At 39.9% G+C, this 71,153-nt stretch overlaps 5 protein-coding genes across 8 annotated transcripts; 3 read left to right on the forward strand and 2 right to left on the reverse strand.

Annotated features, from left to right (window-relative positions):
• Positions 1-4,493: 4,493 nt before the first annotated feature.
• On the reverse strand, positions 4,494-12,769 carry LOC133018180 (nucleolar protein 9). Of its 3 annotated transcripts, XM_061084497.1 has the most exons (12): positions 12,735-12,769; positions 11,932-12,243; positions 10,719-10,955; positions 10,434-10,607; positions 9,112-9,219; positions 7,475-7,616; positions 7,187-7,379; positions 6,290-6,430; positions 5,992-6,111; positions 5,664-5,876; positions 4,817-4,922; positions 4,494-4,717 (listed from the first exon to the last, which is right to left on the reverse strand). In XM_061084497.1, the coding sequence occupies exons 2-12, from the start codon at positions 12,161-12,163 to the stop codon at positions 4,563-4,565; spliced, it is 1,821 nt and encodes a 606-aa protein (XP_060940480.1). In that variant the 5' UTR covers positions 12,164-12,243; positions 12,735-12,769; the 3' UTR covers positions 4,494-4,562. The 3 variants fall into 3 exon arrangements, with proteins under 3 accessions (XP_060940480.1, XP_060940478.1, XP_060940479.1); XM_061084495.1 differs by having other exon boundaries at positions 10,434-10,955; XM_061084496.1 differs by having other exon boundaries at positions 10,434-10,955; positions 12,722-12,735.
• Positions 12,770-20,656: 7,887 nt separating this feature from the next.
• Positions 20,657-39,448, forward strand: tgm1l1 (transglutaminase 1 like 1). Its single transcript, XM_061084302.1, has 14 exons — positions 20,657-20,727; positions 25,604-25,884; positions 26,042-26,233; positions 29,308-29,559; positions 32,029-32,147; positions 32,521-32,628; positions 33,638-33,815; positions 34,391-34,529; positions 35,861-36,053; positions 36,352-36,505; positions 36,681-36,965; positions 37,626-37,786; positions 37,935-38,071; positions 38,185-39,448. The coding sequence occupies exons 2-14, from the start codon at positions 25,605-25,607 to the stop codon at positions 38,348-38,350; spliced, it is 2,364 nt and encodes a 787-aa protein (XP_060940285.1). The 5' UTR covers positions 20,657-20,727; position 25,604; the 3' UTR covers positions 38,351-39,448.
• A 1,101-nt stretch (positions 39,449-40,549) lies between these two features.
• Positions 40,550-45,303, reverse strand: abhd4 (abhydrolase domain containing 4, N-acyl phospholipase B). Its single transcript, XM_061084068.1, has 8 exons — positions 45,141-45,303; positions 43,699-43,784; positions 43,437-43,535; positions 43,044-43,332; positions 41,984-42,171; positions 41,788-41,899; positions 41,498-41,684; positions 40,550-41,332 (listed from the first exon to the last, which is right to left on the reverse strand). The coding sequence occupies exons 1-8, from the start codon at positions 45,182-45,184 to the stop codon at positions 41,243-41,245; spliced, it is 1,095 nt and encodes a 364-aa protein (XP_060940051.1). The 5' UTR covers positions 45,185-45,303; the 3' UTR covers positions 40,550-41,242.
• Positions 45,304-46,835: 1,532 nt separating this feature from the next.
• On the forward strand, positions 46,836-49,420 carry dad1 (defender against cell death 1). The gene is made up of 3 exons (XM_061084006.1): positions 46,836-47,160; positions 48,512-48,670; positions 49,201-49,420. The coding sequence occupies exons 1-2, from the start codon at positions 46,950-46,952 to the stop codon at positions 48,640-48,642; spliced, it is 342 nt and encodes a 113-aa protein (XP_060939989.1). The 5' UTR covers positions 46,836-46,949; the 3' UTR covers positions 48,643-48,670; positions 49,201-49,420.
• Positions 49,421-53,653: 4,233 nt separating this feature from the next.
• Positions 53,654-60,357, forward strand: pigr (polymeric immunoglobulin receptor). 2 transcript variants are annotated; one of them, XM_061084069.1, is made up of 9 exons: positions 53,654-53,759; positions 54,398-54,742; positions 54,869-54,950; positions 55,537-55,763; positions 57,383-57,476; positions 57,696-57,869; positions 58,487-58,575; positions 58,726-58,775; positions 58,890-60,357. In XM_061084069.1, the coding sequence occupies exons 1-9, from the start codon at positions 53,711-53,713 to the stop codon at positions 58,971-58,973; spliced, it is 1,194 nt and encodes a 397-aa protein (XP_060940052.1). In that variant the 5' UTR covers positions 53,654-53,710; the 3' UTR covers positions 58,974-60,357. The 2 variants fall into 2 exon arrangements, with proteins under 2 accessions (XP_060940052.1, XP_060940053.1); XM_061084070.1 differs by lacking the exon at positions 57,696-57,869.
• The last annotated feature ends 10,796 nt before the right edge of the window (positions 60,358-71,153 follow it).

The following is a 71,153-nucleotide window of genomic DNA, read 5'->3' on the forward strand; positions in this document are numbered from 1 at the left end:
TTAGTCTCTGTTTGTGTTATATGTTTGCCTTATATTATTGCATTGTTTGGTGTTTTTTTCCTCCTCTGTTGCTGTTAGAGGTTGGGAGAGAGGCAGGGACGGTGGTAGAGAATGTATGCAAGTTACACATTATTTATTTTTGTATTATGTTGATTAATTGCAAAAAAGATACCAAAAATAATGACTCTTAATGAAATAATTCTGTAATTAACTAAATAACTACAAATAACAGCCCCTCATCACCAATGCCTTTCTGCTCCCCCCTAGTTTTGGCAGGTGTAGTGTAGTGACGACAGCCAATCACGAGATGGCTGCAGTTTTCAGGTCCTGATACTGGTACAGGGACAGTCTTGAGGACTCTTGAGAGGAAAACAAATTGGCAAAGAGACAGAGGGGCTGAGGAGAGAGAGAGAGTCAGAGGGAGACGGGGTTGGAGAGATGCTTTGAGGAGTAATGGTTGCTTGGAGACTGTTGTCAAGGAGACGATGAGTCCTAGAGTCCTTTGGCATCTCATGTGTCCTATATTTATGTTGATTTTTCAGAAAGAGGAGGTTTTTGTTGTTTTTTTTACCTTTTCTTACCCCAGTAGCTGACTTCGAGACAGCTGGTGATAAGCACAAAGGGACGGTGAACCCATCAAACCGAGGCAGTTTGGTATTTTATACAATACGTCTCGCAGCGTTTCAACTGCCACAAAAGGGGACATCATCACACTGGCAGGTCAGATAACTGTCAGATAATAGCATACGTTTGACAGCTACACAGAAGCCCACGGGAAATAGAAAGGGAAACAAGGAAAATATCATACAATTTCCTTATTGTCACACCCGATCACTCTTTCAAATCGTGACAAAAATCCTCCCTCTCAGTGTCTTCCTGTCGCTGACTCATTCTGGGGTTTCTTGGGCGGAAGAATCCTTCTCAATAGTAAAAGAGACAGACAAGAAAACCCACCTGCTGTGTGCCTGTGAGAGCCTGTCGAACTAACTCCTCATTTTGCTCCAAATGAAGACTATTTTCAGTGAGAGCTGTGCCTAACGAATGATGCTCATTAACCCGAGGTGTGGGTGTAGACACGTTAGCGAGGAGGTAATACTGGAAATAAGTGGAACTAGGGACAGACCGAGACATGTGGAAACTGCAGTGACGTCCATTAACTAGTCTGGCCGGATATTGAGTGGCATTGAAGGAAGTGTTGCTGAAATCCCCAGAGAATCCATGTGATTTCCTTTCAAGGACCAGTGGCTCGTCGCACTCCAAAGGTCATTGTTCCTCTGATTTGCCTCCTGAGTGCACCGCTGATTATCTGTTCACGGAGCTGAAATAAAAGAACAACAAAAGGGAGCGAGGGCGAGCCCGGCCGGCCTCACTCGAAAATCACACTCAGAATGAAGCACATGCAATTAAAAGTGGCTTGTCAAAGCGAGAGGCTCGCAGTGACACCATCATTGTAACAGTGGGTTGAACAAGAGGGCACCAATCAGCCTCATTATGGTCTGAATCCCTTGTGCAGGGTTTCCAGTAATGTGGATTAATACCAGGTCAAACGGTGACAGCAAAGCAAATATGGAAAGACTCTAACTAGATGCTTCAGCGATGATTAGTGTACATGACGGTAGATGATTTTATTATTTTCCCATAAGCGCTATTCATGAAAAAGGTCTAATTGATTGATTTCTTGCAGAGAGTTAGATGAGAGGTTCAATGAAAGGTTCAAACTCTCTCATCTGTTTGATGAATATGAAGCTGGAGACGTTAGCTTAGCTTAGCACAGAGGCAGAACGTAGAGGGAATCTAGGTTTTGTAAAAAAGTAAGAAAATTCACTTATCTCAAAAGTCTACTTTTTGTCTTGTGTGTTCAGAAAGTGTATTAAAAATCAAGGTAGTTGATTGACGGGCTATTTTTCGACAGGAGCAGTGATTTGTTAGGCTTTGTCCAAAATAACTTGCAGTTTGTTGTTTTATGGACTACATTTACAGGCTGAATCAGAGTATGAATTATTTTCTCTTTAAGATTCATATGCAAACAAATTATGAATGGAATAAATCCCTGCAGTGTACACTACATGAAATAAATCGTATAAATGCAGAAAATACACATCCCAAATTTGCCAGACACTACACAAACTTTGTTTAATGTCCAAATCTAAATTTACTATTTACTATAAATTAGTGTGTGTGTGTGCTTATATCAGGAAGCTGTGAATCATTGAATAAAGGTGTGATTTCAGACACAGACCTAAAATCATCACAGTGATGTTGCCTAGCAACAGTCAATGACACCTATATCCCAGGTAACACATAGCTATTGTTCTCAGCCAGGATGTGGCTCACTATACAACAGCATCATCGCTTTTACTCTGGTTTGTGTGAATTAAAAAATCACAGGTGTTAAACCCAGAGGATAAGATCAGCTGCTGGATGTTTCATTTGAGCCGGATCAGCTGTTTCCCACTACTTTCTGTTTTAAAGGCTAATCTCATTCACTCATTTTAGCTAAGTTTGTTTCTAGTTTTAGTAAGACAGCAGATCAGGATTGACTAAATACGTCCTTGTGATACCTCCAAGTAGCTGCTTATAATTGTCTCTAAGCTTCGAGAATTATTATTCAGTCTTTTATTCCTTTTATTCGAGGCCATGTGTTCTCTTATGGCCTCGTACCATTGAGTGAGCCAAGAGTTGGGAACAATTTCAGTATGAAAAAATGAAAATTCACCACTATGCCGATGGAGGGGTGCATGAAGTGTTTGAGTCAACAAAACACTTTTGGAGTTTCAGGGGTAAACAGCATTTCAGCAAAATCCAATACAATTGAAGTAAAAGGTGTCCACTTCTTCAAATGTAAAAACAGGATAAAAAACACAAAATGCCTTCATACTGCTCCTGCCACTTTACTCCTGAAACTCCCGAGTGTTTAGTGGACTCTAAAACTTCAGCCTACCCTCGATCGGCATAGGGGTGAGTATGAGTGAAGTTTCATTTTTGGATGTTTCATCTTAATTGGACCATGAGTGAAATATCTATATATCTATAATATCTCTGCATAGCTGACAATTTGACTTTATATTCTGCAAGTGGAAAGTTCAGGATGTCTGAAAAAACAAAACAGGATTCTCCCTCTTCTGCATCGGTTTCTGGACAGACAATTTACTTTTGTGTTTTTTCCCCCAATTGAGATTTTTGATTCTTTCAGCAACACAAATTAAATTGATTTCATCCCAGGTGTATTCCAATGGTTGCATGTGGTAAAAATGTTAAATGCAGCTTTTCTAGTCTTGATGACAACTCAGAGTGCTTTGCACTACATTTTTTGCCAATCACAAATTCATACAGTGCATCTATGTGCAGCACTTTCTCTATCAGACACAGCTGGCACAGGCGTCAGGGGATCCTGAGCCACAGCCCTGTCACAGCCCTGCACACGACAGTTAGATGCCATGGAAATGTGAAAAAATTTGCTTTTAAAAAAAAATGATGTTGTGAACTGATCTTTTCTATACTCTTCAGTGGCGGAAAATTGCTCTCTAGGTGAAGTCATGCTTTAGTGATGGGCTGCTCTCATCACTTTACATTCTGAATGAAAATGGAGACGCTTCACTGATGCAAAGTAGACTTCTGTGGTTGCACTGATTTATATGTTATGTGAGCTTTCTGACATCTGATTTCCAATGTATTGTACTACATTGAAAAAAAGATGTTGCTAAAATACAGAAAAACACAATTAGAATTACTATACAGTAGAATCAACACCTCTGATTTGTATCCACACCTCCACACAACACTTTTATAAAGGTTGAATTTATTACATGACTGATTTACAGTGCTGAGATGTTTCTATTTTTCGCTCCAACATGCTAATCCTCGCTGTTTTGCATGAGAAATCGTGGTTGAAACGATTTGCCCCGTGTGTCTGAATCTGTACATTATAGAAGAGTTTGCTGACCATGTGTGTATATCAAACTAGGTAAATTGCCATGGGGTAAGGTGATCGTTCTTGTTGTTCCAGAACCAGTAACACGTGCTGGAACCTTACTTCTTGGCTCTGTGTGAATTGATAATCAATGATCTGTGCTAATGTGTCTCCAACTGGCCTGCGACTAAAGATTTAATTTTCATTTTATCACAGCAGGGACTTTTTTTTTGTTTCCATTGAAGAAACACGACATTCAGAGCAACTGAAGGATCAATTATAGAATCATGGGTTTTACCCATTATGCTCATCCCAGCAATTGCAATGACAAACAACATGACTCTCAAGGATAAGATGTTTCAGCTGTGTGTCTTTGGCTCAGAGTTTCTGACAGTTTTGCAAGTTGACTGTATGTGTACACATTGGAGCCGGTGCTTATGTCAGAACCGAACCCAGACCTCAGGGAAACATTGAATGCTCCACTAGCACCCCCTACAGGCCATGCAGATTCTTGCACCTAATGGCACAACAGTGGTTTGAGCTAAAGACTGAGGCTGTATTAACTCTCCTGAGACCACACAAGGACAGACAATTTGTTATTTTATTTTTATGAACATATGTAGGAAATAACAATGAAAGCTGTTAAGAATTTCTATTCCAGAATGTCACTGAAAAGCTTCCTCTTCTTGGACTCGCCCGCCTGTATTTCCTGCCAGTGCGCTCGTCTGTGCACAAAGTGGGTGAGAGCGAATTTGGCCCACACGTGACGAGCGAACTGATGCGACCTCAGCTGGTTTTCACTTGGAACTGGAAGAGAAGGAGCGATAGGTGAGGGGTAATATTGCATTTGAACTGGATAAAATGTGAAATTCTACAGAAAAGGGTGTGAAAGCCTGTTTGCGTTACCTAGGTCCTGTGCGATGCTTTGCCTCTGATTCACGGATGCACTGTTCCATATGGCTTCCAGCACCCGACTGCCCAGCCTGGAGCACGCCATCTGAACATGCAGACCCTGTGAGGAGAAATGGTTTGATGAAAAAGCTTCTTGTCCCGCCTCTTTCATAATGTTCAACTCTTTGCCCTTCCCCTCTATTCTCTGAATTATTTCTCAGATATTCACATAATTTTAACATAGATTAAGTCTGTAACTTAAATGTCCACAGAAGAGAGGAGACTGGAACTTTCCTCTAATCAGGAAGTGTATTTTACACCCTCTGGAGGGCGTATTCTAAAGTCAGACTAAAGGCATGTTTGGAATTAAGTTACTTATGTGAAAGTCAGTCATACTAGCAACAGTATGGTCAAGCAACCATGTCTAAAAAGATGTCTAATTTAAATGACAAAATATATGAATGGATAAAAAAAACATTTTTTCCCAGATTCAAAGTTGACTGCAGCTTCTGATTTATTAAATGTCAGAAAAGCTGCTTTCAGACATGCAGTGAACTCCACAGCTCTTTTCTTTTCTCTGGAGGAGCTGTATGTGTGAGTGCAAATGTCCGATTGAGAGGCTCCACAGTTTCTTTGGACTTTCTCTGCCTGGTCCCCTAGTATAAAGCCCTTAGAACATTTGTGGAAATTCACCACACAGCGTGTTCACATTTCTCTGGACTTTATCCGCAGGTCATGAAGAGGCTAAATAGAGGATAATGACCACTGAAATTTCCTCAAGTCCAGAGGAACATCAAAGCGATCAACTTGTCTACTAATCGTTTCTGTTTTGAATAATCAATTAGCGCCCTTGTTCTCGTACCTCCAGTCTCCTGAGGATCTTGCCCCTCCCTTTGTCGCTTGATGTGGTGACGAGGGCCTGGAGGACGTGGCTGCCTGCAGGGTCAGAGGCCAGCGTCAGGATGTCAGCCTGGCTCAGGGTGCGCAGGCTGCTGAGGAGGACCGAGCGCTCCTTGAACCTGGACAGCGCCTGGACCAGCCGCGAGCCGTGATAACAGATGGACGCCAGCGGGACCTGGAAAATGATCAAGAAATCCACAAAGTCACCTCCCTGCATCTGCAACATGTATTTAACATCAACACACTGTAGCATTCATTCATACATGATTGGATTCCTCTCAGCTGCTCACCTCTGTTGACGTGCCGCCCTCTGCTGTTTCAGAGTGGTAGTACACCTCATAGGTGAGCAGGGACATGAATAGGGGGAGGCAGCTGACGTGTCGGGAGCCGGGCTCAGCGCAGTGGAACGCCTGCGAGTCAACAGGATCCCAATTAATCCGTAAATCAAACATTTAGTAGTTTTATAGTGTTATCAAGTTTCGATCTCGGTCGTAAAAGAGGAATAAACAGTAACAAGGACTTTGTTATATTGATTTGACACCCGTGTGGACCTTCATAAGTCAATAAGATATACTCTTTAGGGCTTACACGCAGGAGACACTGCAGCATCTCGTCCTGTTTCTCTTCGCTCTCTGCACAGCTCTCTGCCAGCTGGACGATCACCCCCATGTGACCTGAGGCCAGGACGGCCTCCACACCTTGGATCAGCTCATCGAACAACGTCAGGAACTACAGAGACAGAAGATGGGACAGAGTTCAATATTCAGTTACAATTTATTACAGATTTTCCACAACAGGCAGGCTGACAAACAAAAAGACAGTATGACAATACAAGTAATTTAATGCTCGACATATTTGACACATAATGTGACCATAGGTACACATGCATTCTTACTTTGCTCCATCACATAAATACTGTGGCTCAGGAGGTAGAGTAAGTGTTCCACTAATCAAAGAGTCAGCGGTTTGATCCCAAAGTCCTTGGGCAAGATACTGAACCAAAAATTGCCCCTGACAGCTGATGCTGGATGTACTGTATGGATGTGTGTGTGAATGGCAAAACTGTATGTAAAAGCATTTTTTAAAGACAGTAATTCCTTAATCATACATGGATAAGATGGGATGACTAAAATATGAATTCCAGAACATTAACTATTTTATTAAAAAGAGAGGAGAGCATGTTGTTGACCTCATTGCGACCCATAGCACCCCCCTTGTCTGGATAAATCAGGGATTATGCAGCTTCTTCCATACTTAAGGTTCAGGAAATTCTTCATCTAATTACTCGAGTTAAAACAAACAACCTTTATGACTTTCCAGATAATAAGGATTAAACGTTCTGTTGCCAGTGCACGCTGATGATATTTTGAACAGACTTACAATTGATGTCGTTGGACAGACTGCACAACAAGTCTGTTGTATTCATGTTCAAAATAAGAGTGCATCACTGACTATGTCGCATAGGGCTGGACAGTTATTACCTACCATTGTGTATTTGGCGGACGCTGCAGTCAGACGCTGTATGGGAAAGTTGGCGATGGGATGGAGGGCTAGGTCGACCATGTGACCCTTGAGATGGTTCTTGTAGAGGTCCCGCAGAAGGGGCTTGTGGGATAGCTGTATGATCGTCTCAATGAGGTGACTCGAAGCCTGATCCTTCAGGAAGACCAGAAGAGGACTACAGCCAAAAGAAAAACAATTCCCCATGTTACACTTAGTGGAAATAACATCATCTATAAAATCAATAAATGTCATGTAGGATTCAGGATTGACCTCAGTCCCGGAGCAGCACTGCGACTCGTTAGGTACGCCATGATTTGTTTGAGGAGCTGTTTGCAGAGCTTGGGCCTTTTCCTGTGACAGACAGTCAACATGGTCTGGAACACTGCGCTGGCAACAGCATCTGTCACGCTCACTAGACAGGAAAGAGTGGCGAAGAGAGATAAAAGTAGTCAATCTTTTCACCTTTTGTTTTGTTCGCCCTGTGGCAAACTGTTATTCACTGTACTTCAATCCTGTGTGTTTATCCTTGAGGTCCAACAAGCTCATATGCATAAGAGTTGTTTTGAATATTTACATATTTTAGTCGTTTTTCATTCTGTTGGGGTGACATGGGGATACCTTGGCAGTGATAGAAAATGTTTTGAAAACTGCAGGTAAAGTCTACTTATGTTATGCAGATTATCATTGTATTAATACCAAGTGCTAAAGATGAGTCAGAAACAGCCTCCAGTAATAGAAAGGCTCACCAAGTATCCAGCTGTTTAGATCAATTACAGCACATGAGGCCCAGAGGAGGGACATACCGGCTGATACAATTCAATACAACCACAGAGTGACTGAGCCCTGCTGGGGACTTGATGCAGCGATGGGGGGGACATGAGTCAATGTCTTTTGAATTTTGGAAATAATTGTCGGGTTGTTGATCGTCTGGTTATTAATTATTTACTTATTTATTCAACAGGATTCTTTCTCTGCTTCCTGAATGGATTCAGCCATTATGCTGGAGACTGCTGCTATAATGATGGAAGTAAGTATTTCCAATAATTTACATAATGCTAGATCCTGATTATAATTAATTACTTTAAAGTACATACAGCATCCTTTTCTTTGATGGCTAGATCAGTCAAATGTGAAATGAAATGGGTAACTTTTCTTCACCATTAGAAAGGACCTAAGATATATCTAAAGCTCAGCTCTATAAAACCGTAATTCTATGTTACATAACCTTGTATTAATCCATTATTCCTCCCTCCCTTCTCTCTTTTTGCTGCAGGCTGTCTTTAGTGTGTGATGGTGGGATCCGGCCCTGTCATTTATTGACGTTCAAAAACCCACACAGTGTACTGAGGCCTTTACTCATTCAAATTATTTTTACCTCCAAGGAGGTTGTTTGTTTGTTTGTTAGCAGGATTACACAAAAACTGCTGGATGGATTGTCATAACATTTAGTGGAAGGATGCTGTATGGGTCAGGGAACAACATATTTCTTTAACATAGTTTTGCCACAAAGAGAATAATTAATGAATCTTAATAAAGAAGATCAGACACGTTTAGAGCACTGATGTGAATTTAAATGTGGTTCCATGAGGGGACTAAATAGATAAATTAAATGAAATCCTAAATATGTAGATACTAAATACAACTCTAAAAATCACATTTAATATAAATGTAAGGAGAAAATGTTTAACTCTACTGATATTTGTTCCATGTCTATATTTCCACAACTATAGTTCACAACTTTCTCCTCTCCATGTTTTAAAATATTTAAAAATCATTCCAGATCAAAGTTATCTTTTGGAAAATCTAAATGTGTGAGATTAGGTTGGCCCCATGACTTATTTTTTGTGCAATACCACAATGCTTGTGATTATACGTGTCGTGTCTGGGTTTGATGGAAGATGACTCACGATTAATGTTTTCCATCAAGGTCTCCGTGAGGCTCTTCAGCTCGTACCAAAAGGACGTGGGAATCTCAAAGTCTGTCAGCAGAGGAACGACCCCGCGCACCTTTGCACCTGGAGAAAAATGAGGATATCAAAAAGGAATTCAAGATTAAAGCAAACATGCCTCTGGGTGTAAATGTCCTGACACACGCGGGAACAGCCTCAAAGAACGGCCAACAATCAAAGCTCTATTTTCTTCTCGTCATGCTGGAATGAAAAGTAAAGTGCAGAGGGAAGTGAAAAACGCCACACGCAAAAGCCTTGATATCCAGACAGTTGTCTCTCTGTCTGCTGAGGGTTGACTGGAGCAGAAACACAGGGTCACAGATGTTCAAGAAGAAAAAAAACTGGATGTGTTAGGTCAGGGATTTTTTAAACTGAGAGTCAAGGCACTGACGGTGAGAATTAAAGGGGAGGCTCGGAGGGAGAGATGTGTGGTAACGATGCTACATGAGGTGAAACTTCCACAGCCAGAGCTCTCAATACAACTCAGTTCCTTATTCAGTGATTTGTCCTTTTGATCAACAAAAGCAGCAGTTGGAGCTGCAGCTGGAGACCAGACTGGTACCAACAATCTGACCGAGGTCCCATTCCTGTGATCAAATCTTTTCTCATTTCTGATGTGAACATTAAATGAAACTCCATATCCTGTAGCTGCGTGATGTTGTACACGACACTGATTCCACACGATGGCATAGTGAATAACTGCACACTTTCTGGGGATACTATTATATCAGTCATGAATTAACCTGGGTCAATCCAATTATATATCACAGAAAAGCAGAACATATGTAAAACTCAGCATAGTGAAGTTTTACAAGTAATTCAGAAACATTATTATTCCTGTTTATATCCCGAAAAATATCATAGGAACTGTATTTCCAAAACAATTTGAAGTGACAGATCCATTGAAATTTCATTTTAACGTTGCTTTATAAATACTTTTGTCCCTGCTTAAGCTCAAAATGGCTCAATGACACAAAAGGGATTGGCCACAATTAATTTGGTCTCTCGGACTTGTCCTGCAGAGAAACTCTGCAGAATCGGGTCTGAACTTTCTCCTGAATTTTCGTTTCACACATACACAACACAGCAGGGGCTCTCTGCTTAGAGACCTTCACAACATCAACAAATAATCTGCAGGATTCAGGTGAGGGGTGAAGCAGTAGACAGAGGCAGGAACTCATGTACTAATTACAATGCGGAGCAGCTCTGTCGATGTTGTTTGAAGCACATTAGTGTCAGCCACGCAATGAATGTGTGTGTATGAGAGTGTGTGTTTGTACCTTGACGGGATTCAGTGCGGGGGGGTCCGAGGCAGCCTGCCAACAGGTGTAGGAGTGTGCGGACCACGTGTGAGCCATGGACATGTTGGATGAACTCTTCAATGTTGTCTCTGACCACCTGACTGAGAGACAACACCTGCGCCTCCAGCAATTCAAAGCTCTCCTCTTCTCCTTCTGTGGTATAAAAAAAATGGAAGCAATCGATACAGACAAGCTGAGGTGTTTTGTCTGACTTTATTATTTGAATACAAAGAATTTGGCACGGTGATGAGAGAGGAATCTTACCCGTCCACCTGGACATCTGTCTGACTGCACTTTCCACGACGTGGCCGCCGCAGCGATCGCAGGAAACCACTGCTAACTCTGAGCCGGATTCTCCGCCAAGTTCAGCCAGCACCTCTCCCACCTGCTCAGCGGTGGACAGAGGGAGCAGCCGCTGCAGGGTGATGCTTCCTGTGCAGTCCATCGCCACCATTATCGCTTGACCTTTGACTTCAGAGAGCACATTCTCCACAAACATCGCTATGGGTGACAATGAGAGAGGAACCAGGGTCAACAGCGAAAAGATATAATGAAAAAGACCAGAGTAAAAAAATGTAAGGACAGTAGTGCTGAGCAGAGGGGAGGGGGGGTGGGGTAACATTGAAGTCATGAATATCTCAAGATCTCCCATCAATGCAAAGAGAAAGTTACACCTTTCAGTGAACATGGATGAAACTTCTTTAAACACTTTTCTAAAAGCACATTTTGGACTTTTAAAGCTGAGAGCTAAATGACAGATTATCCGGTCAAACAAAAGACTGATCGAAATAATAAGCTGTTCATGTTCAGTAAGAACCAGGGCTACATATCATTTGAAATGAAGCTAAAAAGATTAGTCGATTTAATAACCAGACCCTCAAATAATTAAAGTAATTTTTCAGAGAAATGCTACATGTCTCATTCTCCGACTGCAAGTTTGAATTTTTTATACTGAATGCCTGTAGGTTTCTACTGACAGTTCATTGGTTAAAACAAGCAATTTGAAGCCGTAATGCACTTTGGGTTCTTGGAAATTATAATGGGGTTTAAAAATTGACATGCAACACGTACAAGACACAAAAGAATATTTAATCTGGAAAGAGGTTTGAGAGCTTTTGGTAACAAGGACCGTAACTGGTGTCGATGTAAACAGAATCATGTGATTTGTACGTTATGTTCTGCCTCCTACATGCTGTACTCAAGCGTCCCCGCCCCCCCATTTTCCTTTTTCATGCAAACGCGTCTGCCTCGGACAATCTCCTGCAGCGTTCCTCATATGTGAGAGGCAAACTCAGGAAAATGTCCAAACCTAATATTCTGGACTTTTTTCAGAGTTCATGTCTAAAAAGGGCCTTAATTAGAAGAAGGCACTTGTTTTTGTTCTGCTATGGAGGTGTACTATTATAATGTCATGGGTTCTTCTTCTGCCCTTTTCCAACCTTCCAGCTGCTCACATCATCAGAACACTTATTCTCACCTCTCTCCTCTTTATCTTCAAAACCTTCAGCGAGTCTCTCTCCGACTCGGCGGAAATATCCCACGCTCATGGCGTCCAGGCGCTGCTTCCTGCCACCGTCTCCCTGACTCCTCTCTCCTTCTTCACCTCCCCACTTCTTTCTCTCTTCTCCTTTCCCATCATCACCACCGGGGTATTTCCTCTTCTTTCCTCCTCCATTCTGTGGATATGTTTCCACTGCTTCTTCCAACATAGCTGTCGCCTCACGGTGATGAGTTGAAGTTGATCAGTTGAATGTCTTGGTCCTGAGAGAGGAGATGATTGATCTTGTGTCTGTCACAGGAAACAAAAAACTCTATGAAATGAACATTGCTCAGATCCATCTGATTCACCAAAATGAATAACTGATAGTTAGGTTTGTTAATGTTAAATGTGAAACCCTTAAGACTAGGACTAAGAGGAAAGTATCCCGTATATTTACATCGATGTATTCAATCTCATGGTTTGATCTAAGACTGATACCAAGGGCAAGAAGGAAATTCAATGTAAACAAGGTAGATATATTTGTTTTGATCTCCGGCTTTAAATGTCTCAGGCGATATCACTACATGCGTTTTATGAAAATTTAGTTGACTTGTTCTGGAAAGAGTTTGGCTGAATCGGACGTTACTTAAGTCGCTGCACGAGAACTGAAACACAAGTAAACTCTGAACTTATCACACAGTTTAAATAAATAGTTAAAGAAGAGTAAGATGACCCAGTCAGCCTGATTCATGTGAAATGCGACTCGATACAAACAGTAAACACGAACCACTTCGACTCACGTGTCAGATGTGTTGAGCTGATCGTGGTTTCCTGACGCGGAGTGATGACGTAGGAGAGCCGCGACTCCTCCTCGTCTTCAACCACTGAATATTAATATTATGTATATATAACTAAATATACACTGAATACAAATAGTCCCCTTCTTTTTTTAATCCAATTTTTTTAGTTCATTTGTTTTATTTTTCTTAATTTTCAACTTAATTTTCAAATCAAAAAAATATATGTAGTTGATTAAGACTCTATTTACAATGTTTAATATTTAGTTTGTGATGGAATTTCTTTTAAGTTAAGTCTTGAAAAATCAACAAAATTCCACATTCGCCTAATTGTTATTCTAACCACACACAGGACAGAGTTGACAATAGAACTTAATTAAATAGAATCTGCATCATAAGTTTGGTTGAATGTTGTTGAATCATATGTAGGAATAAATCTATCTCAAGATAAAAAAAAAAAAGAATAAATCTAATACAAACAAATGGTAGCTTTTTTTATTGCATAAGCTGATTTTTTTAAAATCAGCTTAAGTGTCCTTATTGTTTGAAAAGCTGGAGTCTCTATAACAGCCCAAATAAAAATACTACTGAGAAAATAAGTTTTGTTATCTATTAACATGTATATCTTAATTAACATTAATGACATGATTGTTAACCACGTCAGACAGTGTGAGGTGCACACTGAGCTGTGATGTGACCACCAGGGGGCAGCATAGACATCTGATAATGGTCAGAGATGAGGAATAGAGCCTCATGTAACACTATTGACGTCAACAGGGTTTTTGACACACAAGGAAACTTCATATTGAGTCGAAAACAGATGGTCATTTTTTTAATTTGTAGGCCCACTACCATGTCATGTTAATGGTTTCATAGCAGGATTTATTTTCGGTGGCAGAAAGAGATGCAGAAAATTACAATATATTGACATAGGGCTTCCATACCTTTATCGACTGTAAAGATGCTTTACTCCGTGATGAATCTATACATGTCAGTAAGTCCCAGATCTATTTCCACCTTTGATCTAGTCAATTCTTTCCTGTAACATTGTATAATAGGTAATTGTGCCCCCCCCCCCCCCCCCCCAATGTTTTTAACAGCCTGATGATTTTTTTGTTCAAGTCACTGTCAGCCGAGTCTTATTCTGTGGGAAACTGCAGCTTTTGAGAATGTGAAATGAATGATAATGAACAGAAAAAGGAACTGGAAGGGCACTCTGACAGCACATTCCTCCACCACGGCTGATTGGCCACTTTATCATCATATTCCAAATACACGTATTGAGATCAGATTCATATTCTGTATCACTTACACAGACATTTCCTCAAACTGCTTGCAATTCCGCCTATTCATATGTATAGTAGCACTCTACATATAAATGATTTTATTCATGAAGCTTTTTGCGTTATTATAATATAGATGTTAAAAAAAACGACGTTAAAGAAAAGAACAACTAATTGCCCCTTGATCAAATCCACTCTAAAATGGAATTTGTTCTTGTTTGGCTCACACACCACCCTTCATTATACATTTGTTTCAAACTCACAACACAAAGTTTAGTACCAGGGACTTGACCGCAGAATTTTTCGACAATCGAAACAATAGGGTACTTCCTCTGTAAAGGGACCTACCCCTGGTTTCAGTTATGTATACTGTATGTAGCCTATGGGTGTGTTATTAACCGGAACAGTGATGAGTCAAGTTGAAGTGTACTTGTGATCGGATTAGAAACACAGGACCTGTAATATTTTCCATGGGTTAACAGCGAGACAAGAGGGAAGAGGGATTTCTTTACATTTGTCCACTGCTGTATTCACATTCAAATGGTTCTCATTTGAGTTGTATGAGTTTGTTGGCATCATGACTTCAAGGATGACAATGTTGTCTGTCAGTTTTCTACTTTGGTCTTGAACAAATTATCTAAAAACTTTGAGATTGGTTGTGAAGGAGCTATACTCAACCTAATTCTTATGCAAATGATTGCATGGTGCTCAAATGTAGTAAATGCAACACTATAAACAAACCACAAACCACCATTTTTTACAGACAATAGATAAAAAGAGCAGAAAGCTTGAGACAGATTTTACAATGGGACCAAGTGGTACACAAAACTGTGGAAAGTGCAATGTGGTCTGTCCTTCTATACATTTTTACTTTTTGGAGAAGAACTTCCTCAGTAACGGCATTATTTTACCTTATGTACACAAAGGAGGAACTGAATCATGTACTTTTTTTCTCTAAAGCGAGGGAAAGGGTTTGGGAGTTGTGCGCAGGAGCAACCAATAAATCATTTGTTCAGCAGCAGAGCTCCTGTTGGCTTTGTCTGTTTGTGTTCGTCTCCTGAGCAACTGCAGTGCATGACATCATCCGCCGCACAGCAAATTGTGAATGAACAGAGCAGCAGCTGATTAAGACTTTTGCAAGACACATTTCATCACACTGATAATACGCAAGCTCTTGATGTCACAGACTTATGAATCATTCAGATCACACACTGCACCTAAATACTATGGAGTGATGAATTCTTTGTAAATTAGCAGGTTATAATTCATTTCCTAAGTAAACAGGAAAAAAAATTGTATCTCATCTCTCTAACGGTCTACATGTTTGTATGAAAGAGGGTTAGAGGTCCTATTCCTCATAAAGGCATGGAAACATTGGGCTATTGCAAAATACTGTGACCTCTGATATCACTGGCCTTTATGACAAACACTCGGAATTAATATTAAAATGTCAGACTGTATAGATAGGGACATATATATATATATATATATATATATATATATATATATATATATATATATATATATATATGTGCTGGAAACAGATGGACAGAAAACAACTACCCTGGGCCTGGCGCAAGATTAAAAAAATCTGAATTTGCTTATCAATACATTCCATCTTCTTTGTGTAATTGGTACAAACCCCAAAGTGTAAAACACATAATTAGGAGTTTTATGGGTTTCTGTGTTATTTTTAGCTGTTTGCCTGCACTCCTACTTTAGCAAGAACTGACATAAAGTTGGCTTAGGATACAGCTAGAAACAGCCAAACTAGCCAGACAAAGGTTTTCCTTCATAATTAGTTGTAACCTTTGAAGAGCGCCAAGCTAACTGCTTCACCTTGCTTTCAGTCTTCATAGGGTTAGGGTTATTTTTAGATTACTTCTTTTTAAAAGTTGTTGTGTCCTTTTTACGTTTGTTTTTGTCTGAACATCTTGGGATGGTTTTTTTGACGTAAACATGTTATCCATGGATTATATTTTGTCTTTTTATCTGCTAATCCATGAATAGAAATCAATCATAGCTGTTTTCAGACATGACCTCCAGGTTAAATCCGAAGAATTGGCTGCAGACTTCACCCTCAGTTTGCTTTTCACACATGCATAAGACATTGGGAGGTTTTCTGATCAGACACGTTCAGAACAGCAACAAATCCTCTTCTTTATTCAGGAGAGAGTTGGAGCAGCTGGGTGCAGCAGACAGAGACAAGAGGTGACGTATTAACTCCGCTGCCGAGATGAAGTGATCATGTTTTCAGCACCCCAACACCATCATCAGCTCTCAACAGTATAAACTCTCCAGACATCTTTCTCAATGTGTTCTACGTGTGTGTCACCACTTTTTTCTTCTTTTAGTTTCTTTAATTTTTGCGTCTGTCATGTGTCAGAAGCATTATCAGCTTTCTACAAGGAGGCCAGGCAGAGAAAGTCTGCAGAAACTATGGTTACACGTCTCACGCTGACATTTGCGTTCACTCATGAACCTCCTCCGGAGAAAACAAGGAGGAACTTCTGAGCTCTGTGCATGTCTGAAAGCAGTTAATGTTAATCTAAGCAAACCGTGGTGGTAGCTTATTAAGCATAAAAACATAGACCTTCGGAGGAGGATAATGAATAAGCATATTTACAAAAACATCAAACTAATTGCTTTAACACAACACGAGCCATCAATTTTCATCCAGGGTTTTCTTTTTCATTGGGCTATTAAGAATGTACAACCTGTTGTACAGCGTTGTGTGTTGTGTGTTGTACATTTTTTATTCTTGCGTAACAGACAATGCCTCGAGAACTTGAGTTATAGTTTAACAAAAAAGTGTCAATAGAGCACATTCCAAAGATTTCCCCCCGACTCACCTTAGCACACGGACAATAACCATCAGTATATGCAGAGAAAAATCAATGCTCATACCAGTACTAGATATTTTCTACATACCATGAATCTTAATCCTTGCTGGTATTTTTCACTTATATAATAAAAGGGTGCTTTCCTCATAATTTGATTGTGTCTCTCGCAGTCAGGAAGTTTCCTTTGGCCTGCTGCTGGCTGTTTGGTTTCCCACGTACAGTGTGAGAGCCAGGACTTGGGCCCATCTGTTATACTCAGATACTCGGTGAACCCGAGTTCCCTTTATGTTTCCTCTCACGCCCACCGCTTTGCAGAAGCCGCAAATGTTGTCCATGTCATTTATCACACTGGTGTCAAGCCAGCAGAACCAGCGATGAGACGGGAAAATGGTCTGCATTTTTCAAAATGCAAATAGTCGCGACAGAAATCTAATGTATGGCTTTAGCAACAATTCTTGTAAGACTCATCTTTACAAATGACATTGTAGCAAAAATGATGAATCAGTTCTTCTTGGTTGTCTTATTACTCACAGTTTTTTTCCCCCCCAAACAGTAGGCGCATTATGACGTAAAAGCAGAAAAAGCACAAGTTTAGACTGGTATGCCGGGTGAGCACGTACAACAGATGAACCCTGGGGTAAGGACAGCAGGATGGGATTTAGTCATGTTTCACATTCGTAGCTACACATGAGCTTTTTCTGTTAAAACATATTGAGCTGAAGATAAAGGATAAGGGACTGAATTAAACGACTGATTTGCAATAGGGCTTTTGGGTCATTACTAGGGTTGCAAAGGGGTGGAAAGTTTCCGGTAAATTTCCGGAAACTTTCCGGAAACTTTCCACGGGAATATTAAGCACAGGAATTTTGTGAATTTTGAAAAAAAAAAAAAAACTATGCAAATTAAACGCTGAGCAATAAAAACATCATTCAAAACTCTATTTTAAAGATGTATGGAATGCAGCACAAGCTGCATGTTGAATTTCAACCCTCCACTGTGCATTCTTCCATCACATGCACAGATAACTCCCAGCATCCTGCACACTACAGCAGAGCTGTTGAGGCCGGCTGTAGTGTGCAGGACTAGTCAGGTAAGTTTCAATGATATTATTGAGGAAAATATGTTAGCATGCTGATTGAGGATTGTTCATCTGTTCATCTAGTCTATTTCCATTATAATTTATCCATCAATTGTAAAATATTTTTACAGACTATTCCAATTGTTTGGCTAACTATTTATATATCTGGCATTGCATGAGTATTTTTTTACAAACTTTTTTCTCATCTTATTCTAAAGAACAATGCAATGTGCACTATCTGATGTGTGGAGACATTTCACCCCATCCAATGTAGAAGGAAAGGCTGTGACATTTGCAAATACTGTGCAAAGACCTATGTTAAGAATGACACAACGATGCCGAAGCATATAGTCAAGTGCCCAAAGTTTCCTTTAGGGCTCAAATCAGCCTATGACACAACAAAATGTTTATATTTATGTCTGTATATGACAAGGTAAATACAGTTAGTATAAATTACCCACAACATTTCCAGTTTATTCCCATTAATTCCCGTTAATTCCCGTTAATTCCTGTATATTCCCGTTAATTCCCGTATATTCCCATTAATTCCCGTTAATTCCCATGGAAAGTTTCCAACTTTGAAAATTCCCGGAATTTTGCAACCCTAGTCATTACACTGCTTTATATTTAACCAACTATTTTCCTTTAGTTGTGTCCTTGTTGCGAAGCTTTTTGCTGTCTGTTTTACTGGCCTTGACTAACTGTTGGACTTCCTGTACGGCCTGCTCCGTGGCAGATGATACAAAATCCTAATGTTTCCTCTCTCGGGTTGACAGACTGCTGAATGGCCTACAGCCATCAAGCACTCAAAAAAACGACTGGAAACATACAATAAAAGTGCAGTCAACCCTGTGTTGCTTGTTTGCATTATGATATAGAACACAGTTAGTTGTTTGCCATGCTAGCAGTGTTGCTCTGATCACAATTTGTTGGTCTTGACAGAAATATCTCGACAGCTTTGGATTGACTGGAATTTTGCTCCATTGACTTTCTCATCCGATGATTCAGCATTCTAAATTGGTAGTTTGTAATAAACAAATATCCATCTGTTTTAGCGTCTTTGTGTTCTAATAAGTAATGAGGTGTTTAACGTTTTGGAATACATGGATGCTGACGTTGACGTACATCACATTTCTTTAAACATGTAATGACAGGTAAACTTGAATATAAATGGTCAGTGTGACTGAGATCCTACACTGCTCTATGGTAACCATACCACGCAACCACAGTGAGTAAGAGAGGAAGGCAGACTTAGACATGAATGAAGGCTTCAGTGTGCCCCAGTCATCATCAACACTCATCACTTTGACATCATTATGATTCCCTGCCAACCACAAAGCTGAAAATCAACCTCAGTCATTCACAATCAGTGAGAGCAGAAGGGTGTGGATTCCATGAGAAAGATTACCTGTAAGAAACATTGAATCATGCAGTAATTGGACTGGAATCAACAACGTGTAAAGTCTTGATCCAACCCTATTGTAAATATTTTGGTTTGATCATTTTAGCCTTGGTTTGAACTTAGGATGTGGCTTTAGTGGACAAGAGGTCAGGAAGGGTTCGTCCCCTGAGGTTTTTCTGTCATGTGACCAGCAGAGGAGAACTGACAGTGAGTGTGCAGGGGAAGTTAAATGTCTTGCAATGTGTTGCACATTGAGTCCAACAACATTGAGGGGAACTCCTATAAGGTTTGAGCTTGATTCAATCAGTCGGTTAGGTTGGTGTAATTTCAGTGTGTATGTATGATTCATAAATACACAATATTCTATATGGTAATGAAAGTAATTTTACAATTCGATATTAGCATGCAGAATCTATTCAAGTTTATAGGCAAATATATACTAATGTATGCTACAATGTTTGGCATTTCGGGTAAATATCACTATTTGACCCTTTTCATTCCATTTGGTTCATATTGTGTTCATATTTTTTTTATACTTTATTAGCTAACCCTAACTCTATTTCTTTTTAAGCTGAGGATGATGATTCTTTGAATATGTATCAATTTAGAGTATCTATTAAATGCCACTTTATTTTGGGAGGATATGTTGTAAAAAGATATAATGACCTTTAAAACATATGGTGATGTTGATGACACAAAGAAATTATCTGAGACCAGTGTCACCCTTATTGGGCCTGTTGATAAGGTTATGACAATAAATGTATCGGCCTGATTTGGTGCAGTTTAGTTTGAGATTGGTGTGGTTTATAGTTTGTGTCTGTTAGTATTAGAGGTATTCATTTATTTATATATCATATAAATATATATTTTTTTAACATTATTTTATCGCCACATTAACATTCACAATATTCAAGCATTACAGTCGACTTCCTGCACTCCACTTTCTGTGTGCTCCCACTCCCTTCCTGCATTGGAAAAGTTTGGCTGAACATTGCGTAACAAACTTTATATCCTCAGTGTGTGTGTGTGTGTGTGTGTGTGTGTGTGTGTGTGTGTGTGTGTGTGTGTGTGTGTGTGTGTGTGTGTGTGTGTGTGTGTGTGCGTGTGTTTGTACGTGTGTGGGGGGTGGGGGGGTGGGGAGGTTGGTTGGTTATAATTCACTACGTGCGCTCTTTTACGCAGCGCGCCCCGGTTGCCAGGACCTCCTGGTGGGAGTGGGGGGAACTCGAGCCGTGCGGATCAGGGTGGGGCGCGCTGGGCTGAGCTGGGAGTAGAGAGGGGTGTGTCCGGGGCATATAAGTATTCAGATCCGAGCACAGAGCGAGTGAAGAAGAAAAAAGTTTTCATACGCCGAAGGAACATTTCGAAGAGGAGAATCCACGAAGAGAAAGTAAGTCACTGCTATTTTAAGAGTTTCTTATTCCAAATACCTAACGGTTTCTTTATTTAGTCCAGAGAGAGTCTATTGAAACAGTGATGGTTTGTCCACAGAGAGAGAGGGGGGTTGGTGGTGGGGGATACATGTTTACAAAAGTAGACATGTCAAATATGTATATTACAGTGTGGAACTTATTGTTTTATTCACTGGGTGTTTTCTTGCCTTTTGTTGAACTTGTCAGCACTGAATAAAAGCTGAACGTCTTCTGTTGTCATAAACTGCAACAACAATCCAATTAATCACTTCACTTGGCTCAGTTAATAAGAAGTGAGGCCTTTCTTTCCTCTCACAAATGTTGTTTTACTATTATACCTGCTATTAAAGCATCTCCACATGTTCATTGAAAGAAACAACAAGTGAAAGTGTTTTCATGTGGTCAGCCTGGTTGGTCAGTGGCCAACCAGCTGCAGCTCATCATTCCCCTTCTCTCAGAGATATAGCTGGAGGATATGACTAAAAATTATATGAAGATCAAAATTTGTTGATATTGATATACAGGTTATCACAATAAATGTTACAACATTATTTCTGTTAAGTTTAAAGATGAGGATTTCTGCACCTGGGTAAGGTTTATTAGCAGAGGATGACAAACACTTGTTAAACATCAAAATATGTTTAAAAAAAAAGACTACTGTTAGGACAGGGGTCAATCAGATTTCCGTTGGGGTCCAACCCCTGGATTTGCCCTGTGCAGATCAATAGTGTGCTACACATCCTCACTGTGCTCGCACAATGCACAAGTTATACTTTGACATATATTGAGCTTTTTTGCCTGTGATAAGTTATTTTGTGATAATAATTGATACGGTTTAAGGGCCAAGCCATACTTAGAAACATTGAAGGATGAGGAATTTACAGGATTTCAACTTTTTCTTAAGACCTTTATAGGCAAAAAAATGTTTCACTAAATGCTTTTTCTTCTTTTTTGAGTTAAATCAACTAATCAGTGTTACATGGGGACAACATCACCTGACATACAAGCCCAGCCAAAGTTTCACTTATCTCAGAGGCCAGTGGGTGTACCAGGCGTGAGAACATGCCAATCCAAACTGTCTGTGGAAGAAGTGCAGAGCTGCAGAAAGAGACAGGACACATGCACCACACATGAGTTTTGCTGCAGGTTGGTGATGGGCGAACCAAGAAAGAGATGAAGAAGTAACACTTCATTTCAAGCTTGGCTGATGGCTGTATTATAAACCCATTTAAGTTTGTGCATTAAAGCATGAGGGAAGAGCAGCGCTGCCAAAAAAAAAGAGGCTTGTGGCTTTCCATGGTTTTATGGGGTTGAGTGGGTGACTAATTGGCTAATTTATAGGCCACCTAAGGTGCAGCAGGGAGATAACTTGCCTTTTTGTAAAACCTGCGAAGAACAAACAATGAGCCGAACAGCATGAAAAGCTTTTGTTATGTTTGAAAAGCATCATTGTTGCTGTATTTTTTAAACAATTATGGTTTTACCTTTCATTTTTTCACAAATATTCAGTTCATTATTGTCTGTGAGTATAAAGAGGAATACATACTTCAATGAAGTTACTTTAATTGCCCAGTTATGAGAATGTGTTTCACTTTGTTTCGATCAACATCAGGTTAGAGAGTGTGTCTTCTGGATGATGATCTGTTAAAGACAGAGGACATTACATTGACTTACAGTGATTTCCTGGAGATTTACTTTAACCTTAACTTTAAGTTGCCGAACTGTTATCCTAATCTTAACCTGAACCTAAACCTAAACCTACACCTACACCTACACCTACACCTAAATCTAATCTTAAAACATATCTTAACCTTAAAATTCAATGATTGTAAATCATTGTAAATCATTGTAAATCATTGAATTTTACTGATCTGTAAAGAGTAATGTGATTCTGTAAACAGATTTATGTCACTACAACATGAGTAATACCTGGACCACAATCACACACACACACACACACAAAGGTTTGCACAGTTGTCCTAATTAGAACTTTGCATTGACTTCCATTCATCATGGACAGCAAAACAAACCTTACCTCTAAACTTAACCGTAAACGGATGCCTAATCTTAACCTAAAACCACAATTCACATCTTAACCCTAACGTTTGACTAGAACCTCACTCCATACTTACATATGGACATCAAGTCTCATACTGTGAGGCGTCCCCTCCTAATACCCCTTCTGTCCAACATAACTTCACCATCACTGCCCAACCTGTGTCCTGGGTGATGGTAAATAGTAATAGGATTAGTCCGACTCTCATTGATGCTTGTCTGTATGAAACGGCAGGAAGTTTCCTGAGTAGCTGTACTCTGCACTGCAGAATGTTGAAGTGGTAAAAGTAAATGTGCACAGCTCTACATCCTCGGTTAGCCAGTTATACTTCAGTCACTCTATTAAGAAATGGTAGTGAGGTTAGTCTCCTCCAAAGTAAGCTGCAAGCACTAGCTAGTCTGGTGCTTACCACCTACAAAACTAAAGAGCATTTTACCAACTAACTGCATTATGTTACTTTATTAGTTCAAGAAATTAGGGTCGATTTACGACACAGTAGTAAAATTGGGGATTTCGAAAACAAAGTCTTAATTCTACGAGAAAAAACTCTTACTTTTACAAAACAAAAGTCTAAATATTGTGAAAGAGTAAATCATTGTTTTATGGGAATAAAGTCACAATATTACATGACAAATTTGTAATGTTAAGTTAAAATAAAGTTGATACTTTACAAAAACTGAGTCATAATTGTAAGAAAACTAAATGTTTTTAGGAAATAGGCACCAAGGATAACTCATGCTCACTGAAGTTCGACTCTTTCAGGCTCCAGTAAAACTCGAACTTGAATCATCATGCAGATGTGATGATTCTTCTTGGTATGTCGTAATTCTGTAAGTCAACAACAAGTCAAGACAAGACAAGGATCTTTGACTGAGATAATCACTTAAACACCAGCATACTAACTAACTTGCTTTCTATAGCTAGTGATGTATTAGTGATTATCTCAGTCAAAGATACTTTTCGGCTAGAAAATAAATCTTCTGTTCACTTCTGTGTGACATTGACGACCCATTCTATTAAAAAACGATACATTTTTAGTGTGAATCTTCCACTCTTCAAACTGTTGAGTGCTACAGAATGGAAAGTTTTACAGGAGTAGCATCAGCATCTAATGGGAGGCAGGGCTCAGTGAAGGGTGTGGCGAAAAATGTGAATAGTAACCCCATAAACCGAACATTGTGTATGTGTTTATACACAATACTCCATTTCTCCTGACTACGTGCATTACTGCAGCTCAGTGTTTTACAAGAGTCAACAAAACTCAAACGGTGCTCTAAAGTTCGAGTAAAATAAATTTTATTTTGCGTGCAGTGCTCAGCCTTGAGTGTTTTACGCAATGGACAAGTTGCAGATGTTGAGATTTAGGAGCGAAAGGAGGGGGGGGGGGAGGGAAAGGCCTGCTCCATCTGCCTTCCATTTATGTAAACACTTTTTGTTTTGGCTTCACTGCATGACATTTAACCCTGAGTTTAGAGGCTCATATATTTCTTTAATATGTTTGTTTGTTTGACGGCAGTAAAGACGGGCAGGAAATGCAGGAAAGAAAGTAGGGGAATGACATACATTAAATAGTTGAGCAGAGTGGACCCAGGAACTCAGGGCTCAGGGAATTTGGGGTATGTGGTATGCACCCTAATCATTTGGATATTACGACGCCCTAGGACAGGCTTATCTTTAATGTGACAAATGATCTAATTCCCGAGTGATCCCACCCTCACCGTATGAGAGGGAGGAACATGGCAGTGTGATGGATGTTCATATGATCCATGGTACACCTACACCCATATGCACGGAAAGCACATTACGCCCCAGCAGCTGGGGTGAGGCAGATAGAATCCAGTTCCTTGCAGGAGGCGTGTTGGATTGTTCACGGAGTGTAGCTGACAAGGATAAAGGCTCAATACCCCAGAATTCTTTGGGAAAGCCTAACGACCGAGGAGAGCGCACGTCTGGAACGTGGTAATTGTGGGAAAAAGTGACAGAGAAAGTATAATGGGTGTTTTCCTGATGGAGAGATGAAAGAATTGAAGAGAAGTTTTTTGTTATGGATACAAAGTTCGGGGGAATGAAATTCCATACCGCCTCTGTAATGACCTCTACAATGTCTTGCGCTGTCTGCAATGTTGATGAGCTGCTTCAACGTTTTTTTTCCATCTGAGATTTTGGCTTCTGTGCCAAAAAAGTTGAAATTGTGTTTGTGGTCCTCTCACTATAAAAGGACAACCATTACATCCAAAAACATAATCCACTTCAATTTGGATATTTCACATAACAAATAGTCTCAATTGACAATTCTCCAGAGGCTGTTCTTTGGTAGAAAGTAGTTCCAAGGAAAACTGTTCACATGAAGGTCACGGTATTTATTCAGAGATAAATATCTCAAAACTCGCCCACACTACTTTTTCTGCAGGATAAATACCGCTAGGGGTAGGCGATAAAACATGTTATTGTAATTTCAACTAGCTAAGCTTGCAAGAGACGGCTACACTTTGATAAAATGCAACTGATACATCCCTACCCCCCCCCCCCCCCCCATTAGCCGTCTCATCAAAGCTACAGCCACATGATTGAGAACTCCTAAAAACCAAACTCTTCTGTGTCTCGTTCGCTAACTTGTGGCTATCATCTCTGATTCAGCCAATCATTTCATTTGGTCCAAAGAAACAAATTGCCAACCCTATCTTTAAGTTTCAAAACAAAAAATGTTCCAAAGAGTGGGATGATTCAATCGTCTTATCCAGGTAAAACATTTTTCGTTTTTGTAGACAATTCAATTTTTTTTATTATTTGTCCCCTAGAATGCCAAGCGAGCGGTTGACAGTCAGGGGCGTGTCGGAGGTAGGGCGCTTCCCCGGAGCAGCCCCGCCCACCAGGGTGGAGTACAGCATTCAGAAAGAGGGGGAGAAGAAACCGGAAGATGGATCCTGTCGACGATGGTTCAAGAAGATGTGTCCGTGCTGCTGTAAGCGCCAGAACAGCACCTCCTATGATATCACAGACAAGATTGAATTGGTCAAACCTCCGGCCCCAGAGCCCGCCAAGCCAAAGCCTGAGAATGGAGAAGCAAAGGAGATGGAAGGTAGTGTGATTGACTTTTTGGATAAACAGTGTATATTGTAAGGACAATAGGCTTAGATCAAATCTCTAACTGTTTTTGCATCATGCACATTTGATAATCCAGATAGCAGCAGCATCACAGGCAGAATCTAAATCTGATGTGAAATGTTCTCTTTCAGAAATAAAGCTGTCGGTGCGTTCTGTTGACCAGCTGAGCTCCAAGACAGGTCAGAACAGACAGGAGCACCACACGGACTTGTATCACGGTGACGAGCTGATCATCCGCAGAGGACAGACCTTCCAGATTGATCTGGAGCTCAACAGGCCCTTCAATGCTGAAACTGACAAAATGCATCTGGATCTGAAAACAGGTATGAGAGGTATAAATTTATGCGGTGGGAGTTATGGGGTGATACATGGTTTGGGGATTAATATAACATATGAAATAACATAGCTGACTGCATCAAATATGCCAAACCTTAAAGGTCCAGTGTGTACGATATAGGTGAAAGGAATCTATTGACATAAATTTAATATATATAATCCTAGTGATGTTTTAACGAGTGTGTTTCATCTAAATTATACAAATTGTTGTTTTATTTAGCCTAGAATGGGCCTTTATATTGAAATACTTTATGTCTACATCGGGGGGAGGGTCCTCTCCAGTGCTTAATTTGTAAAGTTTTATTTATTTAGTCCAAAACACCCCACATCACGACCATGTCCGGATTCTCCTCCTCCTCCCGGAGGTTTTACTGCGTGTGTCTGTGGCAGTTCTGTGTCCTTTGGCCACCCACGACCTCACGTACGGGACTGGATTGAATTTAGCCAGGGGGGGGGTCCAACAAGATTTAGGAAGAGTAAAGATGATATGGTGGATGTGAGCAGAGAGGTACGGTTGGGAGTGCTAATTAAGTTCATTTGCGAAAATCCGCGCTCACATTCAGCACTCGCAATAGGAATGCTGTTGACAGCAACAAGTCACTCCATCAGTTCATCGGGGATGTCTTTTCCTCCGAGTCTCTGTGTTTCCTGTAGGGCCGTATGACTGCGCACGAGTTGGTAATGTTAAAGCGCTGGCACAGCGACTCAACCTCAGTCTCTCCATACAGCGCACCTGCGTCCCCGGGCCAGTACTGTGCGTAAAGCACCTTCAGCTCCTCAATTAACTTGTTGCACAAGTTGCAAACACAAAAATCAAATGAGAGATTTATTACAAAACGTCACATCAGCGGCGGTGTGTCTTTAGCCGCCGCCGCCGCCACCCCCTGCCCTGGACGATGTAGCGAACCTCGTCCACTTACTGGCCACTTGTAAGAAATCACTTTTTTTTTGGCGTGACAAATTGGATGTGTGTCACACGCCGAAAGCGTGAGAGTTGTCAGCTCTGTATTCATATTTTTTTCTATACAAGAGGTACCGGATCAGCACAAATAAGTCCCGGAACACGGGCAGGCCAAAACCAAGAGGTGCCGGATCCTGTTCCGGCATGATCCGGCACAAATTAACCCCTGGTCCTCTCTATGGAGGCCGCCATGTTTCTTGTAGTTTCCCGGCCTGGAAAAACTAAACACCCTTGAGGGTGAGGGGTATTCAGCTGCAACATGCAACCTCACCACTTTATGACACTAAATTCTACACACTGAACCTTTAATAATGCAGCTGACTGATGAACAATAAGAAGTGTACGTTTTCTTTAAACAAAAAATTGCGGGCGTGGATATGCGTGAACATATAATTGGCCCCCTCCTCGTAGTATTATAGTATATTGTAAACTTGACAATACCAACCTATGGTTCAGTCCAAAAACATATTGCCTCATCTAGTTAACAGTGTTAAATAAAAAGTAAGATGAAATCTACTCAAATTTGTGTCAGGTTCATCTGACTTTTTTTTGACAGATTAAGATTACCAGTCCATGAAGAATAAGCTAATTTAAATGTGTACAACTGGTGGACTGCCCCTTTAACCAGTATTTATTGCAACCCCATGTGAAATGTGAAGGAACGAACCCCTGACTCAAAACAGAGCCTGGGAAATGTGGTCAAAATGCTGTGCATACCGATCACATTTAAATAGATCAGCAGTTCAGACGTACGCCGCAAGTTTTGGATTCCACCACCAGCACAGTGCTTACACTTTCCAGACCTCAGGACACAGAACACCTCCCTCTGGTATTTACAGGCCTCACACTGCTACGAGCGGCTGAGGAATAAAAGGCTATTACATCACCAGGGAGAAATTATTATCAGTCAGCGGCAGCCTAGATTGTTACATGCTCGAGAGGAGAATAACTATCAACCACATTCAACATGCAGTCATTACCTAACGGTTGCATTTGAGGCGAAGGTTTTAAGCGCTGCACTACAAGTAGCAGCTTTTTATCATCATCCCTCAAAGAAAAGAAAAAACTTCCAAGTCTGTTTCAATGAAGGCGACTACATTCTCCGAAAAGACACAACATGTTTCTTTAATTGATTTCCTTTTGAATAAGTCCTCAGTGGCGATAAAGGAAGAATGGGGTCGTGACTAGGGTCAGCTCGAGAACAATGAGATCTTGATAAACTCCATACTCAAATAAAACAGCAAATAGCTCAGAGCAAACCCTAACCCTAGCTGCTGGGATAGAAGGGATTTTATGATAAACTTAATTGAAAGTTGGTTCAGCTGTTTTGGAGTTTTCCTCAACAAAACATCGGGTCACGTACACAGGAACATCCACGTTACTGACCCCAAGATAAATCTGTCAGAAATGTGCTGGACTATCTGCAGGGAGGTGTGTCTTGTGCAGAACTGGATGTCTTCCAGACCCAGAGTCAGAGGAGCATGCACAGCTGGAAATGTGATGCATATGTGGTTGACAGTCTGGTAGGATTTTCAACCACTGTGAGAGTCAAACACTTTGACACAGATAATAAAACATTGGGTTTGTTCCCCAGCCAGAAGGACTTTTTTAAAACATAAAGTTCTTCTGCTTCCATAGATTCCGTATAACTTGAGTTCATCCAAATTCAGAGCTAACAAAGAATGAGAAAAACTATTTAAATTTGAACTCACTGTGAAACAAAGTGTGATTCAAATATTATATTTTATTTTATTTTATTTTATTGTCTTGTCTACCTCATTCTGACTATCTGCCCGCGGTCATGGTTGTAGTCTTTATGCTAAGCTCAGCAACAGTCTCTTGGCTGTTCAGATTTAATGGACAGACTCAAGAGTGGTATCCATCTTCTCACATAGTTCTTTGTGAAAAAGTATATATTTGCAATAACAAAAGCGGAACTTGATTTGCATTTGCCCTACTTCAAAAGAAAGTACATTGTAAAGTAGGCTGCCATCTAAACCACAACGTAGAAACCATTACAATACAGAACATAATCACATGTTTCTTTATATTTCTTCCATCATGATGCATTCTGATTCAGTTATCCCCTCTCTGGTGTAGGTCCCCTGCCCATGGTGTCCAAAGGCACCCACATCGTCATTCCTCTGGTGGATCACCTGGAGGATGAGCGCTGGGAGGCAAAGATCGTAGCGGCGAACGGCACCAAGGTCAAGTTGTCTGTCAACTCTCCAGCCAGCGCTGTGATTGGCCTGTACGGGCTCAGCGTGGTGACTTCCTCTATGAAGGGAGAGGCCGCAACTACCTACAACGCCAACAAGAACATCGTCATGCTCTTCAACCCTTGGTGTGAAGGTAAGGAAATAAAATGAAGAAAATAAGATGGTAATTGGTAGGAGACAGACAGTGTTACATAACCTGTCTGGAATAAATAACATTTCATCCGTCCTGACATTAGCTTTTGAGGCCATATAGCTTTAAAAGAAAATCTATATTTTTGCTGGCAGGAAAACTGCTGAGCTGCCAGCAAAGATGTTTCCAGAAAATAGCTGCCGTGTAACAGCATCACCATTCAGACGGCAAATACTGGCACAAAATACTGTAGATGTGTGTACAGCCTCCGCATCTATGAGAGGAGTCCTGATATAATGTTACACATGGGTGAAAAAGGCCAACTTGATCCGTGTTGCTGTCAGTCAAATAGCTACAGCGTGATCCTGTAACTATGGGAGTTATGTAACTCCACTGGCTACAATTCAAGACAGCTGGTAAACGTGGTTGTGCTATGACAGCTCCACCCTGAATTGTCTATAACTAAAACATCTGTGTGTAAGATGAAACAGATCTTTAAACATCATTTTTGAAATTATTAAAGATAATACACACTGAGCTACCTTTGTGGTTGAAGTTCATTTGATTCTTTTGTCCAATTGAGGGCAGCAAAAACAAACTGAATAGAATATTATAGCCTTTTAAATCGATATGATAACATCTTAGCAAACTGCCAGTTAATACATACCAGCAATACATTTTTTTCATTCATTTGAAGCTTCTCTGGCTGTCTGAAGAGTGTTAGTCATATATTTGTTCTTCTTTTAGCTCTGGGATCAAATGGAAATTAGTGAGGATTTGATGAGGGCCAGACCCATCTACAAAAGCCTCACTGAGGTTGAGCTGCTTACTGTTGAGTGATAATTCAGACTTTGTTCTTGTGAAACTATTTAATTGCATTAGTAAGCCTTACAAAACAAAAGCAGTCCGAAATACTGTAGCTATCTTTGATTTTAGTCTGGGCAAAAAGAGTTGGCTCTTTGACGGTGAAGTTCTCCTCTAAGTTTTATCCAATTCTAATAGAAAATATTGTTTATAACCATTTTAAACGCCCTGCTGAGTTATGTTTACAGAACATGTAGCTCCTTATATAAAATAAGTGTTTTTTGCACTTAGATATAATTTACTTTTGCTGGGAATAGTATTTCCTAAGTTCTCAATTAATTTTATTTAACAAGTAAATAAAGGTCCGTCTTTTTTTGAATAATGTATAGGAAATGCGATCCATTGTTTATTCTCCCGAGTCTCTTTCAGTTTGCTGAGCACTGCAAACTATACCCACAGGAAATTTAGCAGAAAAGCAGTGTATTTGCGACACAGCTAACAAAAAAAATGTGGACCTGGATTTGATTAAAAGATGGTCTTTTATTATGGGGTTGCTGCTTTTGGCAGCACTCCCAATCTCCTCTTCCCTTTTTCAATCTCTTATGCCCGAGATTAATTTCTCCCTCACGCTCATAAAAGTCAAAATCCTACAATTACTGTATAAAATGCCATGGGGCGAGCTCAGAGTAATCCCACAGCTGGTGACAACCTGTCCTCTCCCTCGCTTTTACTGCCTCCATGTGTATTTCCTTCCTTTGTATGCCTCGCCCACTCGGTCCTGCTCCCTTCTTGCTATCTGCTGACCCGGCCCTCGCTGCATCACCCCACTGCCCCGTTTTTCAGCCTCCTCCTCATTCTTCATCCTGTGAAGGGTGTGGGTTTTTCGTCATACATTCCACGATGTTCTGAGAAGTGAAAACCAAAATCATCACAGCTGCCAGATAAACTCAACCTCACCTCCCTCTGATCTCTCCTTTAGAAATTTCAAGACTCTGCTACGCTCAACGCTCTCTCCCTCATTTCCCTCCCAAGCATAACATCCCTTCTTTCTCTGTCGTCCCTCATGACCTCTTCCCTTCACTTTGGACTTCACCTCCATCCTGAATACTCTGCTACTTTAACTACTTCTCTTTGTTTCCCTATGTCGCATTCCTTTTCCGTGACCCGCCACTAACCACGGTAGAATCAGCAAGACATAATGAGATGGAAAAAGAAAGACTGTGATTGTGAAACTCATGTCAGGGGTGCACGCCCAAGTCTGAGGCGCTGATGTCACTCAAAACAGACTACTTCCCATAAATGAGTGTGGGCCCCATTTCAAGGTCCAAGGTTTCTTTGTGTTTCTTAACCATTTCCTGGTCTAGGAGACTCTTGGGGACACGATTTGTGAACATTCTTTCAGGGTTTAGTCACTGAAGAGGTGAACAAAGCAAGGATTGTGGGTCATTTTCGCAGACATGAAAATAAGCCAAAGTCTTCACTGGAGTCTATATCATTAAAATAAACCCATATAGTTCTACTGATATAAGAATAATTAAAAGATGTGCCAGTGTAGAATCTTACAGAAAACACACTCACACACACACACACATAAACACTGTATTGTCATAATTGCTTTGATGATGATAAATGATCATACACAGATGTATAACTGTCATGTGTTTCCAGAGGATACAGTGTTCCTGGATGATGAGGAGGAGAGGATGGAGTATGTGCTGAATGACACTGGGAGGATTTACTACGGCACAGAGAAACAAATTGGGAACCGGACATGGAACTTTGGACAGGTAGGCACTATCACGACACTCAGCCCGTTTGTCCCTATACCTAAGATGTTAATCTTTAAAACAGCTTTTGATTTTGTTTTATTTTTAAAAAATGCCTTGCTGGGAGCTATGCTGTCTGGCTAATAGGATCAGACATATTAGGCTCTAGCTACTCGGGCAATACTTGGATAAATTAATCGCTGGTTTCTGTCTTTTTATGGGATTTATGGAAAATCACCTGGTGATGTTCAAACACCACCAAGAATGAAAGTCTTTGTTATCAATGGAGTTTTTTTAATCTTTAAATGTTTAAATGTTAAGGTAATGATCAATTCCCATCTAAATGAACTATTTTCTTTATTACTAATTTGTGTGGTGTTTCTCTTCACCATAGTTCCATGAAGGAATCCTGGATGCGTGTCTGTTCATCCTGGAGAAGAGTGACATGCCTCCGTCTGGTCGAGGGGATTCTGTCAATGTGGTCAGGGTCTTATCTGCCTTGGTAAGACACTTACGTGGACATACTGCTAAATACATTAATAGAAAATAAAAATGTATATTCATGTATTTCACACACATATAACACACATACAAATACTGCATAATATCTAATTCAGTAGCAGTCAAAGTAGTGAAAATTAAAGGGAATCTCCATTTTACACATCAAAGGCAGTTTATTGGCCTCGAGCAGTTCAATGTGCACATATTAAAGGAGTTATATACAGCATTCTGTAGTTTGAAGTCTTTTCCATTTGGTTTTGTCTGAAGTATACTTACTTTTTCTTTTTAATGAAAAAGATCTGTTGGTGTGGAGTTAAAGAGACGTTAAATTACTAAACCTCTATGGAAAGCACAGCTCTTCTTTGCTTGAGGCTCGAGGCCTGAGGCTACATTAGCTGCTAATAGTATAAGACACCCAATTCTCAAGTTGAGCAGTTGAGTTACATTTTGGGTAAAGTAGGCTCTCAATCATCAAAAGGAAGAAGAATAGCTAGAATAAAAAGGAGATGGAAGTGTTATTGCTGGTTTCAGACAAACTATCCAGTGTCTACATTGTATATTTTACTATTAAATTAGCTACACCCTAAATGCACATGTGTCTTGCACTTTAGATCAGTTGTTTAAAACTTTTGCACTTTAAGGACCCCTCAACTGATTTTAATTAGACCACGGACCTCGATTTGAAAACATTTGTGCTTTTGGATGTTTTACTACAGTAAGTGTATGAAATTCAGAACCAAAATAGTCATTCATTTTATTATCGTGTTACTTATAGACCACACCCCAGTCTGAGAACCCCAATGCTACATCAGTAAATTACTTCTAAATACATCAAAACTAAGCCTTTCACTATCACATTAAATGTAACATTATTATATCTTTAATTTTAAGGATTGACTGTCCCACTGTCCTTCATTTTAGCTACAGCCCAAATCATTTTCAGTGTCTTGTTTTGAAAACGGGATGATGGCAGTCACATGTTATTGATTGAGTCTCCATCCTCTTTCCAGATTAACGCTCAGGATGACTATGGGGTTCTGGTCGGGAACTGGTCTGGGAAATACTCCGACGGAGTCTCTCCTGCGGCGTGGAGCAGCAGCGTGGAGATCCTGAGGAAGTACCACTCCACCAGCGGCACGCCTGTGTCATATGGACAGTGCTGGGTCTTTTCTGGGGTCACCACAACAGGTGAGCATGTGAAATAAATCATGTGATGGTGTTTTTATAGAGAGGCGGGAGCTTAGTGGGTGGTGTGGCGGAAGGCATGTGAAGAGATTGTATTTGTGTGTATGAATGTGTGTGAAATACCACAGAGAATACCAGTGTTGTATCTCCCAGTGTTCCCATGAGTTTGACTCACTGTGTCTAAATGAATAGTACTCCTGACTTCCTGTTTATCAGGCTCCGTTAATCAGATCTCACTACTCTGAAACAGAACCTTTCATTAAATCAGTGCTTGCAGGATTCCTCACATGATAGCACAACTGCAGCGTTGCTCTTGATAGCAGGAAGGAGCTCATGTACACCATACATACCTTGCATTGGCATTCCTGTCATACCTCCCACTTTTATCACAGATAGAGCCACATGTGTCGCTTTCATTCATGCAGGTTTATCGGCTTTCTTTGTAACCAGGCAGATACCATCTTTGTAGAGATGTGCCGAGTGATTGCTAACATCTTTTGCATCTGGAAATATAATTCATCTATTAAATGAGTTTGAATTAATGTAAATGTTATGTGTGTGTCTGTCTTTGTTTCCAGTGTTGCGGTGTCTTGGAATACCAGCCCGCAGCGTGACCAACTTCCAGTCCGCTCACGATACTGACGTGTCCCTCACCACCGATGTGTATTTCGATGAGGATGCGGAGCCGATCGACTACCTCAATAGTGATTCCGTCTGGTAAGATGTGTATCTTTACATTGACAGGAACACCCTGCGTGGAAAATTGCCCGCTGCTAAATCCATACCTCTGGAATGCACCGTATATTTAGATCTGCTCCGAACGCAGTCGCCTAACTTGACTTGACCCTGACACGTCGTGTACTAACTGAACTGATATCTATCTATCCCGTATGTGTAGTACAGTCCTTAGATTGATGGGTGCCATTTCTTGTCCCTCTTTAGATATGAAGCAAAAGTACACCAGGCACGTGTTGCTCCATACACCGACCAATGTTAGCCAACTCCATCTGAATCAATGATTTATGTTGAATTTCATTAAGGCCATACTAGCTGATAGCTGGGCATTAAAAAACTCTCTAATTACCACAATATAATTTTCATGAACAGCAATATAAAATAAGTCCAATGTATATTGGTTTATTGATAATTCATTGTACAATCAGAGTGAGGTGTGACACATAATTGATCTACGTCAGATTTGTTTAGCTTTTTATCAAATGAATTTTTTTTTAATATTGTGACATTTATCCTGATCATTTTCGATGTGGACTGATATGAAATGTTTTGTTTAGGTATAATTGTTGGCCATATCGTCCAGGCCTACAAGCTAACCCATAATGCTCTGATTTTAAATCACACTTTATTTGTACTTGCTCTGTAAATGCTTGACACAGGTTTTGCCCACTATACTTAAACGCTCATGGACATTTAAATTATGCAAATCTGAAATTAAGCTTCTGAAAAGTATAATTGAAGAACATGCCATGTAATATTCAAGAAACAGCTTACTGGGAAATATGCTGATTTAATAAGCTTTTCTTGCTGAGCTTTAGATAAGAAGAATGATTTCACTCTCGTATTTGTCAGTTAATACAAAACTAATCATGAGACCACTGGAACCATTTTATTACTTGATCATTATCTTTTACTTATCTCTTTTAGTATTTCATTATTATATCCATATCATCTTATCTTTCTTTGTTTTGCTGTATCCTCATTTCAAACTTATGAGATTTATGATAACGCTTCCTCACTTCCTGTTAATTTTGTCTTGCTGTGTGTGTGGATGGGGTGACTTTAGGGACGGAGCATGTTGTTTTTATGCTGTTGTTCTGTAAAACACCTTGTATTACATTGTATGAAAAGTGCTATACAAACAAAGGCGGATAATTGATCTGAATCTGAAATGGGTGGCACACAGCAGGCTGGTGTAGATCATCCTCTTCTAACTTTTAGTAAATCAGCTGAAGAGCATATTTCACAAAGTGTCACACTGTTCCTCTGAAAACAACCTCATATTAAAACCTCTCATTTCCATCTTCTCTCAGGAATTTCCACGTATGGAACGACTGCTGGATGGCCAGACCGGACCTGCCTCCTGGCCATGGAGGCTGGCAGGCTGTTGACTCCACTCCACAGGAAACAAGTCAGGGCACCTTCCGCTGTGGACCCGCATCCGTCAACGCCATCCGTTCCGGCCAAGTCTACCTCAAACATGACACGCCTTTTGTGTTCGCTGAGGTGAGTAGTATGAATTGACAAGTGGGACTGGAATCTTGTTTTATTCACAACCGTATAAATGAAAACGTGTTGCCATAGCTAGAGACAGGTGGACAAACTAAATCTCTGGGATTAAGGATATGAAATCTTGGTCTTTGACAGGAACTATTTCTTGGGCCCCTGATTCTGCCCATTTGATTCAAAAGAGAGTTAAAGAAAACATAATTTCTCTACGAAAGGATAAAAATAATAAATAAGTGTGATGCATACTTTGTTTCCTCCTCTCATGACCTGTTTTCCCCCCTGTTTTTCCTATCAGGTCAACAGTGATAAAATCTACTGGAAGAGGAACCTGGATGGCACGTTCGACCAGTTCCACATTGAGAAGAAAGCTGTTGGCCACTGCATCAGCACCAAAGCCGTAGGCTCTGAAGAGCGGGAGGACATCACACACCTGTACAAACACCAAGAAGGTGCGGAACAACACGTTTTATTTAGATTGATGTTTGAGAGCGTCTGAATCATTCCAACACTATTAAAATGTAATGATTTATTAAAACAAGTACTGCTTTGTTAGGAAGGGCTGTGTGCCAAATCTCTCGCGTCTGTCAATAATTCACTCGGCTTCCCCCCCCTCCACCCTATCAGGTTCAGAGGAGGAACGCATCGCTGTGGAGACCGCCAGTCGCTATGGCAGCAAGCCAGAAGTCTACTCCACGCCCATGGCCGAGGATGTAGTCGTGGAGGTGAGGATGGAGGGCGAGGGGCCGAGAATGGGCGCGGATGCTAAGCTGAGCATCTTGGTGAAGAACTTGAGCTCGGAGCCCCGTCAGACAAACCTACATAGCCAGGTGGCCGTAATGTACTACACCGGTGTGCTGAAGGGCGCCCTCAAGAAGGAGCAGATTCCTGTGGAGCTTTTGCCCAATGAAGGTCAGATTTCCACTAAGCTGGTGCCGTAGTCCATATATTTGATATTAACAATATATCAAACGATTATGTGTATAATCCTACTCAATGTGTAGATGAGCAAGTGTTTGCAGTTTGTCTGATAAACTGCGCAGCTACTCCAGTGCATTCAAAGCGCTCAGTTCAAGAAGATCTTTTCTGGAGATTTTTGGTAAATCTTGCTTAACAGTGACCTCTGTGGCCATAAGTGACAATGGTGACATGATGGTAAAAGTTAAAAGTAGCACAATTGTTCAGGGGTTATGACTTCAGTAAACTGCAGCTGTTACACAGCGATATCTAGATAAAGTTAGCTAACATTAGTCAACGTAAGCTAAGCTGGTGATATCAGACCAAATGAGGCTGAAGCAAGTTTACAAACAAAGTGTGTGTTATCATGAGCAAACTTTTTGCAAGAGGAAGAAGTGAATCATAGCATTTATATAGATTTCTCTCTCTCATTTCAATAGGCTAACTATTAAACTACTATAAAATACATGGGTTTTTTTACCTTTGGACAGAGGTTAGCTGTTTCTGATTTCAATGTGAAGATAACTAACTAATCATTTTAGTCCATATAAAAACTTGCATTGTAAAAATATCGAATACTGAGCTGTGCTCATTTTCCTTATCTATTTAACACAGAAAAAACCATTGAGTGGGTGCTGCCCTACCAGCAGTACCAGAACGAGCTGATGGATCAGGCCGCCCTGATGTTGACCCTTTCTGGAAGAGTCAGCGAGACACAGCAATTGTTGGCGAACATGACCTCGTTCAGGCTCCGCACCCCTGACCTCAACATCACGGTAGGTCAATTGGCAATTTAGCACTGCATTGCTACAGTAGTTTATTTACATTTTTGGGGGGGTGGGTTACCTCCAGTGTAAACCTTCACTCTAAAAAGATGAGAAAGGTTTTGTTCAACCCTTTCTGTTTGTAATCTATGTCTTGCAGCCTTTGGGAGAAGCTGTTGTTGGCAAGGAGATGGCAGCAAAGATCACCTTCACCAACCCCCTCCCGCGTGCACTGAAGGACGTGGTGTTCAGAGTGGAAGGCCTGGGTCTACAAAAGGGCCATGAAGTGGTTGTAGGGTAAGAATATGAGACATCGCCCTCTCTTTTTGCCTCGCTGTCTCTTACCCTTCAAAATTCCCCACCACTTTCCTTCTCCAGACTAACCCTTCTCTCCTGTTTGTCCCTCTCAGTGACGTAAGTGGTCACTCCACGGTGACACTGACAGAGCACTTCATCCCAACCCAGCCGGGACCCAGGAAGCTGGTGGCGTCCCTCGACTGCAAACAGCTCACACAAGTGCACGGAGTGGCTGATATCATCGTTCTTGAAAATAAGATGGAGCATGTGGCCTTATAAACTGTAAACGTTTGATTATATGAAGTCTGCCAAGTTCCTCTATCTTAAACTATCCTGTGTATTTTATATAGCAAAATATGAAATTATGATATTTTTAAAACTATGAATAGACACTTAACAACTGTAGCATTATCAGTATTATTTTTTACCTGAAGAAATATAAATTAATTTCTGCCTTGCTCTCAAATGTTAAACCTGTGGTAAAGAAGTATAGGGCAGGTTTTAAAAGCATGCCTAGCCAATGCAGTGCTGCAACTAACAAGCATTCATATATTGAATTAAGCTGTTCTAGTTTTTAGACTGATTCTAAACTAGTGCATTTCAAGACATTGAACGATGTGAAGGTGCAGTGAGGTCATCAGTATTGCGTGATAAGGAAAATGCTGTATGTGTGTCATACATGTATCTTGTCATAAGGTGGAAAAAAATAATCTGTGAAAACTATTTTCAGACAAAATGAACCTCACATGGCTTAAATGAAGGAAGGGTACTGTGAAATGTTTTAAAAGGAGACGTAGAAATTGCACACTGGAATTCCCAACAGTTTATTTTTCTGTTCCATTTGACAGAACATTTTGTTATCAAAGTTCGAAGACAGAGTCATTTTTCCAGACTAGTCGACATTGTGTATTTGAAAAGAAAATTGAATGTGGAAGGACATGGCTGAAGGGTTATTTCAGTCAGAAGATTCATGCAAATTCATAACACCGCCTTTATTTTGAAAAAGTTAGCACTAATTAAACTGAAGCGTCTCAATTTGCAGAGTGTTCCTTGTGGTTGAACATGATGAAGAAGATGTTGCTCTGTTATGCCTTGTGTGCATGTCTCCACTGTGTGTGTATAATCATACTGACATCAGCTTTACAGTATTTTGCAATTTACCTACAAAATTGGATTTGCCTCTGTTGTGAATTACAGACAACCATTTCACAGCAGAGCCCAGAGTGGCCTGAATTCACACAGATTTACCTATTTGACTTCAGCACTCAAAGTACAATGTGAAGAAACTATTTGAATAACATGACATTATTTATCTATCTTATTTAGCGGGACTGTTTTCTGTGTCGTTTTGGTAATAAAATGTACACTGAAATGATGGCTCTGACTAATAGTTATTTTCTGTCTGCATACATTCTAACAGACACACCCAGTGTCTTAGTCAGAGGAGATCGGTGTTGAAATAACAAAATCCTCAGATCAGAGAGGAGGCAAGTGTGTGCCTGTATATTCCCATTCTGTAATACCACTTGTTTTTTAATTTGAGGAAAGAAAGTGTTTCATTACAGGTTACCTCATCGGGATTACTATCAACAACTGGAGGAATGTGACACACCTTCGCTACATTTCATCATTTTTAAGATACTGATGTGAAACATATTTATCTTTTGCTTAGAACTTTCAATGCAGTGATTGTATTTTACCTTTGACTTACTTACTGCACCGAGGCTTGTCGTTCTCTTCTCTGACATTATGTGCTCATTGGTGATAGTAGTCAACTATGAAGTATATTCATTGCTGTCCTTTGAAAACCATATATGTTCCATGATATCCAAAACTGCTTACAGCATGTGACACTGTGACACTCATTAGATAACCATGTTACAGTAGTTCATGGGTTATTTAGTTAAGATACATTTTCTTGTCTAAGACAGTGGAGGAAAATTTTCCGCTTCAGGTTTTCTTACAATGTCTGAATCATCACTGTACCGACATTACATTTTGCAGATATACTCAGAACTCCCTTTTCTCTACTTTTACTTTCTCATTGAGCATGTCGTTCACAAAGGATGTGTTTTACATGATGGCCTCGCCAGATTAAGTAACATAATTGAATATATAATGTAGTGCACATGAAGCGATGTAAGGAAATACTTTAACCTAAGTACTGTACTGAAGGACAATTATAATATAAACGTAGGTACATGAATATTCCCATTTCATGGTACTTTAAAAACAACTAATAGCAATTGTATATTGTTTTAAATCAAACTACCCCACTATGCATATGACCGTTACATTAATTACAAATGCTATTTTAACTAATGTAATGACAAGGGCTGCTCTGTCTGCATAGTTGAGAGTACGCAGCAGTTTGATCAGAGGACTTTCATGGGGATGACACTTGTTACTGACCTCTGCTGGCTGGGTCACAAAGTGCAACACATGTGGATTACTACAACAGCAGAGAGGGACAGCATCTGTCAAATAAGCTTTTATTGTTTTCAATGTATAAAACACAATCATCTGTTTAATACAGTGATAAAGGTACAGAAGTCAAAGAAAATATAACATACAGTGTATTAATGTTTGATGTGAGGTATATATAAAATGTGCGTATCAGTTGACTGGTGTCTGCTTTGTAACAGACAGGCGGCATTATTTCAGTGTTGGCTTAATCGGATCATTTAATGCTCTGTATGAACACATTGCAGATTAAAAAAATTACATGTTATAAATAAATTGGCGTAATAAATACCAAACAGCAATTTGATGCCAGTAATAACTTGTTACAGAGCAACATCCAGGATGCTTGACATGCATATATTACACTGCTAAAACCACCATCATGGACTCTGTCTATACATTCAGCGCATACACAAGCACACGCGCAGACACACACACACGTTTGTACTTCCATCTTTGTGAGGACACTAATTGGCATAATGCATTCCCTAGCCCCTTACTATAACCTTAACCATCACAACTAAATGCTTCACCCTGACTTTAACCTGATTCTAACTCTTACCCTAAAACCAAGTCTTAACCCTCAAACAGCCCTTTGAAGAAGTGAGGACTGTCTCACTTTCCAAAAATGTTCTCACTTTGTAGGGTCTATGCTAGGGTCCTCACAAAGATACAAGCACAGGAAGACACACACAGATAAACACGGAGTCAGTTAACAGAGTTACATATATTTTCAACCGCTCTGTTGAACTCTTCTGGTTGATCCGCATACAAGTGATGAGAGGCTTCGTTTATCAGCTGCAGATAAACACAGGTAAAAAAGACAGTTAGTTATGTGCAGACACAATACGTTTAGGTGCTGAAGAAAATATATTGAATTAAAATGATACAAATTCAGTGTTGTGCTGTTATAGACAAAATTGGACAACATCAGCATAATGTCTTTACTGCATGTCCACTCACCAGCATTTTGGTGTTGGCCTGGTTCCTGATCTGGGCCACTCTGTTCCCCGATGAGCTGTCCACCCAGGAAGATTCTCCATACAGCATGGAGAGGGGCATGGAGGGCGGCAGCAGCTCAACCCGTTGCAGCATCGGCCTCTTGGCCCAGCCCAGAGACTCCGACATGGCACGTAAACCAACTTCACCACTGGGAGGAGGACGACGAGGAGAAAAGGCCATGAGAGATGTGTTGGCCATTATCAGGCACTATGTTGTATTGCTAAAAATTCTACCACAGAATGTCTGCATACCTCGGGGTTTGTGCGTTACAGTGGTAGATGTACTGCGTCATTGTGTCGTCATCGAACAGATCTTCAAATTTCCTTTTGAAATCAGGGCGGAATTTATTCACCAAACCCGGACCTGAATCAGTGACATACTCTGATGTTAGTGGACAGGGTATCATGTGGCTCAGCTTTGTACTAGATCAACAATCATGTCTCTCACCCCATGGGCCTGCTGCTCGAATGACAGCCAGTGGATTGAAGAGGGAAACCACCGCTAGAATAGCTTTCGCCCAGCGTGGAGGTGCCGGCCTCTTTGCCGTCTCTGTCCCCTTAGCGCCATTCGCCTCAGTTTGTGCACCAGGTTTCTCAGGGAAACCCCAAGGGTCTACCAAGATAAGATGTGATACTCTGGAAAAAGACAGCAGAAGACAAATTATATCAAGTACCATTTATTTGCTGACTCATAACGTGGTACGCACTGCTGTCTTTCTTAATACTGTATTTAGGAAGCTGGGGTGATTGGGTTAAAGGGACAGCGTTTTACAATTTAGAATTTTTTGTTAGTTGTGTCTCTTTACCAGATAATACAGATGCACATTTGAAGGAGCATAACCTGAGAATAGGAGGTAAATATAAAAAAGATTCTTTCTTGGAATTTTGTACAATTTAGTCGAAATACAGGTTTAAAGTAGCATTAACTTGTTTTATTCCGGCCACTGGGGGCAGCGTTAAAGCATTAAATCTGTAAACAAAATACTGGACATCAAAACAACTTGCAAAGTTGTTCTAGCAAATATTTTGGCAAAGTATTTACAAGACACTGAGCAACATTAATACAAACTCATGTCTCTAGTTTAAGGCCATTAAAAACAATAAGCTACAGTTCTGTTAAGTATTAGCTTAGTAGCTTAGTTATCTTAGCATAGCATAAAATCAATTAGCTTAGCATAAAGACTGGAACCTGTCAGTTTGACTCTGATCATCCTCAGTCATAAAATCCACCTATTGGCCCCTCTCAAGCTGAGGCTCACCGTCTGCTTGCAGTGTTTCATGTTAACGCAACAAAAATGACAGTGCTATCCAACTCGCCTTTGGAACTCCAATAAAACAAGATCACAAAATGTTTTAAGACTCTACAGTTGACCAAATAAAAAGTACACGTCTTAAATAGAGATAAAATAGCTTATATTCAACATGACAAACACTGAAGTATATGCTGCTGTTCGCGTCCCCGATGTGGGTTTAGTTGATGGTTCCAGTTATCATTTTATCTTTACTACCTTGAAGGGTACTGGATGGCGTAGGAGGTAGCCAGGTATCCCCCCAGACTGTGCCCCAGCAGGATCATGGTCTCCAGGCCCACAGACTGTCTCCACTGTTCAATGGAGGCGACAAACTGCTCCTCTGCCTCGGCGGCGTCTGAGGGGAAGGGAGGCCTGGAGCTCCTGCCAAAGCCCAGGAGGTCGAAGGCGTAGACGGGCCGTGACCTGCTCAGCGCGTCCAGGTTCCTGATCCACATCCCCACCCCTCCTCCAAAGCCATGGACCATCACCAGTGGAGTCTTGGGGACTGGTGGAGAAAGGAGGGTAACAGAGCACGAGTTTGGTTGTGGGTTTTACAGTCCAGAGAATACAGCTGCTGCCACCTGATATGCAATAAGAGGAGGGTCATACCTGCAGGTTTGTGAACCATCTTGTTGGTGAGAGTCAATGTCCATAGCTGATACTGGTTTGGTAGCGTCACAAACCGGGCCCACAGGTCATTCTTAATACCTGATGTGATCAGGAAAAGAAGAGTAACAACAAAATCAAGATGCAGAAATGTGATATTTCATAAAGGGTAAGCAGCTTGAATACACCATCAAAGGGCCTAGCTATGTTTACACTAGTTCCCAGTGGTTATATAATCAGCCAGTATGAGTCGAGACATACTTACAGGCAAGAATCTTGGACTCGGTTGTCTTCAAGAGGGACGTGGAGGTCGGACGCCATGAGGGCCACCAGCTCCAAACTGAGTTTTCCCTGACAGCACGAAGCAAACACAGATGCATGAGGACAGTGAAGCGACAGAACAGGAAATGATCAGTGTTTGATAAATGTAAAGTACTAATGCTTCTGGCACGAGTCCAAGGTTCAAGCAAGTGTGGTTTGTTGTTTACATGAGGCACACGACGACTACACATCCGGGGGTGTCACGTTTCACAACCCTCACACATGAGCCACAGCACTGGAGCAGAGGTTAATGACTATCCCAGTTACCTGTGACTTCTTAGTAGTCATTTATATTTCATTGTTAAGCAGTTTAAGTAAATACACTGATAATAGTGAAGTCTTGAACACTTATTTAAAATATGTTGAAAAACAAAATAAGGGTCAACCATCCCCAATCCCCTTCCGTTCTGATTGCAGGTGGAAACAGGCCAGTGTCATATTTCCACCACCACCACCAGTACAGCAGGTACAGCTCCAGGCCTGTCACCTGCCCTCATACCAACAGGTTATTCAGATTTGCTGAGTCATGGGTGTACCCACCTCCCCCCTGGAGTGTCATCCACTGCTGCTCCTTTCCTTAGAGACATTTTTTTTTTAAAAGGCACGTTTGTGGAAAATCTCATTAAACCAGTACTATATGGGGCATAACATTTAGAGATAACATTTTGATTCAGATTAAATATTTAGAATTATCATTTGAGATAAGCATTTAGATTTAACATTTAAACTCAACCTTTAACGTTTAGATTAGGACTTTATATTCAGATTTAACATGTAGGTTTAGCTTACATTTAAGAATAAAGATCTCGGAAAATCATGAACTTTAACGTGGACATTATCTTCGGTGTATTTTTAGCAAAGAAGGTAAAGATGACAAAGTTCACAAATATTGCTGCTAATCTGGTAAAAAAAAAGGGAGACTTTACAAAACACACACCACTTTTAAATCGCTTAGGAGCTCAACCTGTTGACAAGTTTTTTTTTTTCAGCATGTGTTGCTTCACAATCAGCTCCACACAGTATAACACGGATTACAAACAATATAGTCAGCTCACTTTTCAGTTGACTAAGATATCCCACTGTCTCTCACATAGAGCAGACATGCATTGTGCTATCACATAAGATGGCTACATGTCTAAATCCTCCTTATGTGTTAGTGTGGATGTGGATTGAACAAACTCACTGAGCCGGACACCATCTCACATCGTGTCTTTCTTCCTCTGATTGGATTCAGATGCAATGACTCACTGGAGTGACCAAGTGGAAACACATGTTCCAGCTGCTGGGAGTGAATGTGCGCAGGTCACCCAAGGAACACGGTGTATTGTGTGTGTTTTGTGTGTGTTTGTGTGTGTGTAGCTGAGCAGCTATGCCACACTGACTTACTCGGTCTCACAGTCGGTCTGCATCGGAGCTGAACCGGGATCCATTTGTCAACATGCCCCGGTGTTTACATCCAGTTCAGTCGATCGAGGAGAACAACACGTTTTCTGCTCCGGCCACACAAACACAACGAGTCACCGTGAGAGAGCAGCTTGTGTTTTGTAACTCGTACATTCCCGGATCAGCTGACCAGGCGCGAAGATCGTCTATTTGTGAAGATGCACCAGTCTATGATCGCGGTCAAACGAATTAAACCTGCTTTCTTCCGGCGTCAACAGCAGCTGCCACTGAGGTGTAAAGGGAGCTGCCTCTGTTGCCAGGCTGTTTAGAGGCAGCGGCCTTTGGTGTCACCCTGTCTGGCATCTATCTGCCTCTGTTGCAAAACTTTTTTGGAGGCAGCTGCCTTTGTTGCTATGAATCAAGAGAAGCTCCATATCTATCAGATCCATCTGCATGATCTTGGTGCCTATGGATAGGGAGGAATGTCAAGGACTGTGTTCCTAGCATAATTTACAGTGTGGCTGACACTGTGCCTCAGTAAACTGTGATAAACCAAAGGAAAAATGTGTCCTTGCCTTAAATTCTACATGAGACACATTCAAGATGGTGAATAACTCCATGATAGCAGTGATGCACAGAGATGCCACTGCTCATGGAACAATTTATTGACTACATCTGTACCTAAGTAAATGGAAATACCTCACAGGAACAAAGTATTAGTAACGGCAGGACCTTATACTTTCCTGGCTAACCAGTAATTTCAAGTACATCTACACCAAGGTTACCAAGAAAAACTTGAAAAAAAAAATATATATTGCTTTTTATGACAGATAGAGGTTTGAAATGTGTAAATAATCACTTTTTTTATGTTTGAGTAATTTGTGCAAATGCAGATAATAGTGACCCATGTACCGCTGCCAGGATTTGAGCTTGCTGTCTCAGAAAATTTGTGATAATCAAGACTAACTTTGGCTTTAACATCTCCTTTACATTATTATTTTATTTGGTTTATCTATTGTCTGTATTTAAACTATAAAGTTAAATTGTGAACTCTGTTCTATTTGACACTAGTTGTACATTTCATTTTTCATTAAAGATAAATGAATAACTTTTATTGACAGGTCAAATGTCAATTGCAAACACTCTGGATACTTTATTAAATTATAATTTCTTACCATTTATTAATTGCTTGATAAACCTAATACATAATCATCTGTTTACATGTCAAACTTTAAGATTATACCAACTAGCGTTTTGACAAACTTATATTTATATTACATTTGTTTGTGTTTGTCAATATGACACTTTGTACTTTATATTTGTTCATTTCTATGGGTAAGTTATATTAGTATATGTGTGCTTTATGTTGTTTGGCTAATTTGTTACTTAATAAAGTTTATTTCGAAAAAGTTATTAGCAAAAGTAGATACAGTATATTGGGATTTCATAGTTATTTTTGGTTCGTGGTGAAAATGAATCTAGAAACCCAATCACCTCATCAAGTCTTATAACAGTCAATGTTTTACACTTAGTGTCGCGTTATGATTATCTAAATTAAAATAACATGGATGCATGTCATAAAACTGACAGAGTGTAACATCTGTTTACTTTAAGCATATCTTTCTTTCGGTAGTTTTGGGAGGGCGGTGCGCACTATCCCTTGTTCAACACGGGCCTTTTTGCTACTCGGACCGCCTTTCCTGTAACACCGAGGCGGCTTCCGGTTGCCGAGGACACGTCACTCATTGGACTGAGGAAGAGGAGCTGTGCTAACCGCTGCTAGCTGCACACTTAGCCCCCAACACAATAACCATGTCTAACTCTGTGATCTCGGTGGTCGGCCGCTTCCTGGAGGAGTACGGCTCCTCGACGGTCAACAAGCTGAAGGTGGTGGACGCCTACCTGCTGTACATCCTGCTGACGGGAGCCATGCAGTTCCTCTACTGTCTGCTGGTCGGTACCTTCCCCTTCAACAGCTTTCTGTCCGGATTCATCTCGTGTGTGGGCTCCTTCATCCTCGCAGGTCAGTCGTCTCCACACAGTGAAGTGTTGTTACTGTCCCCGGAAGGTTCCACTGAGTCCCGGGGTCAGTGCTCCTGCAGCGACCAGCACAGACACATGCTAGCTAACAAGCTAATGTAGCTCGATCAAAAGCGATATAAAAGTGGCTTGAGGGTCCGTTTGCATTAATCCCATTCAATTTATAATATTTACTGCAATACTCATAAACAGCAGCCCAAAGCTCTGTCTTCAACAGGACCACGAAGCTGATTCCAATGATTTTAAAATGCACTGCACATTCCAGCCTTCATTTTAGTTGGGTTTACTGCAGGTTTGTTGCATTAAAGTGATTGTATTTAAAGTGCATCTATCTAATAAACAGGTAACTCAATAACTCATTAGGTTTCAGAGTTGTATGTGCAGGAGAGTGGAGACCCTGTGACTCAGAGTTCATTGACAACTTCTACATAAAACATTCGACTGGGTGACATTAGGCCCTTTTGGCTGATATGATGATACAGATCATTGCATTAAGCAGCACGATAATAAGTCAGTAACTATTTGTCTCAGCTTCCCTGCATGGTGTCAATGAGTGATGTCAAATACGCATTTATTGATAATGCTCCTTTAAAAGGTTTCAGGGCTGGATTTTTCAGCTTTGAAAGAAAAATGCGTTACAGTAACGTATTTATTATTCTCATAAAATGTACAGTTTCACTGATAGACTTAAATAAATGAGCCACTGTTTGTCTCATACCTGGATTTTTAAAAATGTTTAAATATTTTGTCGCTGGTAAGCCGTACAGTGGTCATCAAAACTACAAAAGTGAAAAAGGGGGTTCTTTTTTGGGCGACGAGACATTAACCAAAATCATCCAACTCTTCATTGTTTAATCACTGGATCATGATTGGATCAAAAATGGTCAGGAGACAATATAAAAAAAAAACATAAAACGTACCCTAATTCTAAATAAAACAACTACGATGGCATAGAGAGCTCAGGAGGCAGCAGGTTGGGGTATCGCCCCCCCATTGACCTGTCATGAGGAGAAATTGTGGATATTTGTATAATTTAGTCTCAGTCTCAAAATCATTAGTCTCCTATTTGTTAAACATCAACTTTGTTACTCCACTGTGGGAGAGGACCTAGTATGGAAAAACAGTACGGCTCAAAGAAGAATGATTCGGTCAGCATCACAAGTCTTATTCTGATAAGTTCTGACACATATTTGCTAAACTATCAATTGAAAATGTTATTAATTATTGATATATTTTTTATTATTCTGTGGTGCACAAAACAAACTAAATCCTCCTCCTTTTCTCTCTCTCTCTCTCTCTCTCTCTCTCTCTCCTCTCTCTCTCTCCCTCTCCAGTGTGTCTTCGTATCCAGATCAACCCACAGAACAAGGGAGACTTCCTGTCCATCTCTCCAGAGAGGGCCTTTGCTGACTTCCTGTTCGCTCACACCGTCCTCCACCTGGTTGTGATGAACTTCATCGGTTGAACCAAATTAATCAGCCCCGTCTCAGAAGGTGTGTAGTTTACACAAACATCTCTCATTTTAAGAGTTAGTAAAGTTGGATTTATTAACGTTTATATTTTGTTCAGCACCATTGCCACAGTAAAGATGAATTTATGATTGGTTTTAAGTAGAGTCAGTATCTTTGATATAAGAGTTTACAGGGACATGAGCCAACCCTCCTGTGGATATAGCACACAGACTCTCAGTGGACAGTAAAAGGGCTTTTATACAGATATATGCTTGGAAAATAAGACATGCCCTTGTCCTTTGTGTACTCTTAGTCACATTAGCTGTCCTTGCCAGGTCATCACTTATTTCTCAGTGGAACAGCTCCAGATAGAGTGTGTGATAAAGCAGACTCTTGCTATTCAGGGTAGATCCACAGGATACCACATATTGCTTTTGCTTTGCTAGAGAACAGCGTTATTAAATCTTTAGACGGGCAGACAGTTGAGGAAAGGTCACACTCTGTTTTCTTGTTTCATAACCTCCATGTTACTAACCCTTCCACCTCGTCTCCTCTTTTCTTTTCCCCCAAAGATCACGACAAGAGAAGATAGCGAATCTCCCCGTCAAGACAGGATGCCACATTCCACCTTCAACACTGAATCAGTTGCATCTTGTCACATGTGATACAGTACAATTTTGTTACTGATAAACTGGTCGATCCTTTTTTTTTAAAATGTACAAATTTGTAAAGCATTCCCTTTTTGCACTGAGGTGACGAAATAAAAACAACAGACATGTGGTGAATAGCGAATTTACTTGTTTTCCTTTCAACTTGTCTAAAAGAACTTGATTTCACAAATATTAAACTCTTAGGAGCTTCAGTCTCCTCCCCAATTACATATCTTTTAGATACAAATAATTGCATATATTGTATCAGAATCTAAAAGAAATAAGAGGAATTATTCCTTTGCTTGTCAACAGGCATCCTTCTAATAAGACCATGTCGCCACACAGAGCTGTACAAATTTCAGCTCTATATCCTCCCTTTGTTATGCTCTGTTGTTATATTACAGCCTCATTTATACAACAGCTTTGTTTCCATCACTGTTGGGGAAGAAATGAGTTTACATGAAGATCTGCTCATTGCAAACAGCTAAATATTAAACATCCACCTGTCTACAAAAAATTGTAAAAGAACTCCAGACCCAGTAGTTAAACAAGTACATTTTTGTAAGTAGTTTATTAGAATTTCATGCATGTGTGTCGCAAGATATTTTGTGCCTTTATGAAATAAAACAAAGTGACCTGAGAACACTAATAACAAATGGTAAGAGACTGTATTATACTGACCACTCACAGTGCTTCATAGTACAAGTCAAATTCACACATTTATACAGCACTTATATACAATGCCCTTTTCCTAGCCCACTATCCACACAACCATATGTCCATGTAGACCAGAAGAGCTAGGATCAAACCTTTGTACCCCCAAATTGAGGGAATGTTATTCTCAATTCAAGAGGACTATTGGGCCTTGGCGGAGTTTTATTTTTTTTGTTGACCTTTAACTATACACTACATTTTATTTGTTGAGATATTTTGTTAACATTTTTTTGATGCAGCAATGTTAATCACTAAATCTTTCAGATAAATATGACATGGTTTAAAAATGTAAACAAGCTGAAATACAGACTAGCATAAAAGATCAGGGGTGTCGAAAGGCAGGGAGAGTTCTGTCTAACGCTTCAGTCGTTTTTCCTGAGTAATCCTGCTGACTAACAGACAAACAAAAACCTTACAGAAGAGCTCAGCTACATCTGAACTAGCTACTACGTTAAAGTGCTGCTTGTAAGTTAATGCATCAATGACATGATCCACTAATATAGGATAATAGGTTGATCTCTACACGATTCTCTTAATATTTGATGCACTATATCTAATATATGACTGCTTTTATATCGTCTGTTTCACGGATCTATTTCCTGTGTTACTGTCTATACCTTGGAGAACTCTTTCTGAACTTACAGATTGCACAGTTTCTTATGCTGAAGATGACAGTTCAATTCTCCGTGAGAGTATTGGGAGCAGGCACCTTCCACTTTTGCAACACGCTCAAAAGAACATCACCCTGCAGAAGAATGAGAGGATCTGCCTCTCAGATGGAATCAAACACATTACTGCTCAATTGCTTTAAACTGAGGCGTTGCCATCACTCACTTATATTTGTCACTGAATGCTCTGACCCGGGGGTTCGTTTTAGCGAGTTTGCTCTGACAGATCTGAGGACCAGTTTCAACTGGATATGAAACCATTTCGCATACGGAGATGAGAAATAGTCTGAATCGAGCTGGCGGCCCACGTTTCTGCTGGAAAGGTCAGGGCTAAAATCTCTTCCTCTGCTGATTTATTAGCAGTTAAAGAGGTGGTCTATCTACTGGGCTCTACACACATTAAAGAGATGACATAAGCACCAGTCCCTTTGAAAATGGATAGCTTAAAGTTGTACGACAGGTGATTCCGGGATTCTGGGAGTCGTATAAGACTTAAAAGAATCTTAACAAAGATTTTAAAAGAGAAGTTTGAGCTCTCTACCAGGAATTCAATAACATTTTGAACACTTATGCAACTCATTAATGTCTTGTCCTGGTTATAGGTAAAGGTGAGTGGTTATTATATTGCTATATATTTTGAACATTGTATTTTATTCCTGATATATTTGAATCTTGTGGTTTGCTAAGGTGCTGCACAGTCAAGCTCATTTTAAGCACTCTAGGCCAGTGCCTGTTCTAAACCTGCTGGCATGGAAAGAGCTGTTTGCTAAAACTATGTAAATGCCAGTTCCAGGTCTCTTTCTGAAACTGTAAAAGTAATCGACCTGCTTCAAATAAAGATTGGACTGCTGGACTCAGTCGGCAGAACCCTGAAGCTGCAAAACGGCTGCTGTACAAAAATCTGTTCACCGGTTTATTTAAAGTTCAGTGAAGCTCGACTCAGTGCACAAAAGTGGAAATGATCAGAAACATAATTTACATTGATGAGTCCCAGTATCCACAGTGAAAGATCACTTTATTCATTCTGGTGTCCAAATCCCATCAGATTCAACACTGCACTTCCCTGGGCCCTGAACAACTTCACAAGTGTGAAGCTGATAAGATGCACGTTTCTTAAGATATATGATCTACAATGAGAAAGTAACAAAATCCATCACATAATGACAGTGTAAAGAAACTATAACATTATGATTTGAAAGGTTTGTGTAGTGTTGAGTACCATAAAATTTGAAATACACTAGTACCTGAGTAAATGTACTTTCTTTCACTGCTCACAATTAGATTGTGATATGTCTTTTCTGTCTCTCGTCTACTGGAAGGAAAATGTCATTAACTAACATTCATTCTGAGTAATGGCAGATCAGGAAAAAAATAGGGAATTAATTTCCACTGTCGATAGAGAGTCATTTCTTTCTTGTCTACGCTTGTTTCCTCTGTGAGACAAGTGGAAAATTGTGACTGTGTATTTACTATCTTTGTTATTTTTATGCCACAATTGATAAAAAAATAAAACATATTCATACACATGTGTAAACTTGTCTTTCACAGAGCTGGAATGTGTTGTGAAAGTTGAGTTTCGTTTCTGGGATCAGCCTGAACCGTCATGTAAGTTAAGTTTCATTTCTGGGTTTTGCCCACATTTTTCCAGGAAACTGACGACCATAAAACGGCTTTGTAGCCCCATTAAAAAGCAAGGGACTTCTGGGACATCCTTGACACCCTTCACAGAGCAAATTGAGAGGCTTGGAATAATTGTTTGTTAATTCGCTGGCTGTGGGGGCTGTGTGTAGAAGCTTAATCCAACAAATGAAGACTGGACCAAATCCAATATGTTCAGGCATCGAAATCAAATAACCTCATTGTAGCCTGCCAAATGAATTATCTGCGTCCGTGGGGGGGAAGGAGCTCAGGATTTTGTTTCTCGGGAGAATATAGGCTTGGAAAAAGATGGCAAGCACGAAGATCATAAAAACAGGAGATATAAATGTCAGAAGGATGTTTAACCTTGGAGGAATTGTCTGACATTTTTGGGAAGGACTCCTTATGTGCTGCTTCTATTAGAGTCAGACAAGAAGATGGTGAAAAATTGCTTTACAGAAGCTGCTTGAAAGCACTTTGTTTAGCATAGCATTCGTATACTTTATATCTTGTTTGTTTTGTAAATACAAAAACCAATATGAGGCATAGACTGTATGTAAAGAAGGACGACAAGTCTCCATTTCCTCCCACTATCCAGACATGAAGACAAAATAGCCTAGATACAAATGCTGCCTTCATGTGCCGATAGGTCCTAATTGAAGCTGTGCAATAGCGATCGGGGGATGGAAACATGAACACTTGAACAAACAGCAGGGTGATATGAACTACTGTAAATGACCAAAACCATCTTTGAGTACAATTTATTACATGTATATTTGACTTTTTAGGATGGAGGAGGCAGGTTTTATGACCTCTACTGCAGCCATCCACCAGGGGGCAATAAATACGCTTTGGCTTTACTTTGAGGAGGCACTCATGTCTGTGATGAGAAGTGGTTTTCCCCCATAAACGTGTCAGGTGGTGATCTATAGTGGTGCTGGTGGGGTTACCCTTGGAAAGAGCCCGTCTAACTGTTTCCCCTTGACTCCAGCCCTTATGCTAACCAGCTGCTGGCTGTAGCTTCATAGTTACTTAACAGTAATGAGCAGTATCTATTCTCATATCTTTTTGCCAAGAAAGCAAATATGTCCATTTTCAAATTGTGACAGAAGGTCAAATTAATTTTGAGTATCTGGAGGTTTGTGCATGTGAGAAAGTAAACAAATCCTGTTGGGATGTAGAAGAATATATAGAACATCAGCATATAGGTCAATATTCTTCATGCATTTTTGTTTCAGTAAATTCAGTTTTATTAGGATGATCCAACAAACCAGCAGGCAACTACATGGTTAATATCTAGACCATCTGAATCCAACTAACGCCCACGTGGGAAGTTGTCACTGCGGAACCTGAAGTCTGTGTTTACAAAGGGGGAGAACTGATTTGGGGAAACTTCACACTGTGTCTGAAACATGCCGCAACTCTTCACACTCACTCTCAGCCTATTACCATGGATCTCAGGTAATTACTGTGACTGCTGTCAAATGATTCTAGTAGTTTTTCAATAATCATTTGCAGCTTATTTATGTCTGCTGGTAACTGATGAAAAGTATTTCTAAGGAGGATTAATGTATTCAGCTGCCACCTCACTTTATTTTGTGCTTTTGGCAAATCCTAGTCCGACAAGGCAACATATGTTTCCTATGATTCATTTCTCTTTAGAGTTTTATCCATTCCCTGTATTTATCATTTGTTAATGCCAAAGTAGAAGGGGTTTTAAAGTTGCTGCAAGAGCCAAAGGAGGCTTTTGTGTGTTTTTTTATCCAATCTTCCGAGCTTCTGTATTGTTTGCCCCAAAGCTAAACTACGTTTGATGTTTATTTTGTCGAGTCCTCAAAAGCCTCTTCTATTTGTCCCCAAAAATTCTGTATTATAGAGGGATAATCCCATTTTGGAATAAGAAGTATGGAGAGGGAACTTAAAAGGAGGAAGTGATTTGTTACAGTGGAAAGTGAAACCGTAAATATTGTACTAAATGTTGCTCAAGGCCATTTCACTGTTCCTCAGTCACAGATAAGAAAACACTGAGCGACTGTTCTGTTCTGACGGCCGATGTTCAAGCTTGTGGTCAGTGTTCAATCATCTCCACTTTCCTTCAGCTTTCCTCTGTGGGGTTACTACAGCTGAAGAGTTTGAAGTCCTTGAGGGTCGATCGCTCACAGTCCCGTGTCATTACGACCCTCAGTATGCCGGCTACGTGAAATACTGGTGTAAGGGGAGCATGAGGGATTTCTGCACCAGCTTAGCCCGAACAGATGACCCCCGTGCCATCAACCCTGCTGTGGATAAAGTGAGCATTTTCGACGACCCGGTCCAGCTGGTGTTCACGGTGACCATGAACAACCTGAAGGAGCACGACTCTGGGTGGTACATCTGCGGCGTGGAAATAGGTGGTGTATGGAGCCGAGATGCTGCCACATACCCTTACATCAAGGTTATTCATGGTGAGTGGTGGTGATATTCTGAACTCATAAATCAATATTTATCCCCGGAGAGAAAAAACAACGTGTACTTCAGATGGTTTGATTACAAATGCAGGCTATTGATATGAGTTGATCTTTTTCTTGCAGGTATGTCAGTAGTGAACAACATTCTGACAGGAGAAGAAGGGAGCAGTGTTTCAGTTGAATGCCTCTACAGTGAGAGATACAGGTGTTTGATTTTACCATTCATATCAAGTTTAGTTTAGTTTGGTCAGATTTATGGATGTTTTACCCATATATAATTATATAAAAATTAAATGAAACAATCTTATCTCAACTTCATTTGAAAATTTAAGTTAAATTGCCTCCCAAATTACAAGTTAACACTGCAACTTGAGAAAGCAAATGGTGTGAATTTAGTTTGTTATCTTCACTTGAAAATGTTTGTTGAGGGATTAAATTTAAGTGTTGTATGTTAGAGAAAGCAAGGTTTCATGAATGGATAATGTACACATAGTTGTTTTAATTCAGAGTATGAGGTTCAAACAATGAATGATCATTAAATAATTTTTTTCTCAGCCTTAAATCTAATCAAAAATGATCTTTAAGTTGAGTCTGCATATGTTTTCAAGGCAGTAATTGAACATAACTCTTTAAGTTGAACAACCTTGAGCATTTTTAAAGTGCATCTGCAAGGAAAACAACATTTACAAACTAAACTCACTAAACATGGTTATTTGTTAGAAATCTTCAATCCAAGTCAGACGCTGATGGACAGTCTGTCCCCTCTGTCTGCTGTGTCTGTTTGCCAACAGAGAGAGTGAGAAGAAGTGGTGTCGGAGTGGAGACTGGAGCTCCTGTCTGTCGACGGGTTCTGAAGGGAGCTACGAAGACACTTCAGTGGCCATCAGTGATGACAGAACTAAGGCTTTCACTGTCACCTTAAAGAATCTGCAGATGAGAGACATTGGCTGGTACTGGTGTTCTTCAGGATACCAGAAGATAGCTGTGCAGGTGCTGGTCACACCACGACCCACGACAAGTAGGTTGACAAACGTGTTTCACATCAAATCTCTGCATTTGTTGGGAATCTAGAGCAGTGTTTTTTAACCTTTAACAGTCGTGATCCAACAGTATAATCAATATAATCACAGTTTTCTTTTTCCCCCATCCCTCAATTCAGAGGATGGGTTGGGTCGCTGGTGCCACTGCACCGTGAGTGTGTAATGCAGCCCCTGTTGGATTCGATGGAGAAGCCGATATGTGTTTCTCCGTAGTCAGTCAATCAATTGATCAATCTATAAAATTGTATTTCTACAGCCCAAATTCACAAAGAGTGAAGAAAAACTACCGAAAAAACCTTTGAACAGCGAGAAAAATGTAAAGGCCGGCAGAAACAATTGAATGTTCAAAAAATTCTAAGTCTAGAACATTTTATTTTGAAAATATTCTATTATTTTCTTCTTCACAACCACCTGGGAATTTTCTCGCAACTCCTCAAAGGGGTTGGGACCCCCAGGTTGAAATCGCTGATCTAGACAAGTTAGTGTTTAGTCTCATTTGATTATTTGTTGAAGCTGCACAAGACAGGATTGTTATCGAAAGCATTTAATATATTGTTAACACTTTGGGGCAAAGGAACAGGCAAACACGACACTGACATACTGTCACCATAAAGTTGAAATGCCAGAAGTTTTAGCACACAGCCTGACTACCCACACACAGAGCAACTTTAGCAAAACATTCCAAAAGTTCTTCTTAATCCATGGTCTACTGAGGACAAAATCACACGTACAAATTTGACTCACTGTGATTCCAGCGCTTTTGTCCTGGAGCTCCAATGGAAGTTTTCCATAATTCACAGTTTAAAACTACATTGATACTCAGTCAGGCGCACTGCTCCCCTTATATTCAATCAAGCTGCACCAAATTTCAAACACTGATACAATTTTGAAAAACACCTCTTGCATTAAAGAAAGTGAATAAAAAACATGGGTATATCCTCTGATCCTGCTTCCAAACAATTTCCGTGGAAATATATTCAGTTGTTTTTGTGTAATCGTGTGTAATCACACAAACCAACCAACCAACAGAGGAGAGGTGAAAAGTTCGTACTGTTGGCCACGTTTTATCTGATATCGGACATTTCACCATTATTACAGAAACTTATGAAACACATTGATCTCTGCTGCTTTAAAAGTACTGAGTCTACCAAAGCCAAAATCTCACCATCCAAGCTTTCAATGTGATGTTTCATTGTGGGAAACATCTGCCGAGCGTATAGGGAATAGAAACCAGACAACTCAGTGAACTGTGAGTTATTTACGTTGGGATCTGACTCGCTTCTTGAAATTCCAAAATGTCACTGAGCTCTATTCAAACCAGGGCATTGTAGATAAGAAAGGAGGCACAATTGTCTGACTTATGGCCTTTTCCCCCCCATGTCAATTTTCAAGCTGCTGAAATGACAAATAGACACGTCCGAGCGTTGAAGATCAATATGTGTTTGTGGCATACCACTGAGGCTCTCAGGTCTCTAGCTGTATTGATTATTACAAGTCACATATCAAGGGTATTGATGGCAGAGGTCTGTGTTTACTGCTGCTGCCTAAAACTGTACATCATTTTTCAGCTTTTTGTATAATATCTTTATCCCCGCAGCGACATCTGTTACACTCCCACCCACAGCGTGTCAGTCTGATGACCTCCTGCCTCCACCCAGACACATCTCCAAGGACTCCTGGAACGGTCAAGGGTAAGAGTCAAGCACTTCTTTACGATTCCACTTCCCCCACATTGAATATTTACACTTTGCATTTACACATGAATTGCCACTCCTTTACCATGCCTCCTATGTTTGATGTGATGCTGCTCACACTGTTAACCATTATGGATGGTTCTCCTTGCCATCACGATGGAGTTCACCCAAGCTCAGCTCCGCCAAGCGCAGATAATGATCGTACTATTCTTGCAGAGGAATATCCATCCGTCATCATCTCGGCCGTTGTGTTACAATGTCAGGACGGTTAAAGTATCAACCGGAGATGCAGTGGACTGGCTGTAAAGATCACTACGGCTGTGTCCGAAATCACCCACTCGCTCACTACCCCCTACTCACTGTATGGACTTTTACAATGAGGACTACAAGGTGACCTCAACGGCAAAATAAAAAAATGCTTTTGGAAACTAATTGCTGCAATTTCTCTTCGCTGGTTGTCACAGGATAACACATTGGCCAGTGCGAAATCCCATAATACATTTTAAATGTTTAATTAACACTTTGGGAGTTATACTTTTAGGTACAAAAAAACAAGTTGAATGACCATGTTTAAATGTAGAAATAAACGTATTTGCTGCAGTTTGTGCTGTGATGTGCTGCTCGGCTCTTATTAGATAATTTACCTTATGAATTTGTCTCGTGCAGCTCATTAAAACTCTCTATTGTCATCAGAAATATTAGGGATCCACTTGTCTCTATCCGCATGATAGCTCCGATGTTTTTTGAAGAGAATAAGAAGGAGTAGAATCACGTGAGAGAGACGGCTCCCTCCTCTCGTCTCAATGCTGTGAGCATGATAGTAAATATTGCTTGGTTGGTGACCATTGGTTGTGCACTACTTTTCATAATGCATTGTGGGAAACGATGAGTCCACATAGTGTCCTGTAAGGGGTATAAAAATATGCTCCTAGCATGCGGACGGCACTCCTAAATGGCAAATTCCCTATATAGTGATTAGTGAGTGATTTCTGTTGTTTGTGTTTTAGATTCGTCCTGAAGTCTTTGATGGTTTGCTCCTCTCTGGTGCTCGTGGTTGGTTTGTCGCTATTGACAAGAAAGATGTGGAAACGTCACAGTAAGGCAACTTCTCATTTCTTTGCATATTATAAATCAGAGGCAGAATCCTTTTTTGGGCTATGAAATGTTGTGAATGCATTAAATATACCTGAGTAAGTGTATTTGCATCGTTATTTGTGGCTTAAAGATGCTCACTGTGTGTTTCCAGAGCAGGATCCTCTGCTGAGACAAGCTAAAGAGATGAAAGCAAGGCGTAATGTAAGCCTCCATTAAAAGATCTGTCATCACTCTATTTCACACCGTTTGAAAACGTTATTATCAAGGATCTGCTCTGGTGATTATAGCGCTCATTTTTCTTTTCTTCTCCCACAGGAGTATTCAAGGGATGTAGGTGACCTGCATGATACTTCTGTCATTTACCATAACAAGGATTCCCAGGAGGTTTTTATGCACTGAGCTTGTTTGTACTCATGGAGTCTGTGAAGTGTTTATTCTTGCTCTGATTCGGTAACTGAATGTAATTTGTAATATCACTGCAGGAACACATGCTTTATTTGTATATTACATAAAGCAGCATATTGAAAGACATTTATGATGATTTCTGAAAACTACTTTCTGTACACAATTGGTAGAGTCTAGACATCTTAGCTGATATATATATATATATATATATATATATATATATATATATATGTATATATATAAATATTTTCAGACCTACACTAAAATGTAGATAATCTCCTAAAAATCTGGAAAATGTCAGGAAGATCTCATTTGCGAACATAGCAGAAGAAGTTTATAAAATGAAAAAAACAACAAAATGGCAACAAATATCTCAGGATTAAAAAGCGGTGTCATACATGATGAAGACATCAATGAAGATGTTAAAGCTGTAAGATTTAGGTGAAAGGGATCTATTGGTAGACATTGGATATACAATAATGCCATTGACGTTTTTACTTGTGTGTTTCAATTGTACAAATGGTTTCCTTACCCTAAAATGAGCTCTTTATATTTAAATACTTTATAGTTACATCGGCTGCAGGTCCTCTTGACGTAGGCTGATTTTTTTTTTTACAGTAGCCCATTGAAGACAAACTCAACACCTTCTGAGTTTTTATGACAGTTGAAGGCTACCATAGGTTCTCTTTCATGTTTGGAAGGGGAGGGTGAGGTGGAAGGTATTCAGCTGCAACATGCAACTTCACCACTAGATGTCACTAAATTCTACAAGATGAACCTTTAAGATTTTGGTGAAAGGGGCCGACAGTGGTGTTGATGTGCTGTAAACAAAAACATGTTATCTCTGCAGCAGAATTATTACGCCCTGCCTCTACCTGCTGCACCCCCCCTCACCTGAACGCCTTGGAGATTGTGTTGTTGATAAAGCACCTGACCTGAGAATCTGCTGATGTGTTGTTCATGTGTGAATGATAAACCCCAGAGAAAGTCTGGACTCAATTCTGCGACATTCTACGGGGTTCATGTTTGAAAATGGCTTATCTCTAATTTAACATCTATTTTCTATTATATAGGCGTGTGGTCTCCTCTTTAACTTTGGCCATAACTACCACTCAAGTCACTTATATTATTTTTTAGGAGTTGTTGAGTTTGAGTATTTTCGGGGCCAAGGGGGATTTCTCCACTATTAAATACTGACACTTCAATTTAAAGCTCTGTATTTCTTATTATATTCAATGGAAAGAACTTGTTGCAAGTGGGAAATTGTTCATTTTGTTTCTTAATTTGAAGAATAAAATCGTCTTGACAGATGTTTAATGAAAGAGGGTTGAATGTCTAATTGGTGTAAAGTGAATAAATAAATAATGAGTCTACGTTGTCTTTACTTGAATATATGAGTTTATTACAACAGAGAAGATTCTTGGTCCAACTTGCAGTGCACAGTCAAACCAAAAACCTTGAAATACGATAGAAATATATATATGAAATGTTATCTTCTTAAGAAAAGAGGAAATAAGTGACAAAAAACATCCTGATACGTGGCTGTGACCGAGTTCAAACTCCTGAACCAAGTTCTCCTGTCTTTATACAAATTGTGTGTACCAAGGTATTTCATCTTATTTAGTTTTTATTGAGTTAAAAGACCAGAACACCATTGCTTCATGTAAATTCATCTTTCCTTTCCCGAGGCACAACTTTCTTCTGTCCTTATAATTTATTTGTTAAATCGCATCTCATTTGAGATATATTTGCAATTTCATGCGTCAAGGATTTTTCTCTCCACAGTAGCAAAAGTGCTTGCTCTTGTAGGAACGGTTTTGTTTGTCTATAATTTAAGGGTCTCAACCTGAAAGCGTGTAGAGTGCCTTGAAATATGCATCTTTTAATGTGGCGCTACACAAATATAACTAAATTGAATTGATGGCAAAGGCCTTAGTCACAAATTACCTAACAGCCTGGTGTAAAAAGTTTTTTGCTTGAAATGTTGGTCACCTGAGGGCAACAGAAACAAGGACACATTATCACCTTTTAGTTTCACAGTATTTGTAGGATTACACCACATACAGCAGATGTGAAGCAACATTAGCATATTGAATAGCGCTGATGTCTTGACGACAGGTAAATACAATCAGACTTGAGAAAAACTAAATCTGGAGGTGCTTTTTTTATTATTTGCACATGAAAAGTAAAGTAAAAATGTTGAAAATAGATATGAAATTTCCAGATAAAGTAAAGCTTTTAAGAATACAAACACAATCACTAGCAAATGTGACTATGACTTGTGTTGATTCAGTTTTAGGAACAAGGACATGCTTCCTATTTTAGCACATAAACACAGTGTGGTCATGTATCAGTATTAGGACGTAGAAGAGGTTGTGGCTCTTCACAGGTGCTGTCAATCACTCCAACCCTAACTGGATTAGACAGAGTTTATCTTACTCTGGACATTTCAACTTTAAAGATATCTACCTCTCACTTAGTTTGTCTTTATTTTCAAGATTTCAACTTTTTTCTCGACATTTCAACTTAATTTTCAATATTTCCACTTTACTCTTGAAATACAAAAAAAAAAAAATAATCTTCATTCTCAGATTCTTCATGTCTGTGCCTAATAATCTACTGCAGTGTTTCCCCGATAAATCCAATATTCAGTCTACATTTACCTTTCTGAAATTTCTGTTCCTAAATGGTTGATTATGTTTTACGAGCTAGTTGTTAACTTTGATGTAGAACTGGGGCAACATAAAAGCTAAGACATAAGTAATTTATCTTTCAGGGAACATTTCTTGGAATATTTTACATAAAAATAAAATAATTGAATTCAATGTCAAGTTTTCTGAAACTATAATTCAGCAATAACCCTAATAGGTGACATGATTACAAGACTTTCTGTCCTTTTTGGAGTGTTTACTCATCCGGGCTAAACTCCCGACCACAGCCCTGACAGAAGTTCACAGATCTTAGAATTCTAGTTATTAATTACATCAGCGGTTAACACCAAGCATGATAATCAAGAAACAATAAACCCTTACATTATTAGACAGCTTCTTCTAACTGTTGCAGGGAGCTAAGTCCAGGGTGACTGAATAATCGTCATGAGCGTAAACAGTTAGTGCATCATCAGTTTTTGTTTCCACAAATTACAGTTTATGTCCTGACAAAAATGAAATGGCTAATTAATGTTTCCGCTTGGATACAGTCTGCTTGACAGTAAAGTAGTTTCGGTGAATGCTGATGACATGAGCGCGGCGATGAGATCTTATTATGAGATTGAAACAGAAGTGAGCAAATAAAAACTGAATACATTATAAGAGGCTCACAAATTAACTGAAGGAAACAGCTTTGCATTTCATGCTTGGACTATCTGTTGTTGCATGGATCCTCAAAGGATGTGTAAGAATTGTAGACTGAACAGTAATGAGACGACCAAAGCAGCTGTTTAACCAACCAGAGCTTGGTCGTGTCTGTGACTGAAATGAAAGAGCAGTTTGTTTTATTATGGGACAAAGAAGAATGCGCTTCAGAAGAAAACATTTTCAAATATTAATTGTTCATTAATTGTTCAGTGTCTGTTTGATCACGTAGGCTGAGAATGCTGCTGGCTTTTAAGGAAATATCCAGTTCACCAGTTTTTATTTGATGTTGGCTTTGAATCACCACAATTGTTCTTTGTAACCGCAGTAAACTGTTCTGCATTGTCAGGTGATTGCTGTCAATGAAACGAACCATGTTATCTGTATAAATGTTTTTATAACTCTTATCTGGGCAGACTTCCTCTCTGTACATATGAGAGACGGGGGTGGCTGTGGCTCGGTAGATAGAGCGGTTGTCTGGGGTTCGATCCTCAGCTCCTCTGGTCTGCATTCCAAGTGTCCCTGGGCTGGACCCTGAACTCCTGTGCAGTGTAGGAATGTTGTGTGATAGAAAAATGCTCCGTATAGTAGCGCTGTGTGAATGATTGAGTTGTCGATAATACTAGGAAAACGCTAGATAAACACAGTCCAAGATTGAACTGCTCTGTGCAGTTATCTGATCTGCAAAAGAAGTTTAACTTGAGAAATATATATCTAAAATAAATTAAGACTCTTCTAAATGCCATTATTTGTTCCTTTGTTAACTGTGTCTGTTCTTAACTTACATTAAACTTATTTTAGCACTGTAGCATCAGTCTTAAGTATTGTTTAATCCATCGCCTGATTCTGTCTGCAGCTTTTCCCAGTGCAGTCTTGCATATATAGTTATAGCTCTCCTTTGCAATTAAATTAGAGAGATGTGGGTCCCAGTCACAGCACTACATCCTACAGTACCTGCATATGAATTGTTCTTTAAAGTCATTCAAGATGTTATATTGCACTCTTTCATCAATTCAATTTTATTTGTATTGCGCCACATCATAATATATACATGATTTCTAAGCACTTTACGTATAAGGTCGACATCTTAAATCATACAGAAACCCAACAATGATCAATCACCTTGGTGACTGTGCAGAGGGGAAAAAAAACGTCCTTTCAAGTGGAAGAACCAGACTCAATGTGAACGGCCATCTGCCTTGAATGGTTGGGGCGAGCAGAGAAACATGGAGAGAGAGAGAGAAGATGGGTGGAAAAGAGGGGAGAGAGGAGAGATTGATTGGGAGAGGGGGAGGAGAGGGGGAGAGCATTAACAGTCATTTTCTTCATTATATTTTTTGTCAACTTAAAAATGTTTTAAATGGTACATATATGTAGTTTTTACCAGTGTTTTATGGAGAAGGTTGAATACAGGGGACCTTACCAGATAATCTCAAGAAAACCTATATAAATTACTAGAAGGTTGCATTCAAGGATTTGATGGTGCTATTAGTGTAGGATTAAGAAAGTTTCCCCCCAATTTCCCTTTTAAAGAATATTTGGAATATATTCTATTCAGCTTTCCTCTCTGTGGCCCTCTGGTGTTAGTTGAGTTCCACCATCGTCTTGTGTGTCACAGGTCATTAATCTTAATGCGTTTCAAGTGGAATCAGTTTAGCCACTAGATGGAGGTCAACCCTGTGTGAAATACGTCCTTTCCGTTATGCACTGCTGGTGTGTTCAATCACTTCATGCAAAAAATATATTCCTTCCATCCTGGTCAGACGCTGCAAATATTCAGTTTTTAAAAAAGTGAAGAAAAAGCAGGAGGCTGTTGCTAGTCACCACAGAGCTCCACAGGGACAAATGCAGAATTTAAACATCCCCGGATTTTTCGTCTATTTTCGCTCAGTTTGAAAAGCATTTCAACTCCTGCTTCTACGTGCATTCACACAAACCCCGGAGTCTTGCCATTTAAGGGCAGTGACAATCAATACATCTGTGCTCACTTTGTACGCAGCTGCTGCAGATAATAAGGCATCACGGAGGGCCGGGCTGAAGGATGAGCGACTCCTCTCTGCACCATGTCCATCGGTCTGAAGGCCGAGCCTCGCACACGCAGAGACCCCATTAAATATTGCACTACTCTTGTTCCTCCAGACCTGAGTTGACTGGAGCATCAGGAAGCTGCTTGATGAGAATAACAACGTTACGGACCACAGGAAACAAGAGAGGCTGAGATCTGTTGCTATTCAGCGGATGGTGCAGTCTGTACACAAACTTATAAAGCCTTTACCGAAGCAGTACTAACACCACTAAATCACCTGAAACAACAAACTGCATTTTATTAACACTGGTGCAGTGCCCGTTTCTAAACATGCACATTTGCTTGGCCTGTGGTAATGTGGAGATACTTCAGAATTACTCCTCGTCATTGGTGAGCCCACCTTAAACAGATTTACAATATACTGTCACTTTTTAATGTTTGGACGTTGTGTGCAGAGCTTTTTAAATATGTTCATCCTCCCTGGTTTATCTGAAATTAACTGGTTTGTTTTTTTCATACATTGCATGTTGCCTATTTCCGAACATTTTGAGTGTGATGCCCATAAGATAAATAGTGCTCGACATATGATTTCGACGTCTGAGCTGCCTCGTGAATGAATTGTTATTTCTCCTAGTGATTCTTACTTCACATCAAACCTACTATATTAACTTCACTCCTACATATCCTTTCATTTTGAATTCTATGTACATGAACATTAAACATACTTACACTGTAATATAACATTTGCCTGGAAATGTAAAGGCTTCCATTGAGGATTGACATGCATCATAGTTTTATGTTCCCAGTGTTCAGACTTTCATACTGAATTAAAGTGTAATATCAATAATGATATCCATTTTTCTTACAGCTATGAGCTAACAGAGGAGAACCTTGAGACGGATATAAGTGGCTTCATAAAGGACCAATAGAACTGAAGACACTGGCGACTGTCTGAAAAAGACAAGGACGTTGTTGATCCATGCCCGAATGAACGATTCATAAAAGCCCCTGATCTGAAGTTCCACTCTGCAGGAGGACATGGTTTCTCAGGGCCTTTCAAATCTGTTTCAAATGGAACAATGATGGCTTGGTTGAGGGTAGAGATGATGGTTTTCATGAAAATCTGTTCTTATATAAGCATTGTGAGTTGTGTAGAAATGACTGCTTTGTTAAAATTATTAAAATTTTACACAAAAGCCCTGGTAGACCCAAAATGCAAAAGCAAGATTATCAAAAAGTGAAATTTTTAATTAGTTTTTTTAATTTTTATTTAGCCCTACTACTCTGTTTGGATGGATCTTAGAAAACAAACTGGCAGTTAAAGATGACTTAAGATTAATCCCTGATGGACACCAGAAAACACCCTGCAAATGCTCACATGTTAACAGAACATGACAAAAAACAATTAAAGAGACTCTCAGTGATAATGTACGATCTTTTAGAAAGATGTCAAGATGTTCTCAGCAGCTCATGCCATTAAAACAGACAGTTGTTTTACTTAAAAATGCATTTACAAATGAGGAAGTTTTAATGTCACTTTAATTTGAAATATTTCACTTTTGTCACATGCATTGTTAGAGTAAAGGGTAACACTCAATATGTGTTCAGTCTTTAAATGTCATAACAATTTTCTAAAAGTCACAGACATCTGATTATTGGAAGAGGGTTAATGTTAAAGCTATGATTGTATATATGCCATATATATATATAATTATAAAAGACATTCAATTTAGGCTCTTCTGACATATACTTCAGTTTGAGCGGGATTTCTTTAATAGTAGCAGAATGATTGTCTACCTATTGAAACAGTCATGGAAAATGCCAGAGGAAAACATTCTCTTTTAAACATTTACTGATGGGGCCACGTCAGGGTTCAGCTCCTTCCACAGTGAGGATTGTGATTTTAAATGTCACTGCATGGAGCGGTATTCCTGCAATGTGGTCCAACTGGGTCAAGAAGCATTTCGGTCTCATCATCTGCAGAAAATGTTCCCTGATAACAATGGGCACTGAACATGAACAGAAGCCTTGTGCATTTGTCACTAAATATCTCTAGATTCTAAGAAAAAAGAAGAAAGCTTTAGGCGTGTTTCTTTTTCTTGCAGACATGCAATATACAAGTAGAAATTCAAATGGATGGATAAAATGGAAACAATTTTCAAATGAGTTGTTGTGTCTCACTGTGTTTTTGGAAGAAGACAACCTTGAAATCTATAAATTATAACACTAGTGCACAGCTGATTTCCATATTCAGAGACAGAAGTGTTTACCCTTGAAAGTATCCTTGAATGAGAGCAATCAATTATCTGTTAAGCCTTTCATTGAACTTTATAAATATTAAAGATCGTAATTTTTTCTCTAGGCCATAGAATATGACATTGCCAATTTGATACAATTACCATCAAGGCCCTGACTGATCATTTTAGATTTCAGAATTATATAAAAATACAATAATCCTTGATGTTAGTTATTTGCATATAAATAAACACAAACACTCTGAAAAGATCTGTCCTGCTAACATACTTTATTTTTTTGCTAATATACATTATTTTTACATACTTATAAAAATAAACACTGTGAATTGTTATCTTTTTAGCAAACCTACCTTACAACTTTTCAATAAATTAACATCTTGTTAACAATCACTTAATTTGACAAATCTTGTGCTTTTAAACTGCAATTCTCTTAAACATCTATGAGAATAAGGTTGGATATTTGTAAGCTGCTTGACTGTTTGTATGACTTCATCAACAACCCCTGCAAGAGACCAAATGCTGAAAAAATAAGAATCGCACACAGGGATCAATATCTATTTCATGCTTCTATGGCACCATTGACACTGTGCAATGTAATGCTGTTTGTTTCACCTGCTCTGAGTGCATAAGGGAATATTTAGTTCAGTTTAGCAATTTAGAGGCTGATGATGCCTCCAAAGTATGGGTTTAATGTCACATTCGAAAGGACAAAAAAAACACAGAGTCATTTTCAGTGCTGACTTATCATGAGTCCAGCCTGGGCTCAGCAGGGGCCTAATTTTTTCTGGGTCAATGCACTTTCTGTTCTGCTCCTATTTCACTTTCTTGCTGCAGCAATACAGTGAAGCATTCCTTTGTATCATTATAGAACATTCAGTTGTATTAAGTATATTATTTCTGTTTGTGATGCTCTAAATCTACCTCCTTCTGTTTTGCGTTAGGGATAGGACAACTTTTATAATCTGTACTAACAAGACTGCAAGTCAGTACTTGGGTGTAGCCGTCTAGCTAAATAGCTAAACCGTTAATGTCAGCGTGCTATCGTGCTTTCAATGACCTTCAGATTTTTTGTGAGGATCTTAAGAGGCATTTCTCCGAGAACCAGCTAGTGCAAGAAGAAAAGTCAGGGTGTCACCAAAATCAAACTAGATTGCCCTTCGTAACCCACATGGGTTCTTATGAATTTGTGGAGCTGATGTGGCAAAAGATTTAGTATTTTAGTATAACCTGCACAGTTAGGTTGTCATTCTATCTGGGTTTGTTTCTATATACATTACCACTTTACATAACCCAGCACCAACCCTTACTGTATATATTGTTGTTTTATGTCCGATTGTTGTTTTATATCCAATGCACCAACCACACCAAGGCAATGTCCTGTATGTGTAAATATACTTGGCAATTAAAATAATTCTGATTCTAATTCTGATTCCAACACTGTTTTAAATCTTTAAAAAATGTTATTCGCAAATTATTACTAGAGTATACATATCAAATTAGTTGCATGTAATTGGGTGGGCCACCTCAATAACTGAACTGGATGTAAAATGGTTTTATATATGTAAACTTTTTTATATGCAAGGTTGTTGCTGCTGTCTTGTCCATTTTTTCTTATTTCAATGCAAATGCCTCTATTGAAGGATTGTATGATACTGTGGAAAAAGGGACTGTTCTGTTGTGCAATACGAGTAGACTTGACGTTGGCTAATTATTAATAATCATGAAATATGATTATTAAAATAATAAAAATTATCTATCAAAAATAATTAAATTATTAATTGAAGATGATCAGTAATCAAATAACAATAAAACCACTAATGAGCAAATAGGAATTATCAATTAGAAAGTACAAGCTATCAATTAACAATGATAAGGTTATCAACCAAGAATAATGAAAATAATTAGTCAAAAACAATAAAATTATCAATTTAAGAATAATACTATCTATATTAATAATTGAGAAAGGGGGGGCACCACCCTGGTTTCCAGGGACCAACGATCTCAAGCTATAATTATCAGTCTCATAATGATAAATGTCAAATTAATAATGTCAATATTTTAATATTAACGATTACTTAATAAACAGTGAAGGCTTCTAAGTTTGAGCACAGGCAATCATAATCCAGCTGTATTCACACACTTATGCACAAATAATCACAGACTACAGATACTTTAATTACAAAAGTATTTATTAAAAAGGGGAAATAAAGTTATAATGTTATTCAATGATTTATCATTTTAACAAGCTCCAATATTTCAAAGATAAACACAGCAGCAGCACTTATCACAATTTAGAAAATACATGTAAAACCTGCAGTCTACCTATGTATGTCTGTCTCTGTGTGTCTGTGTCAAAGTGTCTCTCTGTGTATGTGTGTCTATGTGTGTGTATGTGAAATAAAGTTAGTGTTATTTAATGATTTATCATATTAACAAACTCCCATATTTCAAAGATAACAACAGCAGCTTATCACAATTTAGAACACGCATGTAACCTCTGGTCCATCTATGTGTCTCTGTGTGTGTGTATCTGTCTGTGTCTATCAAAGTGTCTGTGTGTGTGTGTGTGTGTGTGTGTGAGAGAGAGCGAGAGAGAGAGAGAAAAGGAAGGGGGCGTGGCGATGACGCAGTCACATCTAAGATGGCGGCCTATCATGATTCGTGGAATCAAGGCCTAAAAACTCTCAAAATGGCGGATTGACTACAAAACAAGATGGCGGAGCCGTTATGAATTTAGAGCCAGGATGGGAGGAGAGAGAGAGCGGAGGCGTGGCAATAATAGACTCAAAATGGTGGGTTAACTTGCGTTATTCAAGATGGAGTCTATGTTAATGACACCATGTGGCCGGAGCTCACACTGGTGGTCGTCACATGAAATACACAAAGGAAATTTTAGACAAAGAGAATTCTTATCTCTGCTTGGCTTTGGGGGCCGAATGGTTTCCAGATGTGTTCAGCCTCTCTAAGCATAGATTTAACTATGTGACATGAACTGTATTATAAATACAGATCGGAAGTGTGTATAGGTCGGTTTAGAAGGAGAGAGAGAGAGAGAGAGAGAGAAAACATGTAAGGAGAGTTCAAAGAAGCTCTTAAAAATACGCCAGAGATAGATTAACAGTGATTCACTCCTCAGCCCTCAAGCGAACGTTGTGGGCCGAGGTTCTGATGGGTGAAATCACTGCAGACTCACACAGACATTAACAGTGCGGGCGGAGGCGCTTCTCGCGGCCCTATTTACTGTTACACAAAAACATTGCCATCAAACCGGAAACCGGAAGTAGCGGCTCGGAGTAGTGGCCGGCATCTGCCCAGACAACATAAGCCTCTTACTGTGATTTTGTGGGTTGCATGCGCATTGGCGCGAATCTCCCGGAGGTTCAGTGAATAGCTTGAAGTCTCTCAGGCGGGCTCCCATGAGCACCGCAGCTGGGCCGGAGCGGATCCGTCGTGCTCCGTGACGGGATGAGGCTTCGTCTTCTTCGGTAGCAGCGGAGATCGTGCTGCCTCACAGGAACGTGCGGCTGCTTGTAGCCGTTGTAGATCGTGTGGAGAAAGAATAAAAGTAAAGTCCGTGTGGAAAATGAAACAGTCTGAGATCGTTCCGCGAGTAATTTCCTGTTTCGGTCCTTCAAGTTAAAACAGGAAAAGTCCTTTCCAAAATAAAACGTCGACTAAGATGAAAGAATAAAATGAAATGAATTCAAATAAATGTCTTATCGCCTCCATTAGTTTACTGAGTCGTCTGGTAAAGCCTCGGGAGGCCTAGCAACTTGAGTAGGGTGGAAAAGAGAGAGGACAAAGAGAGTCTCTTAAAAATACCGAGTTAACTATTAAGACCCCTAGGGGTCTTGTGGTAGCTTGGGCATCTGAGTAAAAAAGAGAAAGGTTTCTGGGAGCTCAGCCTTTTTAAGTCATGTTCCAGGTGACTCCCCCCTGGGAGGAGGGGTCAGGGGTCAGTGTGGCCCCCGGCCAATTTAGTTGTCAGGATTTGGCCCCCAGGGGCGGGCTTACAGTGGGGACCCAGGAAGTGATTTTCTCTCACATGGAGATAAGATCTCCATGCTGGATTTTTAAATGTAAGGGGTCTCCTGAGGCGAATCTAAGGTTTTACGACTCTTTGTTCTAAGTCAGATCACTGGGCCTTCCCCAACAGTTCTCTAAGTCTTATCAAACTTTTTCAAATCACATTAGAAGCAGATGAACTCAGAAATGTCAGTGATCCATCATGAAGACTGTTGTTCCTCCTAAAAAACAAAATAGGCATTCAAAATGAGTAGAGGAAGAGGAATGCATCATCACTGTTCAGTGTTCATTGGCTCCGTACTTTGCTGACGAGGTTTACAAAATCGTGCAGCCGCTCACATGTGACTCTCACCTGCTGAGGGATGATGGGGAGAAGCAGCCACCGTGACGGTGAAGGATAAAGGACACATGCTGCACATTACATCTATGTCTTTACAACACATAGAGGTTTCACAAATACTATATCAACAGTCTACTGAAAATAATGCAGTAGGAAACATTAATAACTGCATCC

Source organism: Limanda limanda, chromosome 13, assembly GCF_963576545.1.
Source record: "Limanda limanda chromosome 13, fLimLim1.1, whole genome shotgun sequence".
NCBI lineage: Eukaryota > Metazoa > Chordata > Actinopteri > Pleuronectiformes > Pleuronectidae > Limanda > Limanda limanda.

Excerpts from the sequence above, each read along its gene's own strand:
- LOC133018180 (XM_061084495.1), bottom strand. The coding sequence starts at position 12,163 with ATGTTGGAAGAAGCAGTGGAAACATATCCACAGAATGGAGGAGGAAAG. Across the intron at positions 6,431-7,186 it reads CGTCCGCCAAATACACAATG|TTCCTGACGTTGTTCGATGA; the intron begins GTAGGTAATAAC and ends CTGTCTCTGTAG. Across the intron at positions 6,112-6,289 it reads TGCTGCAGTGTCTCCTGCGT|GCGTTCCACTGCGCTGAGCC; the intron begins GTAAGCCCTAAA and ends GTTGACTCGCAG.
- tgm1l1 (XM_061084302.1), top strand. The coding sequence starts at position 25,605 with ATGCCAAGCGAGCGGTTGACAGTCAGGGGCGTGTCGGAGGTAGGGCGC. Across the intron at positions 26,234-29,307 it reads GCATCTGGATCTGAAAACAG|GTCCCCTGCCCATGGTGTCC; the intron begins GTATGAGAGGTA and ends TCTCTGGTGTAG. Across the intron at positions 36,054-36,351 it reads CGCCTTTTGTGTTCGCTGAG|GTCAACAGTGATAAAATCTA; the intron begins GTGAGTAGTATG and ends TTTTCCTATCAG.
- abhd4 (XM_061084068.1), bottom strand. The coding sequence starts at position 45,184 with ATGGATCCCGGTTCAGCTCCGATGCAGACCGACTGTGAGACCGA. Across the intron at positions 43,785-45,140 it reads CAGACCGACTGTGAGACCGA|GGAAAACTCAGTTTGGAGCT; the intron begins GTAAGTCAGTGT and ends TCGTGCTGTCAG. Across the intron at positions 43,536-43,698 it reads CGAGTCCAAGATTCTTGCCT|GTATTAAGAATGACCTGTGG; the intron begins GTAAGTATGTCT and ends TGATCACATCAG.
- dad1 (XM_061084006.1), top strand. The coding sequence starts at position 46,950 with ATGTCTAACTCTGTGATCTCGGTGGTCGGCCGCTTCCTGGAGGAGTAC. Across the intron at positions 47,161-48,511 it reads GGGCTCCTTCATCCTCGCAG|TGTGTCTTCGTATCCAGATC; the intron begins GTCAGTCGTCTC and ends CTCCCTCTCCAG.
- pigr (XM_061084069.1), top strand. The coding sequence starts at position 53,711 with ATGCCGCAACTCTTCACACTCACTCTCAGCCTATTACCATGGATCTCA. Across the intron at positions 55,764-57,382 it reads CACACCACGACCCACGACAA|CGACATCTGTTACACTCCCA; the intron begins GTAGGTTGACAA and ends TTATCCCCGCAG. Across the intron at positions 58,776-58,889 it reads AGATGAAAGCAAGGCGTAAT|GAGTATTCAAGGGATGTAGG; the intron begins GTAAGCCTCCAT and ends CTTCTCCCACAG.